Source organism: Chenopodium quinoa, unplaced genomic scaffold, assembly GCF_001683475.1.
Source record: "Chenopodium quinoa cultivar QQ74 unplaced genomic scaffold, ASM168347v1, whole genome shotgun sequence".
Lineage (NCBI taxonomy): Eukaryota > Viridiplantae > Streptophyta > Magnoliopsida > Caryophyllales > Amaranthaceae > Chenopodium > Chenopodium quinoa.
This window is the reverse complement of record NW_018745410.1, coordinates 2,081,480-2,153,568: the sequence shown is the minus strand read 5'-3', so window position 1 is coordinate 2,153,568 and position 72,089 is coordinate 2,081,480. Positions and strand designations below refer to the sequence as shown.

Genomic DNA, 72,089 nt, shown 5'->3' with positions numbered 1-72,089 from the left:
AAGCCAATTAGCAAACATGGCCAATAAAAACTAAACTAATCAAAGTAATAAAGCAAGACATGATCAAAAGAATAAAATAAACAACTAAGATTAAGAGAAGAGAAATCGTTACCAAAATAAATCTGGAATTAAGAATCAAGTTAAGAACAAAGTTTATGAGAGAGAAAACTAATCTAAAAGCTAAGTAGAGAGAGAAAATCTAGAAAAAATAATTAAGAGAGAGTAAAGAAGAGTAAAAGAAGGTAATTAAAATTTCGTACAAAAAATCGTACTTAAACCTCCCTAAAACAAATCCTAAAACAAAATTAGTCAGATCCTTAGAAAAACACACGCCCGATCGGGCGAAGGGCCGCCCTATCGGGCCCGCCTTTTTCACTATGCCCTTGCTGGTGTGCTGCGCCCGATCGAGCCTATGCTCTCCCGATCGGGCGCGGCTTCTTCCTTGATGCTTCTTTGCGCGCGCCCGCCCGATCGGGCGTATGCTTGCCCGATCGGGCCCGGCTTCTTCTTTGAGGCTTGGATTTCGATTGGGCTCGATTCCTCGGCCCAATCTGGATTTCCTCATCGGGTCTTGATTACTTGATCCAATTGCCCTGGTATCACATACCGAGCTCTTAATCACTGGTTCGATGGCTCTAACCGGCCCTGGGCTATAAAATTTGGTCGTGCTTCTCCAATTCTTGTAATTGCTCCATAATATCTCGGGAAAATGCTCCAAAAGTGCAAATCCCTGCAAAAGTCAACCAAATCTACGAAAACACTAGAAAACACCAATTAGTAATAAAAGTGGCTCTAAAGAGCCAAAAACACTACTAATTATGACCATAGGACGGGGGTAAAATACTATATAAAATAGGCACATCATAAACCGTTCATGGATCATAAAAGGCAACCATGAATAAGGGACAACGATAGGCAACAACGATTGACCCGTGAAGGTTCCACCCCATTCATATTCCATGAGATTACTAACTCCATATGGTTCGAAACCACGAAAGGAGGATCGGGGATGATGGTACAAAGTCAGTCATGGAGTCACATTCGCCCTTATTGGCCTCTAATTTATTCTTATAGTGAAAATTGATTCCTGCGATCTCAAAGACATGCAAAACAAAATATCTAATTCGCTCCAAACTATTATTATGCTAAATTGGTTTAATATTAATGCAACACATAATTCTAAAATATTAGTGATCACTTTAATTAATAACAAGATTAAAAAAGAACCTAAATCGGTTGTCCAAATTATCTTATTAGGCGCGATATTCAATTACATATTCCCTTTAAACATGCAATATGGTGATCAATAAATATAATAAAATTAACATTAGTATTGGAAGCAATTTAACACAACGAGCATGTATGTTATCAAGTTCTGATCTTAATTCTATTATATTTATTGATCGCCATATTGCATGTTAAAGGGAATATGTAATTGAAAATCACGCCTAATAAGATGATTTGGACGACCGATTTAGGATCCTTTTTAATCTTGTTATTAATTAAAGTGATCACTAATATTTTAGAATTAGGTGTTGCATTATTATTAAACCAATTTAGCATAATAATAGTTTGGAGAGAATTAGTTATGTTTTGCATGCCTTTGAGATCGCAGGAATCACTTTTCACTATAAGAATCGAGTAGAGGCCAATACGGGCGAATGTGACTCCATGACTCACTTCGTACTATCATCCCCAATCCTCCTTTCGTGATTTCGAACCATATAGAGTTAGTAATCTCATGGATTATCAATGGGGTGTAACCTTCACGGGTCAATCGTTGTTGCCTATCATTGTCCCTTATTCGTGGTTGCCTTTTATGATCTGTGAACGGTTTACAAGTTCCTTAAAAACTTGTTGGCGGCTCCCTACTTTCCTTGTCCCTAATCGTATATGTCAATTCCCACTTCCTATGAGTGCCAACCATATTCACCACATGCTTTAACGTAGGCGCACTTCTAACGACGCCTACAACTAGTATAAACCAAGAATTTCTCCTTTCACTCACCTAAACAAAATAAAATATACAAAAAAAAGGTTAGGAGTTTGGTAATGCTCGACGGTGATGGCAAGCAATGAAGCAAGTTGATATGGTCACTGTATAAGCCACAACCGATGAAATTAAACTAGGAAACAATGGTAATTTCACAGGCGGAGGAGTTTATACCCTCGACCCTGACTTTGGTATCTAATAAGTTTTACCTACTATTGGAATTGAACCAATGACTCCCGCCTGTAGGTGTCTTTCGAAGTGCGCCTACATTAAAGCATGTTGTGAATATGCTTGGCACTCATAGGAAGAGGGAATTGACATTACGATTAGGGAAAACGATTAGGGACAAAGTAAAGTAGGGAGCCGCTAACAAGTTTTTAAGGAACTTGTAAACCGTTCACGGATCATAAAAGGCAACCACGAATAAGGGACAACGAAGGCAACAACGATTGACCCGTGAAGGTTACACCCCATTCATAATCCATGAGATTACTAACTCCATATGGTTCGGAACCACGAAAGGAGGATCAGGGATGATGGTATGAAGTGAGTCATGGAGTCACATTCGCCCGTATCGGCCTCTACTCGATTCTTATAGTGAAAAGTGATTCCTACGATCTCAAAGGCATACAAACAAAGATTCAATTTGCTCCAAACTATTATTATGCTAAATTGGTTGAATATTAATGCAACATATAATTCTAAAATATTGTGATCACTTGATTTAATAACAAGATTAAAAAGGAACCTAAACCGGTCGTCCAAATTATCTTATTAGGCGTGATTTTCAATTACATATTCCCTTTGAACATGCAATATGGTGATCATAATAACGATAATAGAATTAACATTAATATTGGAAGCAATTTAACAATAAATTGTTAGTCAAATCAAATAATAAAATAACCTAATCATGATGCTGACAATATTAAAATAAAATAAGTAATTAAATTAATTAATTACTCACATTCCGCGCGTTCCTTTAAATTGCTATAGCATGAATAAACTGTTATTAACTTCAATAAAAATATAAAGCAAATGAAAATTAAATCAAATTAAATAAAAGTAGAGTTAATTTGGTCCAAACCCTCAGTTATGTGTACCTTTCACGCCTTGGTTTAAGGACGGAACCTCGGGTTAAGTATGGACTCCTTGGAGTGCTTAAGCGAAGTATTTTGGAAGAATAGGGAGGCTAGTGTTTAGGCTAAAGAGGGAGAAGAGAATGATTTGATGATCAAGCTTGTTGATGATTGGAAAATGGGTGATATGAACTCTATTTATAGAGAAAAAAAGAAGGGTCGAAGAATTAAGATAAGATCCGAATTAAATCGCAATAAAACTCGATAGACTACAATTTTTACGGTTTTTTGTTTTTATCATATCTTTTGATCCAGAAATAGGAATAAGAAGAATAAGATATCGTTAGAAATCTCTTGAAGTCTACTTTCTAACCCAAATAGAATCAGATTAAAATATTTTATAGAATAAAAGATATGGCCGAAATAGTGAGACGGTGTCAGTTTTGGATAGAGTTTGTTATTTTATTCATATCTTTTCCGTTATAGCTCGGAATTGATATTATAATATATCATTGGAAAGATAATTTCAAGGTCTATCCAACCATATAAAATTTGGATAAAATATATGAGACACAAAAATAATATTTGTCTATCTTTGAACATCTTTCAATTCGAATAGAAATAGGATTTTCAAAAAGAAAAAGTTTTATTCAATTTCAAACTCTTTAATCTTATCTTTTCAAAAAGGATAATTAAGATCTTTTAGAAACTTATAGAATCTTCTAATTAATCCTAATTAATTTAGGAATTGGATTAAATTATTTGGACCCTCCACATGATCATTGGGTCGTAGGTAAGGTGGGCTTAGGTTCGGTTTGGGCTTAGTTTAATATTTTGTCCATAACTTATTCGTTACAACTCAGATTTGGGCTTATAATATATCGTTGGAAAGATCTTTTAAAGCCCTATCCAACTATTTAATCATTGGACCCAGATTATGGACCAAAATAAACTGAATTAAATATTTTTATAAAAAGGACACGAAATGAATGATTTTAAAGGACACGAAATGAATTATTTTGGGTATAAAGGCACGAAAAGAGGAAAATAAGTTATAGTTTTGGGAAATAGGATAGAAGTTGGGTTGTTTTATGAAATGGAAATATGGATTTAAGCACTCCAAGATTAAATATTCAACCCGACTAATAATGGCGGTGAAAGGTTGTTCATCATTGGGTTTGGTTTTGGGGAGACATTTTTAGGCGTCTACACCGCCGTATGAAAGCAATACTCTAACCGCTGAGTTAAGTAGGCCTTCTATCATTACAAAGAGGACTAAATATAACCATTTCATAGATTGATTATAAACCGAATACTGCTTATAAGCAATAGAAATTAAACAGATCAAAGAGCTATGATGGTATATCGGAGAATATTTCTCTTGACAAGAAATTATCTACATACTAAAATATGGAGCATAAACACAGGGCTATAGCTCAGCTAGGTAGAGCACCTCGTTTACATGCGTGCCAATGCTTCTTAGGGAAGTCCATCATGCAATCAAAAGAATGAATCTTTTTGAAAAATCAATGTCTTACTCTAGGCTTTGAGGAAACAAAACAAGAGAACAATAGCCTGACAATGAATTCTAGTTCGGTCCAATTCAAGTGTCTATTTAGTTACCAAATAGAACCCATTATTGATTTGACATATTGAAAGGTGAATACCCAACCAATAGTACAAGTCATAAGCAAGTCTCTTAGAATCAGGTGAGAACCATTTAAATCATGATTTAAATGGTTCTCACAAACATAAAAAATGCCTGATTTGAATTCCAATTTTGTCTTGCTTCGTCTTATGTAATCAGGTCAAGGGAAGACCCAAAAAAATAAGCTTATATATAAAAGGGAAATTCTCAATGGTAGCCCTCTATTTTTGCTTTTTCTCAATGGTAGACAATTTTTTTTTTTCGATTCTCTTTGGTAGCCCTAAACTTTCATATTTTTACAACCATAACCTTAATGATGATTTTCCATTAAATTTCTATTAAATCTAACTACTGTCTACAGATTCCAATAATTATAAAAAACCACAAAAAAAAATACAAAAACATACAAAAATCAGAAAATACCCCCACAAATACCTCCATCATCCTTATTTCTCCTTTGCCCTCAACCTCCAAACTTCATAGATTTAGATCTCCACCTTCATCACCATTGTTTGATAAATGTGTAAATGTCCATCAACTAACCTCCAAACTCTCAATTGTTTAATTCTCTGAAGTTTGAAGTGCTCTTCATTTCTCCATACTCCCCTTTTTATTTTCAATCAAATTCTAGGGTTCTTCATTTTCGCGGGAATATTTTTCGTGGATGGTGTTTTCGTGCATATGGGTGGTGATTTAAGGTTTTCACGGGTTGGGGTGGGTGGGGTTTTCGCAAGGGTATTTCATTTTGAAGGGGTTTTGGTAGGTGTAGGTGGTAATTTTGTTAGTTGCAGGTTTCTTGGGTGGCGTTTTTTATGGGTGGCGATTCCATGGGGGTGTTTTCATGGGTGGGTTGGATGGCTGATTTTGTGGTGGGTTTTGGGGTTTTTGGTGGCCAATTTCATAGGTATGTGGGGGGTTGTTGCGGTTAAGTGGAGGGGGATGGAGAGGGGGTGGTTGTTGCGGTGGGAGAGGGGACGGAGATGTAGTGGTTGTTGGAGTGGAAGTTGTTGCAGGTGGAGGGTTTTAGGGTTGGAGGTGGATGCCATGGAAGATGAGTGAAGGGAAGGAGAGAGAAGATGGTTGACAAAATTTATAGTTAACGAATATTTAACGGTTTAGACTTAATAAGGTTACGATTGCAACTTTTTAAAAGTTGAAGGCTACCATTAAGAATGCCAAAAAAAAAAAAAACAAAAGCCTACCATTGAGAATAAGCAAAAGTAAGGGGCTACCATTGAGAATTTTCCTATATAAGACATCTTTAACATGACACCACGGTGAGAAGAGGAGAGAGGACATAGAAATATTTTAGTAGGGAAGCACGCACAGTCGCACATATGCTTTGATATGAACAAACATAAAATTGGTGACTTCGTGTTTACTAGACAAGTAAAACCGTGAGGGTTGAGGTCTAGTTTTGTGTAAGTCATTTCAATCTCTCGTGTTCTTTGAATTTTTTAAATTGTTTTCTTAATCCATGATTGCTGAAAACTTAATTAAGCCCTACTAATACGAGTTGACCATTCTAAATGCTATTAAAATAAAATAAATCAAACCCGATTAAGGATTTGTTTAGTTCAACTTATTTTACTTATTTTAGAAAAAAATAAGTTCAAATCAGATCATTGTTTTATGTACAGTTTTTTTATCGCTAGTTATCTTTAAGTTCGTAATGAAAAAAATTATGAAAATTATATATTAATAAAATACACATTATTACGAATCTAACAAGATTCCACGTGATACATTTTTTCTTTACATATCTATATTATAATTGTAGAGACACTTAACGAGAGCCCTACAAATCCCCAATTCTCAACTGTCATGTATTTTTTTTTTACAGGAAAAAATAACTACCAATCCCTCTACTTTATTTATTTATTTTTTATCATTAAAAAAAAAATCAAAAACTACCCATTCACTATTTATTATTTTTTTTTATGGGCTACTACTAACATTTCATTTTCTGTGTGTGTGTGTTTTTTTTTTGGTACATAGTATAACATATAAAAAAAAATGTATTCTAAATCCCTAACCCTACAATTATAGTACTCTAAATCCCCAACCCTTTAATTATATGTATTTTTTTAGGGACTACCCTCCAAACATTTTTCATTTCTTTAATCATCAAAAACAAAAAACATATACAACACGTTTTTGTGCAACTGGCCTCAGTGAATAACTACTTGCAACAGAACAAAGTATATAACTCCTAGAGCAAGACACTAACCCATATGACACTAACTGTGTAACACGAGTAACCCCTATAATATTGAACGGGTAACCTCTATAACTTTGAAAAAGTAAACCACATAATAGTATTGTGTGGCCACCGACATAAAAGAGTAAACCCTGTTTTTTTAGCTTCTAAGCTATGCTTAGAATATCATATTTCAGAATAGCACATCAGGTGTCAGCACATTATTAATACGATTATTATTAATACTCAGTACAACAGAGCTAATTAGGGTTCAACAGAACCGACCAGTCCAAAACCGACCATTACTGCTCAAGTCTAAATTATAACGTCAAAATCAACTTTCCACATTTTAAATATTATTTTTTTTCTTATATATCTCGTGCATTTTTCACGGGTATACTCTAGCTATCATATACTTAAGGTTAAAATTTGGTCAAATCAGATTATCAGATTAGATAAGATCAGACCAAATCAAATCAGATAGATGTAAATCAGACTACACTAAATCATATTAAATCAAATACGTTCAGATAAATAAAAATAAATATGAACTAAACAAGCCGTTCGAACATAACAACTAAACACTGAATAGCGTAGAGGGGCGATCTCATTATAACCCTTACTCCGTACTCCGTGCCTTACACTCTCACTGATTAGGGGATTTTGCTCCCACCAATCGGAATGCGCCACGTGGGCCAATCAAGTCCTGCCAAGTGTACCCCAGTTGGAACTGTCAGGGTTTGCCACGTGGCACACGCCTATTTGTCCACCCTGGACCTATTATGTCATGACACGTGGCATCCTCCATGCCTAATGGAGAAACCGGCCACCTAGGCCCAACTTCCAAGGGAAGCCCAATCAGCCCTAGGTTAACCTAAACCTAGGATTGGCACGTTTTCCAAGGTTATAAATACCTCCCTTAATCCTCATTAAGGGGGATTACGCACACTTAACACTCTCACCTAGAGAGACCCAATCACTTTTATTTCCGCATTAATTACTCCTTAATCAAGTACTAACTTGACCGTCGGAGGCGGATCTCCAATCATCCGGAGCATCCGTTTGTTTTGCAGGTACATGCGTCCGGTTCCAGTCTCGGAATTGTAACTCTCCCGCAGGACATCAGAAAACCCCGAAACATTTTGGCGCCGTCTGTGGGGAGAGTACTTCTGAGATGGCATCCACTTCTGTACCGACTCCTGAAGAGAGGCGTCCCCTAGACGACCCTCAAGTTCAGTCGGACCATGATACTGAGAATGAATTTGAAGTTGAAGCTCACACAGCTTCAGACGGGACCCTAAGGGCCCGACGCACCCGTCATACCGAAAGGAGGGAACGGGAACATCTTCAAACTGGACTCAGTGATCCAGCCGGCGCACCGCCTGTTCAGCAGTAGCCGGCTGATGGGTCTGCTCCCATTACAAGAAACGAACTCATGACCTTCATGAGGGGCTTCAAGGGAGAGATTCAAGAGTTGCTCAACAAGAAGCCTGCTCTGGCCAAGGAGCAGTCGGCTAAGAAACCTTCCACTTCAGGGAAGAGGAAGCCAGTTCAAGGGCGAGAGGCGACCCCTCATCCTAACTCTAGGAAGTGGGAACCGCCTGCCCTTGATTTCACAAAGTACCGCTTTCCTACTCCAGGAAAGAGGAAACTTGTTTGTCATATTCAGGCGGACGGGTCGAAGAAAACATACACATATGCTCGGTTATTGCTAGAACAGAAGAAGAACGACCGATTGTCAGAGTCGGCCTCTACTTCAGACTTCCAAGACAGTCTACTCAATACCTCGATGAAGTATACTCAGTCGTATCATGAGAGTTAGTCAGGCGGCACCTCCCGTCAGTCCGGCTTTCATAGTGACCAGGCGGTACCAAACTTACCATTTGTACCGCAACAACAATATTTTTTGCAGCCACCTCTGTTTGGTGGGCATGCAGCAAAGAATGTCCAACCTATGGACTGGCAGCTATGGTTGCTTAGACTTGGGGAACAGCCGTCGGCCTTCTCCAAGGAAATTGCTGAAGCCGCTCAGCCGGCCAAAGTGAAAAATGTATTAGTAGGCGCCTATGACGGCACTACTAACCCAGAAGACCATTTGATGGCATTCACCAACCTGATGTACCTTCAAGGGTTGGATGATCCCACTTGGTGCAAGTGTTTCCCAGCGACTCTCAAAGGAATCGCACAACAATGGTTCGGCAACCTGCCGACTGGTTGTGTGAATAACTTCAGGACGCTTGCTTACTTATTCACCTCCAACTTTGCCATGAACATACCTGCGAAGAAGACGACCCTTGATTTAGGAACGATTCAGCACGGCGAGAAAGAGGGGCTTCGTTCTTACATCAGGCGGTTTAACCTGATGAGAATACAGATTCAAGGGTTACCGGATGAGGTAGCCTATACTGACTTTTTCAGAGGCCTCAAAGACGGATCGACATTCAAATTTGATTTGGTCCGAAAGAGGGTGGCGACTCTTCAAGAGGCCTTGATTGAAGCGGAAGCCTATATACAGGCGACTGATCTTTGTAGTACAAAACAGTTGGACGGGAAAAGGTTCGACAAAAAAGAAGGACGACAGAACAGTTGTCGAACAAAGATGAGAAGAAAAGAAAAGAGGTCTGGGCGGCTGATTCCTCTAAACAGCCGGCCCAGAAGAAGAAAAAAGAATTCAAACCATACTCCCCAAAGTATGCGTTTAACAAGGATAGCCAAGCTATCCTAAAGGAAATCAAGGGACGGATCTCAATTGAGAAGCCGGTCCCCATGAAGGGTTCTGCAAGCAACCGAAACCAAGAAAAATTATGTGATTATCATGAAGATGTTGGTCATCACACCAACGAATGCATCAGTCTCATGCGGTATCTGGACCGCCTGGCTGAGCAAGGCGATCTTGACTCTTATGTCAAGAAATCTACTGGGAACACCTTCTCGAAAAAGCAGTGGCCAAAAAGAGTCAACAGGCCGACAGCTCTGATACAGATGATGCAGTCGTCTACACCATTGCAGCCGGCTTCGCAGGAGACGGTCCCACTATTAGGGGCAACAAAGACAATATCAGGCGGCTAGATGTAAATTCCGTTCACCAAGAACGGCCCCCCAAATATTCATTTCCTGAGATTGTCATCACTGAAGAAGATCTAGGAGGGGTAAGGGGCCGCATGACGACCCTATCGTTATTGAATGTAAAGTGGCCAACCAGAGAGTTGGCCGAATCCTTATAGATACTGGAAGCTCCTCAGATTTTATCAGTAGCAAATGTCTGTCAAAACTAAAATATCAGACTGATTGCATACATCCGGCATCCCACCCTTTAGTAGGGTTTGAAGGAGGAGTCGTCCACCCAGTGGGACGAGTGGATTTACCCATCCGCCTGGGTGAAAAAGGGGAAGGACGACACATGGTAGTCCGGTTCCTGGTAGTAGAAGAACTCTCGGCCTACAACATGATTCTGGGACGACCAACCCTGAATAATTCCAAGGCTGTTATAATCCCATCTCTTATGTTGCTCAAGTTTGAGAGGGATAATGGAACAGTCAGGTCCCTAAGGGGAGATCAGAGGATGGCCCGAGAGTGCTATCTCTCGGATATCAAGCCCACTGTTATGGCCGCCGGGTCAAGTGGTGGAAAAACAGACCTTGACAATGTCAAGGAGAGTGCGCCTGTTCAAGAAGCAGGCGGCAAGAAGAGAAAGGCAGCCCAGACGGGGGCCGCAAGAAAAGACAGAAAATAGCAATCATTGGCAGAGGAGCGGTCGGATGAATTCCGCCCTCAGCCGACTGGTGAGCATACGGACTTGATCTTAGACGACTCACGTCCTGAGCGAACAGTAAAAGTTGGGACGGCTGCTCTGAGAGTCCTGGGTGACGATTTTCAAAAACTATTGAAAGAATACAAGGACATCTTTGCATTCAAAGTCCACGAAATGCCAGGCATTAGTCCTGACCTGGCGGTACATAAACTGGCTGTGGATCCGAAAAAGAAGCCGGTAAGGCAGAAGAAACGGAACCATGGCGAAGAAAGAAGTCAGGCGGCAGCCGCCGAAGTTAAAAAACTACTTGATGCAGGGTTCATTCGGCAATGTTACTTCCCAGACTGGGTTGCAAATGTGGTGCTTGTTAAAAAGCCGAATGGCACCTGGCGAATGTGTGTAGACTACACAAACTTAAACAAGGCATGCCCCAAAGACAGTTACCCTCTGCCTAAAATTGATAACCTGGTCGACTCAACAGCCGGCCATGCTTTGATGAGCTTTATGGACGTCTACTCTGGTTTCCATTAAATTCCTTTATGGAAGAAAGATCAGGAGAAGACGACCTTCGTCACTGATCAAGGGTTATATTGTTACACGGTCATGCCGTTCGGTCTTAAGAATGCCCCGACCACCTTCCAGCGAATGATAAACACTGTGTTCTTTGATCAGATTAGGAGAAACGTCGAGGCATACATTGATGATATGATTGTCAAGTCTAAGCTTCAGATAGATCATCTGTCGGACCTCCGAGAAACTTTCGCCACACTCAGGCGGCACCATGTCATGCTCAATCCCAAGAAATGTGTATTTGGAGTTGAGTCTGGGAAATTTCTCAAATTCCTTATCAATCAGAGAGGAATAGAGGCGAACCCTGAGAAGGTGCAGGCGGTCATCGACATGCAGTCGCCTCGTACCGTCCGAGAGGTTCAGAAGTTAACAGGTTGTCTGGCGGCCTTGGGAAGATTTCTAAGCCGATCAGGCGACAAATGCTTATACTTCTTCCAAGCCATTAAGAAGAAGGCAAGGTTTGAATGGGGGCTGGATGCTGAGGCGGCCTTCCAGAAATTGAAAGTTCACTTGCATTCCTTACCGAGGCTGGTCAGCCCTTTGCCCAAAGAAGTACTCTACATGTACCTAGCCGTCTCTGATCATGCGTTAAGCGCTGTTCTTCTTACTGAAAGAGACGGTTGTCAGCTACCGGTCTACTTTGTCAGTCATGTACTAAAAAATGCCGAGTTGAGGTATCCCTTAGTGGAGAAATTTGGTCTTGCACTCTTCATGGCTGTTAAAAAATTGAAGCCCTACTTTTTGGCACATGCAGTCGTTGTGTATATAGATCAACCTATCAAGCGGCCACTGACCACCATGGAGTCGTCGGGCCGAATGATCAAATGGGCCATAGAAATACAGAGCCTCGAAGTTACTTTCGAGCCTAGAAAACCAGTGAAGGGGCAAGCCTTTGCTGACTTTATTGTTGAGATGACTCGTCCCCCTGATTCTCGAGATCCAGACCAAGTCTGGAAGGTATATGTGGACTGAAGCTCTACTTCAAATGGTTGTGGAGCAGGCGTCATATGTCAGTCGCCAGAGGGTGACAGGTACGAGTATGCTCTACGCTTCAGTTTTCAGGCCTCAAACAATGAGGCAGAATATGAAGCTTTACTAGCCGGAATCCGCATGTGCAAGGCGGCAGGGGCACGAAAGATAGACGCCTGTTCCGATTCACAATTGATAGTGAGTCAGTATAATGGCGAATACGAAGCAACCCATCCGGCCATGATCAAGTATTTACAGGCAGTACGACAGGCAGTCGGATCCCTTGAAGATTTTCATCTGACTCAAGTGCCGAGATCAGAAAACAACCAGGCAAATGCACTTTCAAAATTAGCATCATCCGCCTCTTGTGATACTCCTCGAACTGTTTTTTGGGAAGTAATGGAGAAGAGAAGCATCGAGGAAGACCCTATTGGAATCCTAGACAGAAGCTCAACCTGGATGGATCCAATCAGGGCATATCTGACATACGGTACCCTGCCGGATGATCATCATCAGGCGGCAGCGCTGAAAAAACGGGCAGCCAGTTTTGAAATGATAAAGGGAGAACTTCACAAAATAGGGTACCTTCAACCCTACTTAAAGTGTGTTACTCCAGAAAAGGGACGAGAGATACTAGGCGATCTTCACTCTGGTTACTGCGCTTCCCATATAGGCGGTAGGTCGCTTGCTCAATGAATAAGGCGGCAGGGCTACTTTTGGCCTACTTTAGAAGCAGATGCAATGGAGATGGTGAAAAAATGTGACAAGTGCCAAAGGTTTGGCAAACTAATTCACCGTCCGGCTACTGACCTCACTACCATTCATAGCCCACTACCGTTTGCTAAGTGGGGCATGGATATTCTGGGTCCCTATACGCCTGCTACAGGCGGAAGGAGGTACATACTTGTTGCAGTCGACTACTTCACTAAATGGGTGGAGGCGGAGGCTGTAAAGGGAATCAAGACGAAGGATGTAATTTCATTCATCTGGAAAAATGTCATCACTCGGTTCGGGGTTCCCATGTCTATGGTTTTTGATAATGGTCCCCAATTTGAGACGCCTGTTCTCAAAAGCTGGTTGGGTGACCAAGGAATTGCACACCACTTTGCATCAGTCGGCCGTCCACAAGCAAATGGCCAGGTAGAAGCCTTTAATAAAATCATCTCAGACGGTCTCAAGAAAAAGATTGAACGAGAAGGCGGCCTATGGGCGGATGAATTACCACATGTTCTCTGGGCCATTAGGACGACTGAAAAAGGGGCGACTGGAGAAACTCCATTCCTCCTAACTTATGGTGCGGAAGCTGTTCTTCCAATAGAACACTATGAGCCGACTCTTCGAGTAATGCTATATGACGAAGAGGCAAACTGGGAAGCCATGCGCCTGGCATTAGACTCACTCCCAGAAAGGAGGGGCAATGCTGTCTTGCGCCATGAAATTTACCGCCTCAGAATGACTAGATCATACAACAAAAAAGTACACAGGCGTCCACTCAAAGTGGGGGACTTTGTACTTAGAAAAATGGAAGAAGTTGGTAGGGCTAATGAGTCTGGCAAATTAACTCCCATTTGGGAAGGACCCTACCGAGTCTATGAAGAGGTCAGGGACGGTACCTACCGTCTGGAAACACCAGACGGCCAACCGTTGCCTCGAACCTGGAATGTAGATAATCTTAAGAAATATTTCTTTTGAATAATGTAAATAGTCGAGGGCTACTTAATAAAAGTTTGATGTTTCATTCAATTTTGTACTAAGAGGGGCATGCCTACTGACAAACAGTCGGCTACTCTCCATGTTTAATTTTCATTCTTACCTAAGAGGGGCATGCCTACTGACAAACAGACGGCTACTCTCCATGTTTATTTTTCATTCTTACTTAAGAGGGGCACGCCGTTTGTTTCATACGACCGGCTACTCTCCCATAACACAGTTCACCAAGAACTATCAAAGGCTCATAGCTAAAATGATCAGACCAGGCGCCAAGCCAACTGATCCAAATATAAGTTCAATTCGACCTGTCCCAACATTATAGCAGGCGTCCGACGGCATCCATCCGGATGAAATTCGTCGCAGAGAGCAGCTCCCTTTTGGGTGAAACATTGTTCTATAAAATCATTACACGGCACCTATACGACTGTCTAACCAAGACAACCACGTAGCCGTTTCCCGGACAAGGATACCTCTCACTTAACTGACTAATCAGGTCAAACAAGTGTTCGCAGTAACCATCCGTGTCAACCAACCGACTGAACTACTTGGGATAAGAACAGTCGGTCTCTTAAGAGTTAATAGCCAACAAACATTGGCGAATAAAGGGGAACAACCGGTACCCAATGCTTGATACCTCTACTACTCAGTCACTTGGCGACTAGGTAACAATTATATTTACTTGGTCACTCCTTAAAAATTTAGTATGAAGCTAAAAAGGTGCTCATACAGCGCCTGTTCACACTAGATTAAATGTGGCGGGGAACAGTCGGCCTGGACCGTCTAGAGTCTCTAGCTTAAAAAACAAAAAAACAAACAGGGCAGGTAGGAAACCACCTTCCTACTTGTTTGAAGGAGATCCAGTCTTTAAAGTGGCCGACTGATCGCTTAGCCTGGAAACAGACAACCAGTCGTCCAGGGGCATAGGTGGCGTGACTAACTACCTCGTACCTGTCCGCAACTATCGGCCATGCAAAACAGTCAGTATAGTATGCAATTGGATATCAAAGTTTCGATACTTAGCAAAATCGAAACAAATTTAAACGAAACATTTTTTGCATAAACATTCATACCCCCGGCCCCTTGGCCGGGTAAAAGATACAAAAGAAGCCGGTCATTAAGACCGGCAAAATATTCAAAACCCCGGCCCCCTGGCCGGGTAAACAGAAACAAACGGCACGCAGGCCGTGAAAAGAAGACATAAAGCTTAAGAAGGGGGCAGATCTTCAATAGTAGCAGCTGTCGCCTGGTCAACACTCTTTTTGCTGGATTCGGCTTCAGCTGCATCCTTCTTCGATGCATCTCCCCCAAGCGGCACAAGCGCCACTACCGGCTCCTCCTCCTCCAACGCTTCGTCCTCAGCAGCCGCCATGATCTCTTGATTATATCTATCAGAACACTGGCGGTACGTTTTTTCCCAGGAGTAAAAGTCGGCATTGGGGAAGAGGCGGCCCCAGGTCAGGCGCTGGATTTGAGCAGATTTTTCCATCATCTCTCGGACCAGCTCCTTCTTTTCTTGCTCGGCCTTTGCCGAGAGCTCCTCAGTAAGACTCTTCTCCTGGGTCACCAGGCGTTCCTTAACGTGCGCCAAGGATTTCTCCAAGGTGTCGTATGAGGACATTTTTTGGCGAAGAGGTCTCAGCTCGGCCTTGAGATTGTTGATGGTCGCCTCCAGCTCATTATTTTTCTTCTAGGCCGCCTCTAACTGAGCCCGGATAGCAGAAGTAGCCTGCGCCTGATAATAAAGAATATCAATTGTCAAAATCTCATTTTGGGCAATTTGAAACATTGCCTTATCACAGTCAGAGGCGGCCATAGCTTTTGCAGCCTTTACCTCTTTGTTCTTCCTCTCAAGCGGCTTGCGAAGGCCGTTCACTCGGAGCAGGGCCTAAGTAAAAGGGAACAGGCGTCAGTTTCCAAACAAAAAATAGGCGTCCTGGAATTTAAATAACCAAAAATATGCTAAGTATACCTCAGCAAGGACCCCTGCAATCCCGTCTAGGTCAAGGGTGCCGACACCCCTGACCGCCTCCCTTTCAGTTGGAGGAACGACTTTGATCATAGACTTGGCCACCTCGACCAAGTCCGGCTCCTGAGGGCCGACTGCATCAATCATAAACAAACGAGTTAGACCTAGTAAAGAAGGGAGCAAGTCTAAATTCACAAAGACAGCTTCATACTTCTAGGAATGGACGGCTGTTTCTCAGCCGCCGCATGTTTCCTGGCAGAACCAGGAGAGCTCGCAACAGTCGTCCTCCGGGTCTTGGAGTCCGGCTGTTGGGAAGAAGAGGCTCTTGGAGTGCCCGTCTAAAAAAAAACAAAAACAAAACAACACTCGGTCAGTATATGCATAAACCCAACTCCAAAAAGAGAGTGAAAGGTTCGAAGCTCACCAAGGGCGCCCCCTTGTTGGGGGAGTCGGTTGAGGACTGTTGCATGATGGAGGCCCGCAACATGGCCGCCGCAGTCTTGGAGGCGGTAATTTTTCTCATGGCGTCCGCTGCAAAAACAAATAGCAAAGTTAATAAAAATTCATAACAGTAACGCATGGAAAAACAGAGTATTCGACAGGTCGGCTACCTCTTGAACACCGACTGCTGAGGCCACAGGCGGCCAAAAAGTACTCGTCGTAGAGCCATTTGAAGCTCGGGACGCAGTGCAGGGGTACTTGCTCTCGTAGCCCTGAAGTAGAGTCGACCCTTGACTCTACTTTAAAGAGTCCTTTATCTAGGATCTCTTTCTTATCTTTGGGGGGAACAGGCAGCATGCTGCGGCCGCCTGCAAGAAGAGGCGGATTCCTGTTCCACCTGTTGAAGCGCTTGTTCAGCTCTGTGTCTGAACTCTCAATGATAAGGAAGGTGCTTCGCCAGTCCTTCCACTTGTTTGCTTTACCTCTTGTCATGAGGTAGCCTCTGTGGCTCGTCAATTGATACCAGCCGGTACCGCCTGCCTTAGGGGTCCGGCTGAGGTAGTTCATGTGGGCGAAAGCCTCGAAGTTTGGCTCCACCCCTTGCAGTTCGCACCCGGCCATATAGCCGAGTACGTTGACCCAGGAGTTAAGGGCTAACTGCCATAACCCCAACTCATACCCATCCAAGATCCGCTGAACAGCCGGATGTAGTGGGAAGCGCAGCCCAGCCTTGATGGCCGCCTCGTAGCAGCCAAAGCAGGCGCCATCATAACTAGTACCTGCCGGCCAGACGACTGTGTCTTCTGGATCCGGCACGAAAACTAAAAAGCCGGGGCCCATTGTGTGGTTCGCAATAAAGCTCCCCACTTTCTCTTGCATGGCCATGATCCGGCCCCGTGGGACAGTGCAGTAGTAGGGGGTATTTTGCTCTCGGTAAGAGGCGGATGGCTCCGCCCAATTGTCCCCCTTCTCAACTGCGTGAGAAAGCCTCGCCTCCTGTAGGCGACTGTTTTTCTCTTCTGTGTCCAGAGAAGAATGACCAGAAGAGCTAGACTCGGATTCGTCCTCTGACGAGTCCGAAGAGGACGACTCCTCCCCTCTCCCAGAGGGGCCCGCCTCCTCTCCTTCAAAAGGAGCAGGAGAGAATGTAGACTTGTCAACTGTAAAATTGGAAGGGGTCACTTTGACTCCTCCCTCAGAACTGTCGGCTTTCAAGCCGCTTTGGTTCACTTCCACATCTGGCGTCTGGTCAGATGTTTCACTAATCGGCACCGTGTGGGAGGAGCCGTCTGAGTTCGAAATCCTAGCAGTTCTTTTTGTTCTGGCCATCATGTTCTGCATAGACACAGAGACAGTCGGACTTTGTATAAAGGGAAAAGATGGGTCCGGAAAAGGGCAGGCGGCACTCCTAGTCCTAGATTCAGCCGTCCCCGGTGACCGGCTGATCACTAACCTAGGTCGTGTCGTGTGCTTCCGTGGTGCCATTTTAAAAAAGAATAAAATAAAGAGAAAATTAAGAGTAAGAGAACCGACGGTTACCTGAACGAGTGAAGTTGATGGAGTTCTGAAAATCCTGTGCAGTCGGCTTGTCAGAGCAGGCGGTAGGCAGAAAGGGTCCAAAATGTCAGAGCAAGTTCAGGGGTCCGAATGTTCTCTCTAAAAAGTTCTCAAATGTGAAAATGACTGAAGTCAACACCCCCTTATATAGGCGAAGTGAGAAGTCGAAGGGTCACTTCCAAAATTCAAAATTTGGGCGGGAGAATCTCTCGGCCTTTCGCCGGGTGACACCTGTAGTAGGCCGTCGCCTGTCACAGTGCGACACCTGTCACAGGTAACACGTGACCAGTCACGGGCCACCTGTGAGGGGCAAATGATTAGGGGATTTTGCTCCCACCAATCGGAATGCGCCACGTGGGCCAATCAGGTCCTGCCAAGTGTACCCCAGTTGGAACTGTCAGGGTTTGCCACGTGACACACGCCTATTTGTCCACCCTGGACCTATTATGTCATGACACGTGGCATCCTCCATGCCTAATGGAGAAACCGGCCACCTAGGCCCAACTTCCAAGGGAAGCCCAATCAGCCCTAGGTTAACCTAAACCTAGGATTGACACGTTTTCCAAGGTTATAAATACCTCCCTTAATCCTCATTAAGGGGGATTACGCACACTTAACACTCTCACCTAGAGAGACCCAATCACTTTTATTTCCGCATTAATTACTCCTTAATCAAGTACTAACTTGACCGTCGGAGGCAGATCTCCAATCATCCGGAGCATCCGTTTGTTTTGCAGGTACAGGCGTCCGTTTCCAGTCTCGGAATTGTAACTCTCCCGCAGGACATCAGAAAACCCCGAAACACTCACAGTTTTCGTTGAAGATACACAGTTTATTTCCCACGAACAAACCCAGTTGTTTGAGCTTTCCCGCTCCAACTTCATTCGAGCAGAACAACAACTGCTGCGAATCTGTGATGGCTAGACCAAAGAAGCAGAAAAAGGCAGAAGATCAACAACAACAAGAAGAAGCAAACCCAGAAACACAAGAACGATTGCGGCTCAAAAACCTTGCTTACTCTAACAACATTATCTCACATTCTCCTGCTAAACACTTTACACCTCTTAATCCCTCCAAAACTGTTATCAAACACCATGGTAAAGATATTCTCAAGAAATCTCAGAGGAAGAATCGTTATCTTTTCTCCTTTTCTGGGGTTTTAGCTCCGATTTCTGGTGGTAAAATTGGTGAGCTCACTGATTTGGGATCCAAAAATCCTGCCCTTTACCTTGATTTTCCTCAGGTATTTTTGTTCTTCAGTTAAATTGGTTTGTGGGTTTTGTTTTTTTTGTTCTTAATTTGGTGTTATATGGGTTAAATATGGGATTTTGTGGTCATTTGCTGATTGTTGGCAGTTCTTAATTTTGTGGGGTTTTTGTTTTTGATTTTTTTTCTTTGTTTAGTGATCAATTATGGAGTGAACTCAGTACACTGTGATTTTTTTTTCTTAAGTAGTTGGGTTTATTATTTTTTAAAATTTTTTTAAATTTTTATTCTGTACTGTTTATCGGAATTCTCACTTGCTGATTGTCAGCATTTCTTAAATAATGGGTTTTGAATTTGTTCTCTATTTGGTATTCTGTGTTAATTTGGGGGAATCCTTGTCATTCCCCTCATCTTTTGGAGAAAATTGCCTAATAGCAAGATGTTAAAATGCTAGTAGATTCTCATTTTTTGGGTCTGAAAATTTATGTTAAGCTGAAGTATTAATTATATCATTATTTTGGGGTGTGTGAAAGGAGCCACAAAAGGTATTAATGTGGATTGGATTTGATTTCGAGTCTGTGCAGAGTGGGTATTGCCCCAACTTTGTGAACTATATAAATTCAAATTACGTACATTTCTGTTAAACAAGCCTCTTATAAACTTTTATGGACAATAATCTGATCTGTTTGGTTTTGGAATGATGAAACAGGGGAGGATGAAGTTGTTTGGGACCATTGTGTATCCGAAGAATCGTTATTTAACTTTACAGTTTTCAAGAGGTGGCAAAAATGTCATGTGTGAAGATTGGTTTGACACCATGGTGAGGCTTTATTTATTTTTTTTCCCCCTCTTGATGCCTTTTTATGATAGATTGGAGCCATTAAGCTTATGCTCCTGCTTCCTCAAATAAAAGTTTGCCTCTGCTTAAGATTTTATGTCGGTGAGTATAGGAATTAGATACTGGGTAGATACTGGGGCCTGGTTGGTTATAGCCTTATAGGTAAATATAAGGTTAAGATACTGAACTCGGTTGATTTAAGGTTGGCTAATTGTCTATGGTCATTGATTTCCATAACTTTGTTATAGTATTTCTATTTTCTAGTCTCCATATAGTTGGGATTTGTTTCTCAAATTACAGATAATGAAAAAACTTATCAAAAAATCTTATGGAATTAAGACTTTACTCATGTGATTCTAGAAGAATTGGAATAACACTTGAAGAATTTCCATTACATATGTGTGTAATTCATTTATATAATCTTATGGACTCTGCTAGCTTATCAAACCTGATGGGGTCTCAAGGGGAAAGGCTTTAAAGCTTACTTCTAAATTTATGCCATCATAAGTAATTTGTAATGAGCCGACTTGGGGAAGGGCATTACAGGCATTTTAGTCTTGTTAGTATTGGTAGTAGTCATCAAATAGGAGATGCCACCTATGCACATTGAGACAAAAGCACAGTCCAGAATCATCCTAGGATTGGGAATGTAAAAGTAAAAAAGGAAGAGAGCTATTGAGAAAAGTGGCAGATTTTTGGAGTGAATCCTTTGGAGTTGTGAGCTTGTGACCTCAAGTCACTATTTTGAGCGTGGTGACCTAAAGTCACTAATAGAAAGTTATAGCCTCAAGCTATCTTTCGTAAACTTTCAGCCATTATCAATCAACTGTTATGCTTTCTTCTATTAATTTGTCTTGATAGCATATTAGACAAATACATATTTGTGACATGAGCATCTCTCTTTACATGAATTTTCTGGAGTTTGTGATACATAAAAAATGGTTCCATCACAACAGATGGTTTAGGGTGTGGGGGGCATTGAGTATGACTAGCAGAATCACGTGATGTGAAGACTGATTTTGACATTGCTTTTGAATGACTTTAAGTCTTTAACTACTATACCAGCTTCAACTATTACACATTGGGGCATGACTCTTAATTTTTAATATGCAGATAGTATTTTCTGATGCATGCTGGGTTGGTAAGAAAGAAGAAAATCCAGATGAGGCCAGATTGGATTTTCCAAAAGAGCTATATGAGGTTTTTTTTATCTTCATTATTCATATTCAAAATATGTATGTTATTATGTGGTAATTTTAGGCATTACTATAGGGTCATCTCCTTTTGGTTTTAGGGATCGCATCCTGAGGTTGATTTTAAAGGCGGTGCTGGTGCAACTGCTACAAGAAGAAAAGATTTTAAGAAAGTAGTTCCCATGTCTGCTGAAGAAGAACCACTATCTGCGTCACCAGTTGATGAGCTGGAAGCTGAATCACCTGAGAGGCATCAAAATCTGATTGATCTAGAAAATAGCACGCCAGTCCGGCAATCAGGAAGGACTGCTGGCAGGAAATTCAAGTATGTGTGATCTTTTCTGTTAAATTTAATAACTTACTAAATTATATACGAAATATTTCTGAAGAAAATTAATAATGATCAATCTTGCCTAGGAGCAGTAAAACAAGATTAAACCCAACATTGGTCCCATGCAGTTGTACTATGTGTTTTGATTTCCATTTGACATACTAGATGAGTTTTAATTCAAGCTGTCCCTGTATGATGTGATTATGCCTGTTCATTTCACCTGTCTAGCTGTATTTTACTGCATTGAGCACTGACGTGGCTTTCTCTATGGGGATTAATCTGAGCTTATTCTCTGTTCTTCAAAAGAAATTTTTGTTATGTAGAAGTTTTCTCCACATGTGTTAATGGTTGTGGTACCTTTTTTGACCATCAATATAAGGGAGTAAAGCAGGAAAGCAGCATGCAACGTAGTATTTTAGATATAAATGTCCATTTGGTGTTTTATGATTGGAGTAATGGCCTGACGCCATCTGCTTATTGATTATTTAGGGTTGAGATTATTGTTGTCATGCTTCTTGCTTCTGTCTTCTTCTTTTGGATCTTAATTAATATTCATTTTACTAGATTATGTTTTTCTGCTACTGCATTCAGCAAAATGAAATGGGTGGAATTTCTTTCGGGAATTGTTGTATTGTCTGTCATGTTTCTTTGCTTTGCTAATCAAGAAAACACAAGTCTAGAAACAAGTATGGATTGAAATAAGGATGCTTCTTTCAATGTGTAAATATACCAAAAGAGATATACGAAGTACGGAGTAATAAATATTGAAGTGATGAGAAATTAGGTGAGGGTAACTTCAATTGATATTGAGACTTAAGTGTGTGAAGTTTAGATAAAACACACAGATGCTCCGTAAGAAGTCCCTCATAATGGGGCTATGAAAGCAGGTGACGTTATCTTTCAAAAGTTGGAACAAAGTTGTAGGGCAAGTAATGGCTTAAGATTTAGTGTAGCTGACCAAAAGTAGCAATTGCTCTTACACTTTAGGGTTATTGTTAGGTAGGTGAGGGAGTGTTTCATCTGTACTCTTCGTTGTGTTTGTCTCTGTCTCATTATCTGAGTGTCCTGCAGCTTGCAGGCTTTTGCTTACAGCCACTCGGTTTTTAATTTTTTTCATTTCTCCTCTTGTTACATACGTAGAAATTTAATTTGTTTTCCATTTTGTTTGCTTTGGCTGTACATGCTAGAGCTGATTGAAATAAGCCTGTTATTCTAATACTTCCTCCGTTTTTTTATTAGATGCATCACTTTCTAAAAATAGAAATTTCAATTTAGATGCATCACTCTCCCTTTTTGGTAATAAATTCTATCTATATCTCTCCTATCACATGGGTCCTCTTTATTTTTTCTCTCTATATCTACTCCGAAATTTGCCTAGGAGGTGATGCAACTAAAATAAACGGAGGAAGTAGTTGCTGCTGTTATCCTGGCTGGTGTTAGTGTCCATATCCTCAGCTTAGTTTTCAGTGTCATGATAATCATCATCATTATTTTTTGTTTCCTTGCTATGACTTCATCACTTATTCTCCTTTCTTTTTAAAAAGATTGCGTCTTTCAGAAAAAGTCTCCTTTGTAGTCTTTGAATATCAGAGCTCCATGGGTCAATAATATTTTGACTATTGTGTTTGGATTAGCATCAAAGTTGAGGCTGATGTTGCTGTCTTCCTTCTTTTGTCCAGTTTTGCTGAAGTATCTTCAGGAGATGATTCTGCTGAGAGTGTCAGTGATATGTCTGAAGAAGTAAATGAGGACACTGCGAATATCCTTCTTGCTCTCTATCTTTCAATTTATATTAGGAAATTTATTGTGCTGGTTGTCTTTACCTTTGAAATGTTGCATAACCATGCCCCACTCAACCTGATAATTTTAAAAAAAACATATATCATTGATAATACTTGTTTATTTAACTCGTGAGCTTGAAGGTCATGTGCTTCTTTTTTGTAATCCTTTGCTAGCGCGTACCCCTTATTATGTTCTTAATGCTTCCTCAGATGCAGGAGCACTTTAATGTACATGTGAGTTGTGTGTTACATAAGTGAGTATTTATTTTCAGATTTGGGGATATTTTGTGCTTTGTCCTTGTAGGTGATTTCTTTTGCATGCATTAATACTGGTTGTTTTGATTTTTAATACTCTCACTTTTAAGAATTTATGTGAAATACTTATCTGGTACTAATAGTTGCAATTGGTGCTGAATTAATTTTGTGTTTCAGATTTTCTTTTTTTTTTCTTGCAATACCAAAATGGCAAAATTTGTCTACCTTAATGTTTTAAGCACAGAATTTAAAGTCATACTTGGATGATCAGGATCCTGGTATTCCAGAGAGGTCAGTAGCGAAAAACAACTCTGAAGACACAGCACAACCACCATTGTCTTCCTTGTTAAATTCTGGAACTAATGTACCATCTCGTACTTCACTAGTTCAAGCCACTATATCAACTTTATTCAAGAAAGTTGAAGCAAAGGCAAGCATAAAGCATAATCTTTGTACATTCAGCTCATATTTCTCTTTGTATGGCATATGTCTCTATATATACTGCAATAATATCTTATTTGAAGTATCATTTTCAGAATACATCTGGAAGTTTAGAAAAGATAGCTTCCTGTAAAGGTTTTCACTTTTCCTTTTCCATATAAATTCTTATTGTAGTTGTCAATGACTATATATATGCTCAGATATGTGAAATTGTTGATTTATCTCAGTTTCTAGTGAGAAGATGCAGCGTAGTAGCTCAAAATCAAAAGGCAAAAAGGTGAAGGTGAGTTGACCAACAATAATAAAGTTAAACTTCATTATTTACACCATCTTTGATGGGAAGATGCAAATTGTTGTACAGGTTGCAGAGCAGAAGAAAGTAAAAAACGTCACTCAAGACAACAAATCCGGTATGTACTGATTGTGTAGCAATACATGTCATATTAGCTGCTTCGATGGATTGTTTAGACTTGGCCTTTTTTCTTGGCTTGTAACATTTGTTTTCTGTGAAAGTAATATTATTTTTCACAAATATATGTGCATATAAACTGTAAAAATGAATTAATCATTAGAACAGCTTGTATTTGTGTAAAAAATTGAGTGAGGTTTTTTTTTTTTTTTTTTTTTTTTTTTTTTTTTTTTTTTTTTTTTTTTTTGCATCCCAAAATTCCTTAATAGGTTTTTCGTGCTAAGTTGAAGGATATGCTAATTTCACGTTGTTTTCCTATCTGAAACAAGGAAAATGAATTTGAGAGAGCTTATAGTAAAATCCTTGATGAATCTGTAAAAAGCAAAAATTGGACTTTCTTTTTCCATTTTGATAAATATAGTTTTCAAGATGAGAAACAGAGGCATTTCTTGTTTTATGCTTTTTAATTTTTTTTTTTTACTGTATAGTAAATTAGTAATAAATTGTTTGGTAAATAAGGTTTATATGTTGTAAGTGAACACATTTTTAGCCTTTTGCTTTTGCTCTATTGTTTTTCAATAAAATAAATTATCACTGTTCATATACTGCAGGGCCCAAAAATGATAGAAGAAAACGAAAATCTGCTTTACCTGAGGTATTCAATTCAAACACTCATGTATTTATCATATTATCATTCCCACAAAGTTTAATATAGCACGCTGTATTTTGTGACCATTCACTGTGAAACATGTGGTATTGATGGTTTTTTTGTAGTTAAAAACTAATGGTGATATGATGTGGGAAATGACTAATTGACTTGTTCTTATTACCGCCTCTTCCAATCCTTAAATGCCCCAACTCACCCGGAAATTATGTCTAGAAAAGTTCAAGCCTTTCAGCTCTATTAACCTTATTACTTTTCAAATTAGTTCAGAAAAAAAAAAAGTTCAAATTAGCTCAGGAAAAATAAGTCCGAATTAGGCTTTATCGTTTATTTGTTCTATCGCTAATTTCGTGATTAAAAACTTATGTGTTTAGAAAATACGTATTAATACAAATCTAATTAAACCCCATTTGGTATTTTTTTTTTTTCCCTTGAACATATAAGATCAAAACTTTATCAAATAGGCACTTAGTTAAGAGTATATAAGCAATAATAATGTGAACTAAACATAGCCTTAAACCTCTCTTCCTTTTGCCAGTTATGAACAAACTTACGAGTTCAATTTAAGACAATATGCTATGTTGCATGATGTTGGGGATGAGACTTTGCGTAAGATATTGTGTTGATATATGAGACAAAATAATGTGTAGAGAGTAAGTGGAATTTTGGAGACAAACTTTGGATTTAAGAGACTTTAAGCTCTAGTAACTCCCTCCGTTTCTTAATATTTGTCCTTTTTGAAATCTTTGGAGATTCCAATGCAAAGGGAATCTAATATTTTAACAATAGATGTATATTTCAAAACATAGTTATGTGTGATCTTGTTAAATTCTTCTCATATTTCTCAAGCTATATATTATAAAAAAATATAAAAATTATAAATATATATATTTTTTTACATTTTTTTTCAATATGTAGTATGAGATATACTAATTACAATATTGCTTTGGAGACCGTGCAGACTGCAAATAGGACAATCAAAAAAGAATGGAGGGAATAATAGGATGGAATAATTGAAGTGTTACTTTAACGGACTTAGAGATAGGGAGGTAGGGGCAATCACGTTGCTCCAAGGTTTTGAATTTCTTTGCTATCAAGGATCTGTTATCCATAAGGATGGGAAATTAGACGAAGATATTGCCATACAAAGTTGGTTTGGTTGAAGTGAAAGAGTGCTATGAACTTTTTATTTGATCTCGGCATGCCTCATAGATTCAAGGGAAAATTCTACTACATGATAGTTTGGCATGCACTAACTTATGGACATAGTTTGGCATGCACTAACTTATGGACACCACGCGATTGTGAAACTTCGTCACATTATTCAGATGAATGTGGCAGAGATGTGTATGCTACATTGGATGTGTGGCCATATTAGAAAGGTTAGGCTAATGAAAGAGATAATTATAAAAAAACGTAGGGTTACACTTATTGAGATTAAGACGAGGGCGAATTGCCTTAGGTGGTTTTGCTATGTACAATAAAATATCTAGCGAGGTTAGTTGAATACTTGTTAAAACTTGGAGAAGGATTGAGAGTGATAGAAGCCTATTGAGGATTGAGAAGAAGTTATGGCATGGCAGTGGAGGGGAGGAAGCCTATCCAGGATAAAGTGGAGAGGGAAAATTTATGACAATGGCATGGCATGGCTTCATATGTATTTATAATTATAAGTTTTTGAATAACTTTTGTGTAATTTTTTTTGTTTTTGTTACTCATTGTACTTCGCAAATTACCTCCCATAAGCATATTTCATTTACTCTTTTCTTAAGGTTTTCTGAAACCTTTTTCATTTGTTTTCCCTCACATCACCTAATAGGCTCTATTTGGTTCAACTTATTTTGTCTAAAGTTATACTTCCTCCATTTTTTAATAGTTGCAACACACACTTTTTCACGGTATTTAAGAAAAGTGGGGTTCACATGATTTAATACACTTTAGATTGGGGTGAGAGGTTATTAAGAGTATATTTTAGTGGGCCATGTGCTTTAAATAAGGGAAATATTACAACTTTTACCCCAAATAACTTTTTAGTTATAGTGTGTTGCAACTATTGTGACATTTCCATTTTAGGAAAGTGTTGCAAGTATTAAAAAACGGAGGAAGTATTATCATAAATGATTTTGTCTAAACTTAGCTTATTTGAAACCTGCCTGAAATAAGAAAATTTCAAGAAAATATAAGGTGAAACAAACAAACCTCCATTATTTTCTTGCTTCCTGTGTTTTCCACTTTCACTTTCTCATTTTTCTTTGAGTTGTTTCTTTGACTCATTTTTTTTACTTTATTTATCGCATTTTTTGTGGATGGATCCTTGTGACGATTTATGTTAGTTGACCTTAAAATCATTTTTGAGACTAAGGTTTTATTGTTGTTGTTGGTAGTTTAGCATCTTTCGTTGACACATACGATGATGTGAAACTGAAGTTGTTGCTACCTTTAATATTCTTTAATTTTTTTTTTTTTTTTTTTTTTAACAATTGCAGGTTGAAGATGAAGATGAAGATGATATTGAGGAATCTTCAAGTGCCTCAGAGGTCACATCCTACTTTTTTTCTCAATTTCTTTCGACTTTATATTACTAGTGTCATTGACTCATTGTGTGCAGAGAAAAGACAGTAACAAATGTTGGGGGGTTCAAGTTCAACCCATCCTTGTTGATTTTTAGTTTTTGATTATAAAATTTATTTGCAAGAACATTTTCTGTTTAAGTTTATTATGGACCACATCACTTGAGTAAAATTAATATGGTCAGAATAGTTGGCCTATTAAGGTTTTTATACATTTGGATAGCTAGGTTAAGGGGATGGGAAGGGAAAGACGAGGAAAGGGGAGGGGGAAGGTGGAGCTCCATTTTCCCTCCAAATCACTCCAATTATCAAGGGATGAACTGAGTTTGATCACCCAGTAAAATCAATGTAACAGCAAGAATTTCTGATTTAACTTAGCAAATTAATAAAGATGAAAGCTTAAGATTTATTGATAATGGTGAAAGGGTTACAAGGATAGGTTAATAGCTTAAGGCTATCAATCTTCAAAAGTGAGTTTAGCTCACAACTCTCCAAAAGGCCATGACTCTCTCTAGGCTTCCCTAACAAATTTCTGCCTACCCATTTCTTTCCCTTCTCTCCCTATCTATGCTAAGGACTATTAACCCTATTATAGAGGGAAGTTGGATCCCTCCCCTATCCTCTTAACCAAACAAGGGGACTTGTTTCCTTCCCTTTATCACCATTTCTTTTTATCCAAACAATAGGTTAATGTTGCAAGGAACTAGCTAAAGGAAGGATGAGGTGTTTTTTTTCTTCCCCGGAAGTGTTTGGGAGTGGTGGGAGGGGGGGGGGGGGGGAGGTGATGAGGTTGCTTTTCGTTTTGTACAGGTGGTGGCAGCTGGGTTATGTGTCAAGGCAGGTTATTATTGTCTGGATCAGCTCTTATTGTGGTGTTTCTGGTTGTGTCAGGCCTCAGGCTCACTAACAGCACTACATATGCGATGCTTTCTTTCCAAAGGGAAAAAAAAACGTTTATAATGCTTTCATGACCTGCTTAGTATTACTGATGATAGCTGCTAATTTATTAATATTTTTTTTATTTTTTAATTTTTTTTTGCTTTTTCTCCAGGAAATTGATGAAAGTGATGACAATTGGGAAGCTTGATATATTGTGGCTCATTATCTGTGATAAAAGGGTTGGGAGCTTTGTATGCAGGGGCTATCGCTCTTGCTGGATGTCAGTCCATGGTGTTTCATGGTAGCTGTTGTCTGTCAAACTTGGACATGGGGTGTTCATATATCTGCATCCATTGCTCATTAGATTGTAAAATTGATGACTTCTTGACGGGCAGGGCATACAATTCAGCAACTCCACACCATGAAATCAGAGTGAAGTGGCTACTCATCCCATAGAAAATACTGATTTGTTTTAAAGTAGAATTTCCAGGACTTTTTTATTAGAGCACAAGTTTACAACACTTACTTTTATAGAGGAAATGGTTTTCCAATATTGTGAGTTTACATTTGGGGAACTGGAGAGGCTGCACTTAAGAGTGATCTACCCTCTTCAATAAATAATTTGTGGGCAACTCTTGGAATCATGATCATCGATTGCTTGTTTAGTCGCTTTGGCAACTCTTGAAATCATGATCATCACTTGCTACCACAACGCCATGATCCTCACCTCTTTCGCTATTTTTCCATTTGCGTTGCAGTTTACATTTGTAGATCTGTAAAAGTAGAAGAGAAAATTGAGTGTGAAAATAACTATCCCATTCCTCTAGTATTGTTTGTAATAAGTCAAGCTTGTTTATAGCTCAGCTAGCAATTAAAAGAGAGGAAGGAAAGATAATGGGAATATTAGGTAATGTCACAAACAATCCGGTTTACAGTAATATTGAATGACGGGCTGAGACTTCTCTTTCCTTCCTCTTTCAAGATCCATGGCAGCTAACAGAGACGAGATTGACCATCTTCCTCCATTTTAACATTAATCCAACTCTTCAAGCTTCTTTTGCTCCAATTTGGGCAATTTCAATGCTAAATAAGGTGACAAAGAAATTTTCATAATTCTGCTCACTTTCTCTTCTCCTTCCTTGACTTTACAAATATGCATTAATTTTATATAACTCAAAATTAATTTAATCTTTTTTCCCTTTCATTTATATCAATTGTGAGAAAAGATACTATAATAATTATGTTTTTTTCTTCACTTGGTTGAATTGGGGATGGAGAATTCCGAAGTTCACCAAATCAATGACATCTTTTGAACTGTTTTACTTGTAACAAATTAACAGTGATCTGACTAATGACAAGTGGTAAACAAAATAAAAGAAAAGCAATATTATATCCAACAAATAAAGTAAAATGAGCTTAAAGGAAATTGACTTTCCACACAAACAATGGAAAATTAAACCAGTTTTGAATTTTCCCCCAGAAAATGGTTTTCTAACATGTTCATGGAAATCCATTTTCCAATCTCCGTTGTATTTTGTCAAAAACAAACAGCTTCAGTGAAAAACTAGATAGAAAGGATGAAAGAGTTATGTCTTCGTCGTGTGCAATTACTAGATATATAAATGGATCAAATTATGGAGATAATTAAGTTCGTACATTTGGGTCGTCGTTTTGCCATAGCTAGAGGTACTAACAATCTTTGGACTAGTAAAATAGCCCAAAGCCCAATTGGACGGATCCTATAAGGTCACACAAAGGTACAATTTTTACACTAGTTCCCTGTGTAGCTTCCACTACCTGCACCCCCCTCCCCACGACGTCGTTTTGCTGTGTTTCGTCATTTTGATGATTCCTTTTTTTTTTCTTTCCCTTTTAATTTCTGCCATTCTGGCTAGTTTTTTAATTTTCTTTTTTTTTATTTCTTTTCTTTTTACTCAAGCTATATATATATATATATATATATATATATATATATATATATATATATATATATATATATATATATATATCATTTTAAACATTTATTTTCTCTCTCTTCAATTGATTTTGTTCTTATTTTTTCTCTCTCTTCAATTTTATTTCATCTAATTTCTGCGTTTTTTCGTGATGGATGATTCTTCTACTGTTGATTTTGACGAGATTGTGAAGCTGTTCTTCCATCTGGTGTTCCATTGGTTGATTCATTTGTTCATCAATGTGAGCAATTATGATCCTAATTTTTTTTTTTTTGTGTTTATGTTATGCTCTGTTTTATTACTTTATTTTTTTATAATTTCTGGATTTGTTTGTATATTGATGCTCTTTTATTCTGTAATTGATGAATGTTTCCTGTAATTTTGATTTTGTAATAGATTTTGATTTTGTAATTGATTTTGATATCGTAATTTATAATTTCTGCATGTTCATTGTGATTTTGATTATTCATCAACGAATTCTGATTTGTTTGTATTTTGATGTTCAGTATTTCGCTAATAATTTTGATTTGTTTATCGATTTGATTTTTTGCATGTTAAGAATCGGAGTACATTTTAGTACATTTTGTTTTGCTAGATCTTAATTTAAATTGTTTTTATGTTGTAATGTGTTTTAATTTGTTTTGTTTAATTTGTTAAACATTTTAAAGTTTTTTTTATCAAATGAATTATTCTAAATAATCATTTTTATATTATCATTTGTTTTATTGTTTGTTACTGAGTTACTGATATATTTTCATATTGTTCATTTTAAATTGATAAATGATCATTTGTGTACATGATCATTTTTAATTATATTAGATTTTAAATTTATTTATAGTTGATTATTTGTTGTTTTGTTATTGTACATTTTATGCTTTGATGTTGATCATAATTTTATTTCACATATTTATGTAGTGGGAAAAAAGGATGGTATTGTATATCAAGAGGCAGAGAAGTCTGAATTATTGTATAAAGAATTTAAATCTGAAGACGAAGCTTATGAAATGTATAATGAGTACGCTCTTAGGAAGGGTTTTGGAGTTCGAGTTGGGAAGTGTAAGTGGAGAAGAGATGGCTCATTATTGAAGAAACGGTTTCTTTGTGCTAATGAGGGTTATAAGGATGATAAGTGTAGGAATCGTAGGGCTTATGAGAAGCTTGATTGTCGAACTGGTTGTAATGCCTTTATACAGTTTTTTGTTGATCATGATGGTGTTTGGACATGTTCAAGACATGAAATGGTTCATAATCATGATATGATTCCTGTTGAAAAGAGGTATTTAATAAGGTCTCAAAGGAGTGTTAATGATGAACAACTTCGATCTATTTCTACATTGAAAATGAGTGGAGTAAAAGTTGCTGATTCTTTGAGGGCTTTAAAAAAGGAGGTTGGTGGGTCTCCTAACCTTACTTTTACGGCTTCGGATGTGTATAATGCATTATCATGTGATAAAGCTGCCAAACTTGATGGATGTGATAGCAATCAGTTGATTAAGTATTTTGCAAAGAGACATGTAGATGAGGCAGATTTTTATTATGATTTTGAGCAAGATGATAGTGGTGCCTTGGTTAGTTTTTTTTTTTTTGCACGATGGAAGAATGCTCAGAGATTATCATTACTTTGGAGATTTATTGGTCTTTGATACAACATATAAAACTAATAAATATGGAATGATTTGTGCTCCTTTTGTTGGGATGAACCATCATGGTAAAAATGTGATGTTTGGTATGGGTTTTATTCTTAATGAGCGCACTGATTCTTTTGATTGGTTATTTGATACATTTCTTTATTCAATGGGAAAGAAAAGTCCCATTACTATTATGACTGATCAAGCACAAGCCATTGCTGCAGGTATAAGAAACATATTCCCTTCAACTGTCCATCATCGATTATGTGTATGGCATCTTGAGCAAAATTCAAAGAAGCATATTGTAGCATTGAGAGCTTTGGATGGTTTTACAGATTTGTTCAGCTATTTATTGAAATATTGTGAAACCCCTGCTGAGTTTGAGTATTTCTGGAAAAGGTAATATTTTTATATTTTACTCTTTATGTCTATTTGATAATTCTTAAAATATGATCATTTTATTATTCATATATGTACATTACTTGTTTTAATTTGATCATTTGTCATTCTATTATTATATGGAATCTGTACATCTTTATGGTTATTTAAATTTTGTGTTTAAATATGAACATTTATATTTATATAAATGTTCATGCAATTACTTTCTTTATGTTCTTTATTGAAATGATAAATGTTCATTTCTGCTTCACATAATGTTGGTGAAATATAATTGTGCAAATGATGATTGGTTGTGTGATTTGTACAAAATAAAGGAGATGCGGTGTCCAGCTTATTCTAAGAAGTTTTGGTTTGGTGGTATTCTATCTTCTCAACGTAGTGAAACTACTAATAAGTCAGTTTCTCATAGACTTAATAAGACACAAGGTCTATGTGACTTTTACCATGTTTTTCTAGATGTTGTTTCTGAGTGAAGAAGCAAAGAAGGTGGTATAGATTACAATAATTTGAGGGGAAATAGACATTTAGCTTTTGCTAACAGTGGGATCTTAGTTCATGCAAGAACTATATATACTATTCAGGCTTATGTGCTTTTTGAAGAGCAGTTCATCAAAGGTACTGCATATGATCATCGGGATTCTGGTTTGCATTTTCCTGAATATTCGTATCATCTTTGGCATCCTGGGAAGGACATTGTCAAACATGAAGTTGTTTTTAATAAAGAAACACATGCAATCTTTTGCACTTGCATGTTCTTTAGTGAAATTGGTTTGCTTTGCTCTCTTTCTCTACGAGTATATCATTTGCATTGTGTTCGTAAAATTCCACGAGAGTACATAATGAAACGCTGGACAAAGGTTGCTATGTGTAGTCATGGTATTGAAGAACTAACTTTGAGAACTAATGTTGTGGCTACAAGTGTGTGGAGGTCACAAACACTAAGGAAATTTGTGAAGTTGGTAACAAGTTGTCAAAATTCATTGAATGCAAGGGCAGAGGTTGATTGTTATTTTAACCTTTTAAAGGAAAAGGTTGAGAGTGTTTCTGGTGCTATAGATTTTAGTGAGCCTACCGAAGGTATTGAAATTGTTGATCATGAAGTCAAGAATCCACCAAAATCAAGGCCTGCTGGTGAGAGAAATTTTAGGCCAAAGAGTGCCTTAGAGAAAGCATGCAACAAAACAAAGGGTAATTGGAGGAAGAGAAAGGCTATTTATACTCCTTATATACGAGCTAAAGGTCAATATGTTGTTCAGGTATTTATGATCATTTATGTTATCATATATGTTCATTTAATTCATTACATACAACATTATCTTTAGGAATGAACATTTATATAACTATATTTGATTATATATTTCAAACATAATTTTGTTTTTTTTTTTGCTAGGAATTTGATGAGAATGGATTTGCAATTAGTTATGCCAATTCTGTAAATGATCCTACTGACTTAATTGTTCTTGAAAACCCCTTACATCAGGTTTATTTATTTATTTTCTTTATTTTATGAATATTATTATAATTATTTTATAAAAAATAATTTAAAATAATAAATTATAGGTTGTAGATATTCCTTCTAGCTCAAAGGATTCTGATCAAAGTGTTCTAAATGAGGTTGATGAGGTATTTACAAAATTTTTAATAGATGCATTTTGTACTTTCCATTTTATATGTAGATTTTTAACATTTTCAAATTTTTTTTTAAAGGCTACTGGCGAAAGCTCTCTTTAATCCAATATATCTGTTGATCTAGATATTTCTGCTATTGCTAAGGTAATATCATCTTATTTGTTCATTTTGTTTTTAGAAATTGAACATTTAATTGTCTCATAATGTTTAATTTTCTTGTGTAGGAAAAGGATTCACATATATCTACAAATGTTCAAAAAAGGGTTCATTTTGGTTCTGTGAATGATAATGCTGCTAGTAGAGCTCCAAGAGTTCCAATATGTTCTTCTATTCTTCCTTCTATGCAAAAGAATGTTCAAGCCAATGCTAGTGGATATACATCTACAAATGTTTCGAAAAGGGTGCGTGTTGATTCTTTGAATGATCATTACGCTGTTAGGGCTCCAACAGTTCCAAAACATTCTACTGTTCTTCCTTCTACTCAAAAGAATGTTCAAGCTGGTGCTACTTCTTCAAGGGCTAATAATGAGAGTGCTTCTAATGTTACAAGAAATAATGATGTTGGTTCTGGACAGTTTTCTACCAAGTATGATAGATTTTTAGCTTTTTTTTATACTAATGTAGCTAAGAGATTAGCTAATAGTGGTAAATAAGAGAGCTCATCAGTATTTCATACTTGTTTTAAGAATTATATTGTCAGATTATATATCTTTTTTACACCATTATTGATATTAGAATGTGTTTCTACCAAATATTATCAATAGTCCCATTTTTTTATATATATATTTTGAAAATATGTTCTTTTTATTATTTATATATGTACATTATGTGTTCATATTTGATCATTTATCATAGTATTATATATGATTTTATCAACACATGCAACTTTTTATGATATATGATCATTTTGTATTTGTACATTTAATGGTCATATAAATGATCATATTTTAATATGAACATTTATGCTTAAATAAATGAACATTTTATATGTAATTTTTTTATACATGAAATTGATTAAATAGAAATATCCAAATACAAACTTTTTAAAATAATAATGCTGATATGTAAATGAAATTGTCTAAATATGAAATATTGTTTATACATGAAATTGTCTTTACATGAAATATGACTATATTACTACTATTTTTCCAACTTTGTTGCTTTTCTTCTGTTAATCCTAGACTCAGTGTTTTCTTCAAAAAGCATCAGTTCAACTGTGTATTACATCCTCAGTTTCCTTATTTGGTTTAGCTGCGAATAAGAATGAATTATAAGTTAAGAACAATTATATGTTATATAAATGAACATTACATGTTATATAATTGAACATTTGATATACTTACGTTGTTTGCTTTCAAATCACAAATCCATTCTTCATTAGGATCAGTAGTGAAAGTTTCCATATGCTTCATGATGTAGACTCCACAGTTTGTGTAGTTGGCATTGCTACGCCATTTCATTTTTTCCAATACAATTTGATAATCTTCAATGAAACTTGCATCCTCATAACCAATGTGTTTCATGTATGCAACCAATCCTTTTAGCTGTTTTGAACATTTATCAATCAATAAGTGAATATTTATTGATCAGAAAATGAACATTTAAATTACATATAATAAAAATTAGTCATTTATCAAAATGATTGAATAATATTTTAACTTACAATCATTTTTTGTTGGTCAAGATACTTTTGAGGTACTGATACATGTTGTGGTAGCTTTCTATTGTCGATGATATGGATGGTATCCTTCATATGATTGATGCACAACACGAAAAAATGATTGGCAGTTGCTACAGGAAAAAATATCTGAACAAATAATATATTGTTATTGAACATTTAATTTATTAGAATTGAACATGTTATAATATATGTATTGATGTTACCTATTTGTATCCAACAATGCTTTTGATTTTGTACATCTTCAATTCATTGTTTATTCTTTCTATGAATTCCTTACATGTTTTTTCCATTGTTAACCCCTCTCTGCAGACATTATTTGTGCACATAATTTGCTACATTTTTAAACATGTAAACATTAATTAACAAAACCTTTGTTGAGTAATAAATATCTAAAATAATTGAAATAAACTTACATGTGGCATTGTTGAGAAATATATCTTGTTTTTTGTGTTCTTATGATTTAGAATTGTTGCCCATGAATCTATGACACAATTCATAACTTGTACATCATCTCCAAGTGTTTTCATTTCTGCTCTATTTATGTTATTTAATCCATCATGATATAAAAGTGCACTGCAAATGAACATTAAGCAATGTGTAAATGAGTAATTTCTCAAAAACTTATAAAAGTTTATGTATTATGAATAAGTTACCTTTCATCTTCTCCACTATAAGCAAAGTCACATACAAGTTGATTCATTTTTTGCTCATCTTTAAAAAGATCTTTGTATTTGACCATATATGGAGATTAGCTAAATGCAAGAGGAAAAGTTTGGGATTGACGCTGTGGCCTCTTTGATGAACTGAACATATTATGAACCAAATATTATCATATATGTATGTACAAATGAACATTTAAAATAATTAGAAAATTAAGTATTGTAATTTATACCTTTCATCTATCTTCTTTTCTGGTTGTGTTTCATTTGACTTCTCAATGACTTTTTTTATATTTTCTTCCCTGAACAAAAAGTAATTTATATATGAACATATTGGTTCCCACAAATGTTAATTTATTTGTTGAGCAAGATATGTAATATCTTTACCTTTTGCCAGTCTCTGAGGAAGATGAATCTTTCTTCTTTTTCTTCATTTCAAGCAGGGCTCCTAATCCAATCTCATGTATCTCTAATTTATGTTCTGCACTCATTTGCTTTATCCATTGCATCAACTTCACATGGCCCCCTCTTGTTGATGCTTTCTATTCTTGAAACTATTCTTCATCAATTTCTTCAACTTCATCTGCCTCAATTATTTCAGTTTTTGCGTTCCTTTTTTCTTATCTTCACCTTCTGACTTATACACAACCAACTCTTGCACCTTCTTCTCAGCCTTTGGCTTCACCACGTTCTCCTCCTTCTTTGCTTTTTTCTTCTTTGGCTTAATTTCAACCTCCTCCTCCTCATCCTCCAATTCATCATCTTCCTCACTAACAGGTTCTTTTTCAGCTTTATAGACAGATTCTTCACTGTCATCACCACTGTCAAAAGGATCTTGAGATGGTTCATCAGATGGCACTTCTTGAATTTTTTTTCTTTTTCCAACATTTTTCTTGGCAGCTGAAAATTGACATGAATATAAAAGTCATCATATATGATTATCCATGTATTTAAATGAAATTTAATCAAATGACAAAATGAACAATATAGTTTTTATATATGATCATTCTATACATTGAAATTGAACTTTTATCACAAATCATTGTATACCTGCTTTTCTTTTGCCAGCAACCTTAAAAGTTTTTTGCAATTGTCCTGCAGGTCTCTTTTTTCCACCTATATAATTTTAAAGTTTTATATATTACATACAAATATTAAATTAATTAAAACATAACAAACTTTTAATCAATTGAACATATACCCTTTTTTCCTTGTTGTTCCACAACTTTCTCAGCAGGAGCACCAGCCATTTTTCTAATAGGTGCTTGAACATATTCAGCAGGGGCACCTGCCATTTGTTTTATTGGAGTAGGTGTTGTAGATTTCCTTGGAGAAATTCTTCTTTCCACACCTTTTTTTTGTGGATACTTCAGCAGGATCAGCAGTTGCCTCCTTTTGGCCTTCATTAGCAGATTCATCTAACAAAACATCTATTGTGTTTTTAAACTTTTTGTTAGTAAAGATAAATATTTTCTATTTAACATTAAATACAAAAGTATTATGTTTACCTTGGCTTCTTGTAACTCTTGTACTTGGCACTATAGGGGTTTTATTTTTGTTTTTTCTTGCTATTGTTTTTTCTTGCTGATAAATTGTAAATGATCATTTATGGAAAAGAATGTAAAATGTTTATTATTTACAATATAATTGAACATTTTACCTTTAGTTTCTTTCTGGGTTGCCTTTGGCATATCTTCCTTTTTCCCTGCTATACATATTTTATCATTGAAATAAATTAACTTTCTTGAACATTATATATTATGCAGATCCAAAATGAACTTTATATGTAATAAATATGTACATTTTAAAATTTTACCTTTCAGATCTGTTGTCTTTTGAGAAACATCTTTCACAGATTTCTCTATAGGGATTTTCTCATTTTCTGGCCCTTTATTCCCTTCTCCTAGTATAAAATTATATTAGGGAAATTTGAAATTTATGCAGATTAAAAATGAACATTAAATATAATGCAGATTAAAAATGAACATTTTATCTAATAAATATGTACATTTTACATTTTTTACCTTTTTGCATATCTGACTTTTGAAAAACATTTTCCACAATATTCTTTTCAGTGTTTTTGTCTACTTCTTGCCTCTTTTCCTCTTGTGCTTCTAAGAGAATTATTTCAGTCAAAATTGAAATTGATTAATCTTGTTGAACATTACAATAATTTATCATATATATCAAAAATGAACATTTTATGAAATAAATATGTACATTTTAACTTTTTACCTTTCAGCTCTTTCTTTTCAGGGCTTTTTTCTTTTTCAGGAATATTCTTCTTTACAGAATCTTTTTTCTTCTGTTTTTCTTTACCTGCAAAATGAATATGATTATTATAACTGATATATATAAACATTAAACAAAATGTTCAATATATGTGAACATTTACCTTTGTTAAATTTCTTGTACAACTCTTCCCTTCTTTTGAGATTTTTCATGATTCTCAATGTTGATTCATCGTACTTCCTGTAATTGTGAGATAGTGTTATGAAATTTTTTTATATAACATTATTTATTTTATTTTATTTAGTTATTCAAATTTGAACATACTTTGGGTTTTCTTCTATGTCTATATGTACTTGTTGCATCTTCTCCTTTAAAGTTGTTATTTTTGGCTTCTTTTGATCATCATTTTTGGTTTTTCTGATAATTTATTAAAAACATACATGAATATATAATTTTGACTAATTAATTATAAAATGAACATTTAGTCTATAAAAAAATGAACATAAAGTCTATATAAAATGAACATTTAATATTTCTTACTTTGGCCCAGTAGTTATCTTTTCTGTATTGCTTTTCCCCTCTGATTCAACTCCTTTTACCTTGCTGAAATCAATATTAGGTAATACTTATAATAAAAAAGCACATAAATGGTACACAAAATGGACATTTATCTATGATAAAATGAACATTTTTTATTAATACCTTTGATCAACATTATCTTTGTCCTTTTCAGATGGAATTGTATCCTGTTTTTGCTCCACATTTTTTTCACTGAATATTGAATATATTTATTAATTCTAATTTGTTAAAAAAAAATGAACAAGTATCATATGTAAAATGAATATTTTTTAATACAAAAGTTAGCATTAGCACACCATTGATCCCTACTCTCTTGTGCAGATTGATTTCCAATCTCATTTTGAGTAGCAGAGACATTCTCAGTTTGTTCACTAAAAAAATTAGGATTATTTTATATAATATGACATTGAAGTATAAATAATTTATATTATGAAGTAGAGCACTAGTTATTTTGGTATAAAGTTTTTATACCTCATTTGTTGATTTGTCTCTGGTGGTCTTGATTTTGACATAATAAATTTCACTCGAACCTTTTTTTGCACTAAAATTTTAAGAATTACCTAATAAGTTTGATATATATACACAATGTAGAATTATTGCATATAAAAACAACTATTTAATACATATAAACTTACTTGTTTAGAGTGTATCTTTGATAACTACTACCAAATTCATTTTGTTCAATAACTTTCTTTAGAGTTAATGGTTCAGATTTTCCATCTTTTAATTGAAGCAAGTGTATCTCTCTAAACGGTACATCACTACAATATAAATTAATTACATCGTATTAGTTTGAAGGCATACAACTGAAATGATTATTATCATATTTCTATATGTGCATGGAGTTTCAATTAAATGTGCATTTAAGCCCCAATGAATATTCAAAGAACAAATATAAATCAAACTATATCTATAAATGAACATTATGAGTATCAAATATGATCATATATGATTATATGATTATATAACTAAGATCGTGATAACATTATAAATAATCAAATCCAAATAACATATTAAACAATTATAAAACCATATGATCAGATACAAATAGTATATTCAAAATGAACATAATATATTATGTAAATGATTATATACCTTGGTATTGGAGACATTTTTAGATCTGTACCACTTGACTTTTCAATTTCTTTTAAAAGTTCAGGATCTACAATTGGACTTTTTTCGCGCTTTTTTTTCAATTTATCTAGAGGTATTTCATCATCATCTCTGTTTTTTAATTAATTGTTAAAATCGCACTATCATTGCAAGGAATTTAACAAAAATTATTATTCACACATAAAATCGCAAGAAATTGAACTAAATTAGGGTTCATACATTTCTTCAGTATTTTTCTCCGAATTACTCCGTTCTGAAGTGTTCTTCTGTAAAATGTTCTTCTCTGAAATGTTCTTCTGCAAACTAACACTACAATCCCAATAAATTGAACATAAATTAGGTTTCATACTTAAATCGCACTATAATCGCAAGAAAATGAACAAAATTAACTATATTACTTACTCTTGTTCCGATTTTGCAGTTTCAACTTCAATGTTCTTCTGTGAAGTCTCCTTTTGCGAAAAGTGATTCTTGCGATCTCAAAGGCATGCAAACAAAATATTCAATTTGCTCCAACCTATTATTAAGCTAAATTGGTTGAATATTAATGCAACACATTATTCTAAAATATTTGTGATCACTTGAATTAAATAACAAGATTAAAAAGGATTCTAAGCCGGTTGTCCAAATTATCTTATTAGGCGTGATTTTCAATTACATATTCCCTTTAAACATGCAATATGGTGATCAATAAATATAATAAAATAAACATTAACATTGGAAGAAATTTAACCATAATAGAGTTAGTCAAATCAAATATAAAATAACCTAATCATGATATTAGCAATATAAAATAAAATAACAGTAATTAATTTAATTTATTACTTACATTCAGCATGTTCCTTTAAATTGCTACATCATGAATAAACTATTAGTAACTTCAATAAAAAAATATAAAGTAAATGAAAATTAAATTAAATAAAAAGTAGAGTTGATTTGGTCCAAACCCTCAGTTATTTGTACCTTTCACGCCTTGGTTTAAGGACGAAACCTCGGGTTAAGTATAGACTCCTTGGAGTGCTTAGGGGAATTGTTTTGGAAGAATAAGGAGGCTAGAAATTAGGTTAAAGAGGGAGAAGATAATGATTTTTGGTGTAAGGTGAGAGAGAATGATTATTGGTGCCCCGAACTGCAGAAAGGGGGGGGGGGTCCTATTTATAGGGAAAATGAGCAGAGGGAACACGCGGAACCCTAAAAAATAATACCGTGTCACGGCAAAGAGCACCGTGACACGGTGACAAGCACCGTCAGACGGGGGAAGATCCCATGACACGGGGAAAAACTGACGCGGGAAATAATTAGGTTACGGGAAGTGAAAACGCGTTTAGGGATTACGCGGAGAAAACACGGAGCAATCCCGTGGCACGGGATGTGCACCATGACACGGGAAGAAATGTCGTGACACGACATTGTCCACCATGGCACAGTGCAGTATGCCGTGTCACGGTGTAAAAAGTACGCGGAAATTACACGGAATATCCCCGTGTCACGGAATGGGCACCGTGACACGGGAAATTGCACCATGACACGGTGCAAAATCCCGTGACACAGGAGAAAATTGTGCAGAATTAAAAAAATGGGCACCGTGTCAGGGAATAAGCCCCGTGACACGTCAGCTTTTGCCGCGTCGCGGCATTTTTGCTGCTGCGCGGTAATTTTAGTTTTTTACCCGTTTTTAAAATAATCATAACTTTTGATCCGTAACTCGGAATAAGGAATATAATATATCATTGGAAATATTATCAAGTATAATTTTCAACCCGATTGAAATCAAGTCAAAATGATATTTAGATTTTAATATATGGCCGTTTTAGTGGAAGGGTGTCGGTTTTAGGCCGAGTTTAGTGTTTTGCTCATATCTTTTTCGTTATAGCTCGGAATTGAGCTTATGATATATGGTTGGAAAGCTTATTTAAAGGCCTATCCAACAAAATAATAATTGGATCAAAATTGTATATCCATAAAATCAGTTTCTCTCAGTTTTGCGATGTGGACACGAAAAGTGGAAAATAGGTTATGGTTTAGGGAAATGAGCTAGAAATTGGATTGGTTCATGAAATATATTGGATATAACATGGATTTAAGCACTCCAAATATTAAATACTCAACTCGACCAATAATGGCGGTGAAAGGTGTTCAATAACGAGTTTAGTTTTGGGGAGACATTTTTAGGTGTCTACACACCCTAACCCTATTTTTCGAATTTTTCAAAATTTATAGCCCTAAAATATGATTTTTGTGCTTGATTTTGATTTAATTCGATTTATTTTATGATTCATAATTTTAATCGGATTGATTTATGCATAAAAGTGTTTCATGTATGATGATCAATTTAATTTTAAAAGTTAGAATTAAATTGGGATTAATTTTATGAAGAACCCTAATTTTAAGATTGAATGATGATTTAATTTTAAATTTTTGGATTGATTTAATTTAATTTTAATAAATGTTATTTTAATTAAATTAAGAACACAAAAAAAAATCTTATTTTGGTCGGCAACCGCGACTGGGTGGCGCAGCCACGGCGGCTGCCGACCAGGTGGTGGTCCAAGAGGGAGGGAAGGGGAAGGCGGAGGTCGGGGTGGCTGTGGGCAGCAGCGTGCAAGTGTTGCACGGCTGCTGCCACGGCTGCCAGAGCAGATGCCTGCTGCTGCCTTGCGACAGTGGCTGCTGTTATGGCAGCCAGCCACCGTGGCTAGCTTCGGCTAGCCAACCACGATGGCCGGTGGTGGTGGCTTGCGGTATTTCAAAAAAAAATTAAATTATCTTATTTTAAAATTATTTCAAGATAATTGTGAATTATTTTTGGATAAAATTAGTTTTATTTTGGATAAGTTAAAATATTTTGAAAATATGATCTTTTATTTTAATAGATAAAATTGGTTTTATTTGGATAAAATCTTTTATTTTAGGATAAAATCAAATATTCAAAAGTTGTTATATTTGATATTATCCATATTTAAAGTTGTTAAATTGATAATTATCCTAATTAAAGTGGTTAATTTTGGATAAGATTGACTAGGATATTCTGAGCATATTCCGAAAGGATAATAATTGATTTAAATAATGTGATTATCCCATAATTAGATTAGGATATAATTGATTTTAAAGTTATTTGATTGGCGAGTAATTAGGATAGAATCTCCTAAATTTGTTAGGATAATCATGAAGGATTAAATATGATTTATCTTTCTAGATTAAAATATGATTTGATTCTATCTCATGACTAAATTAAATATATGATATTTATAAACGGTCATGAATAATATATGATATTATCTAATTATGATTAAAATACAAGATATTTTAGGAAATGCGTTGACTTTATTATGAACATTCGATGTTGTAGTTTAGACAAGCATGTTGAGTGATTTATTATATGGCACTTTTATAATATATGATATTATGTTGCTATATATAGACTAGTATGGCCCATAGATTCTTAAATACGATCTGCGCATCGTGAAGTATTTTTGTAATCTAAATACGGTCTGCGTACCGTTAAGTATTTTTGTAACTTTTATTTAAAGTAAATAGAATAGTTATTTGAATAGTGTTAGTCCAAAGAAGCCCATGAAGTGAAGGCCCAAAGGAGCAAGGTGGATGGAGATCCATGACGATTCAAGTGAGAGCTTTTTCATTTCTAGTTTTCTTAGGATTAAGGGGCCATACTATGTCATGATATATTGCATTAGTAGATTATGCATGTTAGATTTTAATTATGTTGATTGATGATGCGCTAGAGTTCACTAAATAATCACAACATAATAAATCTAGGTCCCAGTAATATTGAGATTGTTTTTCCAATTAAAAACCCGATGAAACCTTTGATATTTATGATGGGTCATGCCAAAGCTGGGTGTCATATTATATCTTAGGGGAGTGGGGGTAAAACAAATTTTACACTTTTAATTGGTTATGCTCAACAAGGTTACCTAAAGAGTTTAGAACCTTGAAGCAAAGGGAAATAATTAAACATGTGATGATTAATTATTCAACCAAGAGTTACAAGAGTTGTAATTAGTAAAGAGTTTACTCACCTTGAAAATATAATGGTTGATGGTATGGCCAAAGTCCGGTCAATTATTGCACAAATAAAGGATCTTGGAATCACTTAAATTCAATTGGAATCAATTAATTATTGAATAAAGTGTTTTAAAGTTACTAAATGAATGCGTTTATGGTACTTTAATTTTAAATTAAACATAATTATTAAACTTTGCCTTATTTTGACATAGATGGGTAGCCGTAATCACAATGACAACAACGTTTACAACCTTCGACCATTCCTTGAGAAGGATAGGTTGACAGGGGATAACTTTTCCACTTGGGAAAGAACGCTAAGACTTGTTCTGAAATCTGAGGGTAAAGAGGATATCATTGACACCCCATTGCCAGGACCTCTGCCAGAAAATCCAACTGCTGCAGAGATCAAGAAGCACAAGGAAGCTCATGGCAGGGCTATACCTATCACTTGCTTAATGATTGCTACCATGGAGCCTAGTCTTCAAAAGCATTTTGAGGACCAGGATGCCTATTCAATCATGCAAGAACTCAAAGTTTTGTTTAAGAAACAATCTAGAGTTGAAAGGTATGAGCTCCATCGTGAGATTCTGGATTGTAGGATGGAGAAGGGAGCCACAGTTCATGATCATGTTTTCAAAATGATCGGCCTAATTCAAAGTATGGAGAAACTGGGGCACCCATATAGTGATGATTTGGCAACAGACATCATTCTCTATTCACTACCAGAAAGTTTCAACCAGTTTATCATGAATTTTAACATGACTGCCACTGCAAAGACTATGAATCAATTGCATGCAATGCTGGTTAGTGCTGAGAAACAATTCCCTAAGGAACCTAAGAAGGAAGTTCTTATGATTCAAAAGGGAAAGGGGTTCAAGAAGAAGGGGCAAAAGGCTAGTGCTAAGAGCAAGGACAAGCAAGTTGCCAAGGCTCCTAAAAAGCCTAAGACGACTCCAAAGCCCAAGGCTGCAAGTGAAAGTGAATGCTTTTACTACAAGAAGAAGGGGCATTGGAAGCGAAATTGCCAGAAATACCATGACTTCCTCAAGAAGAATGGATCATCAACCTCAGGTATAATGTTATAAACATTTTAACTTTCACTTAGGTATGAGATACCAAGTTGTAGTGCTTAACATAGTGACGTTGCGCAGGAACTGCAAACAAGTGAAGCTAGCATGGAAATGGAGCTTGAAGGTGCACTAGAAGCATTTGAGTGGCCAGAGATAGCTTCATAGTTTTAAATTTTTGATTATTTTATCATGATTTTAGAACAATTTCCAGTTTTGATGAGACAATATTTCGGTTTTCTTGTTTTAAATACTGAATTTGGTTTACTTGGCTTGGACAAGTGTTGATCCATGACCAAGGTAATAAATTGTTTTCATTTTGTTAGACATGAGTTAATTTTGTTTTATGACATTGATATAAGTAGATCACAAAATAATTTAGATGATTTAAAGTACACTTACTTATAACAAAGTAAGGTTGGGTCACATAAACCATTTGCACATCCAAAGTTTTGGATGGACTCTCATTCTTATATGATTATGAATCACTTGAGAATTAGAAATCATGCTTGATAAGTTAAGATGACCAAGATGCCTTTTAGTAGAAAGGGTAAAAGAAGCTAAAATGACCTTTTGGAACTCATACATATGATGTATGTGAACCAATAAGTTCAAAATTAGCAATGAGATTTAACTATTTCATTGCTTTTACTAACGATTTAAGTAAATATGTCGATAATTACTTAATGAAGTAAAGCTTGGAATAATTGAAAAGTTCAAAATTCCAAAAATGAAATGTAAAATCAGTTTGAGATAAACAATTTAACACCACAATATGATTGTTGTGATAAATATTTAACTCAAAAAGAAATGATCATCTAAAGGGAATTGTTGAATTAATTCACAATCCAGAAACATTACAATTGAAGTGTATGTTTATAAAGAAGGAATCAAACTTTGCTTGTCATTGTTCGATCCAAGATTTAATGATTTACAAATATCACTTTGAGGATATACATTACAACAACAATTGCAAATATACTAAATAGGAAACTTAACCAAAGTAGAAGAAAAGATGTCATAAGAGTTATGATTTGGAAATGTTCCAAAAGTTATCTTTTCTAAACAGGATTAAGGGTTATGAAATCAATGTAAAATGTTTACTAAGATGACATAATGCGCCCTAAATCAGAAAAGTAGTTCTTCATGGGTTTTCTCATGGAAACTAAGAGGTATTATTCCTACAATCGCGTAGAAACAAAGTGTTTGTTACTCGCGATAGTGTCTTTATAGAAAGAATGTCTTCCTACAAAGCCAAGTGGGAGTCAAGTTATATCTCGATAAGATTCGAGACGAGCAACAAATGGATGTGGATAACACTGCATCAGAGACGAAGGCATATGAAATCAGTTAATTTGATAAAACATGTGTCGAAGCAAGCTAATTCAACTAGCGAGGCTTCTATCGTCCCACTAGAATGAAAGACTTCAAAGGGTTGAAGAGAATAATTCTATTGTCGCTCATACCTATCGTAGGTTACTTGGGATAAAAAACAAACAGTTTGTTGAAATTATGAGAAAAAGTGGATTCTAAAATTTTCCTATTGGAATGGTTAGAATCCATGGCCTACAAGCAAGATTTGGATAAGTGCCAACTCAGTAAATGGATTAAAGCCATGAAATCCAGTATGGACTCCATGTTTGTAAAGATGTGTTAGTCCATAATAGTCTTACAAATAGGGTCAAACCTATTAGTTGGGTAAGCCTATTCGGATTATTCTAGTTATGGATATCAAAATCACCTACATGAAATGTTCTTGATGGTGAACATGTATATGATACAACCTAAGAGTTTGAAATCCAGAAATTCCTAGAAAGTTTTGCATACTTCAGAAATTCATTTATGGATTGAAGTAAGCATCAGGGAGTTGGAACATTCGTTTTGATTAGGCAATCAAACAGTTTGATTTCCTTAGTAGAACGAAAAGGAACCTTGTAGAGACAAGAAGTTTAGTGGGAGTAATTGGTCTTCTTAGTCTAGTATGTAGTTGACATACAGTTCATATGAAATGATATATCAATGCTTGAATAAGTCAAGCAGTGGTTAGAAAGATTGTTTCAATATGATAGACTTAGGAGATGTTGAGTACATATTGGTAATTAAGATCCATGAAGTGAATCTTGAAGAATGATTGGAATGAATCGAGAGACTTATGTTGATAAGGATTTTGACAAGTTCATGAAACAAGACTCTAAGATAGGATATCTTCCCATGTTTCATGGTAATACACTCAGTAAGACTCAGTGCCTTCAAAAGCTAATAGAGTTGAGTTGTATGGATAATGTACCTTATGCTTCTGCAAAAGGATTCATTATATGTGCCATAAAATGTACAAAGCAAAATGTTGCATATGACTTGTGCATGTGTAGCAGGTTTCAAGCAAATTCAGAATAAGCATACGGAGAATTACCAAGAACAGATCCTTGAGTACTTAAGAAGCACTAAAAGGAATTCTTCTAGCTATTGTGTTAAATGGTAATTTAAGCAAGTTGTCAAAAGGTTACACGAATGCAAGTTTTCCAAACAGGCAAGATGATTCTAGATGGTGATCTAAATGCATATTTGTGTCTGGATGGAAAAGGACAGTGAGCTTGAAGAGTTTAAAGCAGAGCACTGTTGCATACTCAATGTCAGAATATGTGTATTAAACTATAGTCAGATAGTTACAGAGAAAGTTTGGATTAAAATGTCATGTGACTAACAGGTCACCTTTGCCCAAAAACAAAGGAGCCAGAGTCACATCACAAATCCAAACAAAAGGATATGAGATATCACCTCAATTATAAGATCATTGACCAGCGGAAGGTCATATTCTGCAAAGTTTTATTATGAGTGAGAAATCACTAAACCCCTTCCATGGACTAAGGTATGAGAGTCATATTAAAGTCTTAGGATTGAAGCAAGTTATGTAATTTAAGTTGTATATGTTTTGAGAAAACATATTACATGAGAAATGCATCAATTTGCAGAATTATGTTTAAAATAGAAATTATTATTTCTCTTATTTAATTATGATTTTGGAAATTAAATAAAATGTCCAAAATAATTATGAATTGATGGGCTCATCAGGTTGATGACCTGGTGAATTGAAACCCCACAGGTGAACAAAATTCATATATTATTTAAAGTTCCTAGTTCGAGATCATTAAAGTGGACATAAATGATTTCAATAAATGAACTAGCATGTAAGATTGATTGGATAGCGCAGTTTCATGGGCTATAGGGGCATAGTGATGCTCGGTCAATCACTTGGATATGCATGAATGATGCATGATCGAACTATTGACCTACTTTGAAGTTCAAGTATAGAGCTTCCGTATATATTAGTGGATTCCTTTGACATGAGTGGAACATTGATTTCATTCAATGGATGTTGTGATTGTGGTACACTCAAACGTCTAGCCGTAACTGGAGATTATAAAGGGTGTTTCCCGGTTATTTCAGAAGTTGAGTGGGAGTCATGTTACCACAAGATCGGATAGAGTCTACCTATTAAATTAGGAAATGTTTCATGGCCGCTTGAAGAGGGAGAATTCAGAAAATACGTGGCCGCGTTCAAATGCATTACACAGTAATCATTTGGTTTTGTAATTCTAACTCATATTTCAAGAAACGATTTGTAGATTAATATGATCTCGACATGTGATGCAATCATATTATCAAATCGACACATATATTGACTTAAGGAATTTGAATATTGCACCCTTGTCTCAGACAAGTGGGAGATTGAAGGAGTTATGTCTTCGTCGTGTGCAATTACTAGATATATAAATGGATCAAATTATGGAGATAATTAAGTTCGTACATTTGGGTCGTCGTTTTGCCATAGCTAGAGGTACTAATGATCTTTCCAATTGGACGGATCCTATAAGGTCACACAAAGGGGCTAGATCGAGCATTAGAGGACGAGACCCATCACGGGCCTCAACACTCTAGGTGGCCGGCCATGTAGTGGATTAGAAGGAGTTTTGGGCTTCGTGTCCTAGTCTAATTATAATGAGATTATAAATAGACTAGGTGCCTAGGTTTGCAGTATGGAAGGAATTAACTGATCAGTGTGATCAAACCCTAATTAGCAAACACGAAACCCAACCCCTCTCAAAGTCCTCTCTCTCTCACGGCTCTCTCCTCCTCCTAGGCGCCGGTGGTGTGTCGCGGTGGTGGTGGTTCGTGCGGTGGTCGGTTGTCCGTAAAGGTGGTGATCGCGGTTCTCCTCAAGAGCAACGCTTGGGGCTCTATTCTCTCCCTGATTTGCCTGTCGAATAGCTTCGTGGAATTCACGCGTCAAAGGTATGATTATGTGTCTTGTGTGTTATGCATGTGATCTTGGGATTGGTACTTGTTTGAATATGATTCATATTATTTCCGCTGCGTAGTACCTATAAACTCCTACAAAGGATTTACAGAAAATTAAGGATATCAAGAGGAGAGAAAACAGGGAAGAGTGATGACTCAAAGGTGGTAAAATTTCCTACAATTTCTTGTCAATTTCTTGACAGCATGGTGTTCAGCACTGCTGAGCAGTGGCGCTGGTAGAGGGTAGTTTTGATGAATGTCGGATTGGTGGGAAGTCTCATGGATTGAGATAGCAATGGTAACTCAGAATCAGAGAAGACAGATGCTGTGTCAATGGGTATGGCTGCTTGGAGTCGGAGTTAAGAAATGAGATTCCGGTAACTTAATGGTGGAATTAATTGAATAACTTAGTTGCAGTGTGGTAGTATAATTTGTAGATGAATGACTTTATGGAAATAAAAGTATTTTACTATTTGTTACCACAATTAAAAACATCGCCGCTATTTCTTAACTTTCAAACAAGGAAAGTGTTACATCTTAAAAATATGAAGTATATACTGTGTCATGCAAAAAATACAGCACTAGACATGTAAAATCCCACGAAGATTAAAACTAAACAATTGATTAAACTACAGCACTGAGACCTCCAGACGCAAATTTTTCATCAACTCCCAAGTGCTCAGCGAACCTTCATCTTCATTTAGTAACCATAATAATCAATTTCCCATAATAAAAGAAAACACACTAATGATGAGCTAATAATGTCACAAACTTTTCATAAATAATTTGTAGATATCCATACAATATAGTTTTTCCTATTTTCTGGGGGACCTAGGAAGAAGGGATGCTATATATTGAGGTTGAATGCCCAAATTCTTTCAGCTGAATTTGCTGCTTTTCTTTGTTGCCTCGTTTGGAGAAGATCATTCATTACGAAAAAGAAGAGGTGATTCAATGGATGTAGGTACAGAGTAGATCAGTGCCTAGCCGAAACAGTATTTAGGCAGTTGCACCAGTCAGTTCTTTGGCAGGAGTTGCAGGAACAATCTTTTGGGGCTGCATTAAGAATAGTTAACAATTCAGATGCTGACAAGGCCAGAAGCAAAATGTCAAATTAAAGAAAATTTTACAAATGGAAAGCAATGAAGATATTGACGAGCAAAGTTGGCTAGCAAACTACTGAAAGTCAATCCTGTGGACGATTAGCAACCTCAATTTCAGTCAGATTTACCACGAGCAAAATCTCATCAAGTATAAAAAAAATGTCAGGCTCAAGCAGGGTGCTAATCAAACATTTGACAGGCTAGGTGTTTATGCAAAAAACTCAACTGAAAAGAAGCATCTTTTCCTATTGCCATTGACTTCTTATTCAGTGATCAAGAGAAAGATTTCTATAAAATCAATTAATAATACAGAATTATCATATGCACACAGTATCAACAGACTGCATGTCGGCTTTTGGCCACTTGATTGGTTGTACCCGCATAGAATGGTCCATGGCTAGGCCATGATGCCTTCAGTAATCCTGCAAGGCAACAGACTAGAAGACACATGTATTGTGCCCAACTTCCCATTGCATGTTGCACAAATTGGCCATTGTTCATGTTCTTACACCCTACATGAACTATAATGTGAAGCAAAATACCCATGTACCATATAGATGACTTTGACCTCGAACAGTTCTCTTTGAAGAGTGACTAACCTGGACAACTGGAAATTTAATCCATCGAAGGAATTTCGATTTTCATTAAAATTCCCACTCACAGACTGATGCTTTAGATTAGAATTTTATGGTGCTACTCACTTACTCAGAGATTAAACAATATACCTAATACATGTATTTTTACGTCAAAGATACCTTCATCATACAGACATTAATTTTATGAATATGAAACAATTATGTGGTATGCCTCATTGAATAGAGTAGGCCCACATCTAGAGAAAACTAAATTATAGTCCCTTAGATATAGCTTTCATTTGCCAATTTTAGACCGTTATCCTTAAGATTTCATCCGAAGTCCCAGCAATATCACTCTTACTCTTTTACTTAGAGCCATTCTTACTGTCCCCTCCCCTCCCCCCCTCTGGCCCCAACCCTTTCTCCGTGTCCCACCCTCCCTATCAAAACAAAATTTCACAAATATTTTACAAAATCATCTGTTATATTTATATCTAATCAGGCAAGTGTGAGGCTGATGTTCGAAGTTCTTACTTTCACTCAATAGAGCTCTTGGCTTTTGTGACCAATATCACTAATAATGGATTAGCATAACTAATTAGCCCTTAAAGGTCAAAAGGGAAACACATGATAAAACATTGAAAACAATTAATGGGGTTTATTCAAAAGTCTTACCTCCGCCAATTCCTGTTCATGCTTGGGAATGAAAGCAGTATCTACTTTTCCATTTTTAAAATCCTGTAAATAAGGAAAGACACAAGAATCAGATAAGAAGGGATTTGTAAGATGAATTCACTTCAATATGAAGAAAAAATGACAATGCTAAAAATGATAGCATAATTTGTAAGATAAATATTCACCTCGATATCAAGAATTAGTTTATGGTATTCAATAGTTGTGGGGACCCCTGCATGTAGAATATCAGTTGGTTATTGATGAAAGGATGAGACCACAAGTCTTATATAAGAAAAGGCTTGCCAGAACATATGTCAGTAAGTATAATTTCTTCAACCAAGCCAATTATGTTTAAAAACCACAAAGATGTACTGAATTTTATCATATCTTCAACAGAGTTACTTCACATACCTGTAATGATAGTATCATCGAGAGCCCTCTTCATACGTGCAATTGCTTTCTCTCGAGTTGGGGCCCAGACGATCAGCTACAAAAAAAAAAAAAATAAAAAAAAAAATAAATGCTATGTTAATAAATACAAATTACACTAATCTGAAGATATCAAGCACATTGTGACATAAAACTATCAAAGGTAGAATTGTAAGAAACATGGGATTATTGGAATACATGAAAAGTGGAAAGAATAAAAAAAAAAAAAAAAAAAAACAAGAGTCTAGTTATATACTTAGTTTTAGGATACAAACTAATCCCTTTGTCCCTCAAAGATATTCTCACTTCTCTTGGGCACATAGATATGGGAGAGATTAGGTGGTGGGAAAGTAAAATGATAATAAATAAAGGATTTTATTTTGTTCAGGTCAGAGAATAGGTGGCCCTTTGTTGACTAAAGGTGAATAAACAAATCGAAAAGAAGGTAACAAAACATTATTTCATTTGGTGGACCTAATCCGGAAACTCAAACAGCAATATCATAGGGAATAAATAATATGGAAAAATGGGAGTTTCATTGGAGATAGAGGGAGTAAGTACAAAGGATTTATGAGATTTTTAACATCAATGGAGAGAAAAAAAGATTGGTAAAAAGCAAAGGTGTTTGTAAGCATTCAAAGATTATATTTTTTTTTCTTTTTATTGCACCATTTAAAGTTTCACGCTTGCCAATGCAAAACTTTGTTCATTAATATCTTTAATTTGCTTTTTGAAAAATACAAAAATTTGATATTAAGCTTGAATCGAGACATATCTAATAAGATCTCACATGACTAAATATTTTCTTACGTATTAAACACAAAGATAATCACATAGGGGTGTATCATGTATGCATAGTGAAAAAGTACAAATGGTGCGATTAATAGAAAGAACAGAGAAAGTATAATAGAAAGAACCATACACTTCGGATAACATGTTTGGTGAAAAGAATAGAGGAGAAGAGCAGAAAATAATTTATTTTCCTATTTGTATAACTTAAAATTTGGGAAAAGAAACTAAAAAGACCATTAAGATGGAATGATCTCTTGCACAAAACTTAAGAAACTCTAAGTCTGCATTAAAAATTGAGAACTGAAATATGTAACATAATAAATTTGATTAATAAATTTAAACCTGGAAAGGGAGAGAGAATCTTTGATGTCACACAGAGAAAATTTGAACTAGTAGACATACCTTGCCAAGTAGAGAGTCATAACTAGGTGGAACAACATAACCAGGATAAACATGGCTATCCATCCTCACAAATGGTCCTCCAGCAGGCAAGTAACTGGTAATTTTTCCTGAAATAAGAATGGTGTAGCTTGTTAAACAGGATAAAAGAGATGTAACCGTCTTAGTATGGAGCTGACACCAATTTGGCCATAATGTTTTATCTCTTTGTTCATGACAGTTCATTGAAAATGACAGTCTCTTAGTCTATGCCCACTGTGGTGCTGACAGAAAATATCAAGTTTAAATGCTTGTCGATAACCATACCTTCCCAACCAACTTCGACTTGCAGGAGAGATATAGTTACAGAAAGAGGAGGAAGGGGGTCTTGTGGCTGAAATATTAGATCATTACAGATTCTGGACATGCTAGTATTTATATCATTATATGTATAACTTTAATGGGGATATAGAACGGATCCAAGTATGATTCTAGGCAATGCAACAAAAAAAAACCATACCAGGTCCAGGCCGGAATCCTTTGAATGCATCTTCTGCATTGATTCGGCATTCAATTGAATGTCCACTTAGCACTATATCTTCCTGTAAATTGACAAGTAATAATTAATCAAGCACCATAATAGCCATGCAGAGATATTCTTACAGTTACAGAAATATAATGATGTATACCTGTTTGTAGCGGAGTTTCTCTCCCATAGCCACTCGAATTTGTTCTTCAATCAAGTCAACTGATGATATCATTTCTGTCACTGGATGCTCAACCTACATACAAGAATGATAAAAATCAAGTAATACACCAAAGCTATCAAATTATGATATTATATACTGTATTATTTCATAACTTCTGTTTACCTGGATTCGGGTGTTCATTTCCATGAAGTAGAAAGAACCTCTTTCGTCCAAAAGGAATTCCACTGTTCCTACACCAATGTAACCTATAGATGCTGCTGCAGCAACAGCAGCATCACCCATGGCTTTCCTTAACTCTGGAGTCAATGCAGGAGAAGGTGCTTCTTCAAGTAGCTTCTGGTTCCTCCTCTGGATAGAAAGACAGCCAAATAAACATTAGCACACTAGTAGGGTGGAAACATAGATCAGATGAGAGAGAGAGAGAGAGAGAGAGAGAGAGAGAGAGAGAGAGAGAGAGAAGAGGCCAGTACATAAAGATCGGAGGATTTCAGTCAAACTCAATTTATTCTCATTAAAAAAATACAACGCAAGTGATAGAATTATAGAATACATAAGATTTAGGTACTACTACCTCCATTCAGGGATGGATCTTAATTATGGCAGGCAGGGGCCCGCCCCCCCCTAAGTTTTTCCGAGTTGTTTATAAGTAATATGATGTTTAATAAATACATTTAAAAAGTTGTGGCATAATGGTTAAGCATTATTAAGCAAAAGCTTGGAGGATCAAACCTTGGACCCCCTAACATTTTGGCCCAAAATCCGCCGTCCATTCCTAAAAGTTCTTTATGGTTACTATTTGCAAACAGATTTGGCAATTGGAGAGTAATTATTGATGTGGTGAGTGGGTGTAACAAAATGGAGGATAAAGAGTGTAAACAGGTGGGTGGGTGTAACAGGGTAAAGTAGTAAAAGGAATCTGTCAAAAAAGTACGTAGTACAAAGCAAAAGTGTAAAGGATTTTCAAGAACAGACTAAATCAGAAAGCGTAAAGAACTTTTAGTGGTAGAATTAATAAGCTATGAATTAGCTTACTCAAATAGTACGAAGTAAAAACCTCCTAATTCATAATACAACTAAAATTAGGAGAGTAATAAAATCAATATTAGTGCTACTCTTGCTGTGCCTATTATCACAACACAAGGAAGCACATGATGAGGAAAAAAACCCCTTGGCCCACAATCCATGACAAGAAGGTAGGAATTTCTGACTTCTATGGCAAGGCATAGATCTTGTAAATTCTCACATTGAAATCAACACACTCATTTAAACACTTCATGAATTTACTCTACTGCTTCTCATTTTCTCTGTTATGCATTCAGAATTGTAAGCACTTTTATATAAGTATCTATCCAATTGCTTAAAACTTGTTGAGAGGCAAATTGATAAAATGGATCCAGGCAATCGCTTAGTCAAGGTTATGTGATAATAAATACTTTTGGAACAAGTTCATCACTCTACCATAATCAACATCCTCTTCTTTGTAAGTTTACATTCCTTGACCACAATTCCATATTCACTTATTATTGGTCTTTGTCCCTTGCTTGTATCTGTGTGCCCACTCAGACAAGACAAAAATACCGACACACCCTTGCTGTCCCGACATGGAACTGGGTATGGCATGCAACCAGGACACACGATGTTGTCATCAGGTACAAAGACAAGGTTGCCGAGGAGAAATATTGGAGGAAAGATGATATCGCCAGTGAATTGCTGCCGATGTAGAGCGGAAAAGCAAGCTATTTGTTACTGTAGTTGCAGCCCCACCCCCCCCCCCCCCCCCCCTCAAAAAAAAAAAAAAAGAAAAGAAAAAACCTACACTTGTGAAGGTCTGGACTAGTTTGAAGGAACGTCAAGGTGAAAGTAGGTGATCAGGATGATATATAGATACCTATAAGTGGTCAACAGCTGAATATTTGTAAAAATTTAAATTTTTAATGGGTGAAATTGCAGTTAAGATGTGAGTGATATCTGTACTTTAAGTCATCTGAATAATTAATACTCTCTCCGTCCCCAAAAGTTAGACCCTTATGGCCAAAAATTAGTCCCAATATGATCATCCCATTTGCATTACCCTCCAATTTGCAACAAAATTTGTACAAAATTAGCTTCCCCATGTAAAATATTGTTTTTCCATGTACTTTTATTACTTTCTCTCTCTACTTTTTTGCATAACCCATGTAAACTTACCTTTCCAATGCACTTTTACTAATTTCACTTTCTTAATACCCGTGAAAATTGCTCATAAGGGTCGATCTTTTAGGGACGGAGGGAATACATACTTATATAAACAAATCTTGCATTAACTAAGAAGTTGGAAGGGCTTTTCGTTTGGGACTAATTATAAACTTATAATTTACCTAAATAGTTATTAACTAATAATTTATCCAAATAGTTATTAACTAATAATTTATCCAAATAGTTACTTCCTCTGTTTTTTTTTTACTTGACCTGTTTCTTTTATCACGCTTGCCAATGCAAAACTTTGACGATCAATAACTTTAATTCTTCATAAGTAAAAATTATAAAAGTTATATATTATGATAGTACTTATTGAGACGAATTCAGAAAGATCTCATATGAATATATTTATCCTTACATATCATTCACAAAAGACGGTCAAAGGAGAGGTGGTGAATAGTGTAAAAGTCAAAGCGGGTCAAGTAAAAAAGAACGGAGGAAGTATTAACTAATAATTTATCCAAATAGTTATTTACTAATAATCTATCTAAATAGTTATTAACTAATAATTTATTAAAAAATTTAAAGTTGTATCCCTGTATACGTGTACAAAGTAAAGACGACGACCCTGTGTCCAAAATTCTTACCTGACACTCAAAATTGTCCATACCTGTATTGAATACTTAATCCCGTGTCCAAACAATGTATCTTTTTATAGAATTAGGCCATAATGGGTTTTGATCGAAAGCTCTTGTTGCCTTATTCAACCATTTGCGTTCTGAATCTAAACTAAACACCATTGACAAAACAGAAGATAAGGTTCCAATAAAGAGTTGTAGAAATATAGGAGCCAAGGGGAAGATAAGATGCCAACAAGGAGCTATAGAGCTAGAGGAGTCAAGAGGGAAAATAAGGTGGAAGAAGAAGAAATGAGGTCCATGTAGTATAAGATGAGAGGAGGAGGTTTTGTCAATCGTCATGGGATAGAGCAATAAAATTAGGTCAATAGGGATTGTAAAATGAGAGAGGCAGAGGGAGGCGACTAAAATCACTTAAATTATCTCACATAACTTGATACAAAATTACAAACCTTGTTTCCCATTTATTAAGGGATAACTAAGCTGGAGGTTGCAATATCCGTTCACAAAATCAACACATTTACCTCTATACCATGAGTTACATTTCCACTTTCTTTGAGGGGGAACAAAAAAAAAAGTATAATGGAAGAGTGATCATGCTTAAGATGATATGTCTTCACTTGAAATGGTGAAATGACGCAATGCTCCACCAACGTAGTACATGCATAATGAAAAGTTCCTACTTTTAAGGGCTAATGCAATATGAGCCCACACATAAGACATAACCTAAAAATCCCAAAGACAACTTCATATTCTGTGCACAAGAGAGCATTTATATTATGATTTGCTCCCAAATGCATCTATTGAGAATTTAATAAATCACTTAGTTATTCGTTGACATTTTAATCAAACATACTTTCACTTTTCTTCGTTGCTTTTATACAGCACAACTGAATCAGAAACTTCCGGACTAGCACCACAAAATATTTTTCTTCTCTATTTTGCAGCAGAGTGTTAAAGCCCCATGTATTAGATTTAAGAAAACCTGGCGAATGAGTTAGTTTCACCACAAATAACTAAGTTTGAATTCATTTTATTCAACCCATCCCAAAGATATGGTAGGAAAAATCCAGATTAAAAAAAATAGCTTCCGTTGCATGCAGGAAGGAAGCAATTAAAATCAAAGATATGACAGCACAAAAAGAGCCTGCATGGAAAGAAGTAAAAATGAAGCCTGCATCCCAAAGATATAACAGCGCAAAAGCAATTAAGTTTGAATTCATTTTATTCAACCCATCCCAAAGATATGACAGCACAAAAGGAGCCTGCATGGAAAGAAGTAAAAAAATTGACTCGGTTGAATGCAGGAAGGAAGCAATTAAAATCAAAGGACATACCTGAATACTGCAATCACGCTCTCCAAAGTGAATAACATTTCCATATTTATCTGCAAGAACCTATTAAGGATAGCAATATAAATTAGCATGAGTAAGTGAAATGCAACGTAATTGCCTTATTGGCAACTCATATTCAATAAAACTCATAAACTAAACCACCTATCCAAAAAGATGCATCCTCATTTGACTCCTATTGAAAGCATTAAACTCGACCTATTAAGAATTTTCCACAACATTTTATTTATTTTGGTAAAATAAGTATACAGAGCTGGAACCTGTTACCAGGAGCAGATGTTAAAGACTTTATTATTTGATAAGAATTGGAAGACTAACAAACACAAATTCGATCAATAGAATTTTTTTACATGTATTCCTTGAAATGGAAAATTAACTTAGATCCTCCCATTTAAATTTATTATTCTAAAAGGAGAGAAAGACAAGTGTCCAAACAAAAGAACCGGGAATTTACTTTTCTCTGAATTTTTTTAGCCCATCAAGAATACAGCACTTTGTGTCAATATTACTCTTTTCTTTAGTTAGTATAGTATCAATTTATATTATCAATTATGAAATATTTAATATATTTGAAGCCATCCAATGAGCAGAAAAAAAAATAAAAAATAAAATAAAAAACATTAACTTCAGGTTAACTAAGCTTCTAGCCTGAGCCATAAATTAAAATGAGTGTATCTTCTCAAGGCTCACTAACCCTACCCAAAACCCCTTAACAAGAAAATAGACAAGATTTTATGTGTTCTAGGTCCTAAAGCAAAACATCAATAGATTCCGGCACTCATATGTGCTACATCCAGTGGCAACAATTTTCTAACAATACCCCAATTTTATAGAGCAAATGTTATAGTTGTAACAGCAGCCTATAAACCAACCAAAATCATAGTTATTTTGTTGAATACCTGAAATTCTATATGCCTTGGATTTTTTACATACTTCTCCAAATATACTCCATCATTTCCAAAAGCAGCTGCAGCCTCACTCTTAGCTTGCTGGTATGAATACCGTCAAAAGTTAAAGAAAGAAACAACAATACCAATTTTTTCTGGACAGTCGTATACAAATATCAAGGTGCAAGCAGCAGCTGAAATTCTCGCTTGGGCTACTTGTATCAGGCACCCATAGAGTAAATAAAACTCTCAAGCATGAAATAAAACCCTTTTGTTGTTACAACTTTTGAAAAACAGTGTTGGCGGATGAAAAATGTAAAAATATTTTGTAAAAAAAGCAATTTATTATCACCTGCAGCAACTTCACAAATTCATCTGGCTCCTTAGCAAGACGCATCCCACGGCCTCCACCTCCTGCAGTTGCCTTCCAACAAAAAATACTAAGATTATCAGGGCTTTATTAAGATCTTTTGGCATTATATGATGGCCAACAAATAATATGCAGTGATATTACCAAATAACTGTGCACACACTTCATTAATAAAGCCAAACTACATGCACAGGTACAAAATACAGCATATTTATTAAACACAAATCACAGATTATTTGGTAAAACTTCAGCAAATACAGTTACTACACAGATGTATCTGTTGCAACGAGGATACAATATCAACATGACTATAAGATCTAAAAGCTTTAGTGGGCAATACTTTAACACACCTACAAGATATCTGGGCTTTTGATGGAGAATATTTTAGATCATCCAATTTCAAAACTTAACAAAAGTGAAAGAAATCGAAATTCTCTAGCATCATATCATTCATATGGAAAAAAAAAAACTAGATGTAGAAGACTAAAAAACAAATCCCATTCAAGATGAATATCTGAACATTTGAAGATAAAGATAACCTATTTTTATGTTCATATCTGATACCTGAACAATAATGAACCAGCATAATAAAAAAGCAAAAACTTTAATCATAGAATCACTCATATTAAAATGAAGTGAAGTGTGGTTTAGAGAAAAGCATTTTGTGCTTTAAGAAAATCACACAAGTACTCTCATCTCAATTTGACAACATCATATCCAATGCCACGTAGGAGGCTAGAAGAAGCAATTTAGTTTAACTCTTTTGATATCAATTTTTTTGACCCTGGTGATGCCCCGGATCAAAGTATTATAAAATTGTTAGTTTGATCAAAATTAAATTTAGAAGGTTAATGTTCAACAAATTTATAAGTGAATAAAAATACAATATGAGTAGTTAATTTAAGCTTAATGAGTTCTAGTTAGTATTCATTTTACTTTATATAATAAAATAATAACTTATGTAAATATTATTGTACTTTGTACAATTGCTTGACTAACATTGAATCTTGATAATTAGCACCCAAGGAATCAATATGCAATTACTTATGAGTTACATTCTATGAGAAAATTAAATACAATTGAAGATCACACATATGAAGAGTTTTAGGATGATGAATAATGATACATAATGTGACACATAGCGCTCATACGGCGCCAAATCACACAAAAGGATGATGGCACGTGGTGGTAGCACGTTGTCCCTTCGAAATTTTATAATATCATAGATTATAGATAATTCCCACAAAATAAGACCAATAATAAGAATAATAAGCATTTAGCTAATTAGCAGAATATATGGTGAAGTTTATACACTATAATAGCATAACCTTCAGAGCTGTATATGAAAATTTTACATCTAATTAGCTATATATTGAGCTACTCAATGGAATCCAAGACTAAAATATACTCCACAGCTAATTCATACATATTATTACACAATCATTAAAACCAAAATGCTTGTAAAAGAAGTGTAAAACCAATATAGCTTAGGCTAAAGTTTATTTGCATGGCTAAATCGTATATGTATAAAACATGAATACAACAAAATTCACCTTACATGTCAACTCCAAATATAATTGTAGACAAATAAGAAATCAAGATACTCACCCAAAAAACTTGTTCCAAGAGGCCAAGGTCAGTGAATCGTTTCCAACAATTATAATTTAGGTTTTATTATTTATAGGGATGAATATGTTGACTAATTACTCATTAGTTACTCACTCATTCATTGTTCAGTTGTAGAATTCGAATTGATTGACAATTGATCATAACTGCTCCAATTCAAGCAATTCAATAATGATACAATTGTTCAACTCTTAACTAAGACCATTACAAATAATGTCAGTTACAAACTTTGAATTGGGAGAAAAAACCTTTTTTTTACTAATAATGAAATACCATTACTATGTAATCGCGTATGTGGCAAGTTTATAAGTTGAAGAAAAATGGTTTGGCAAAACGAAACAAAAAAAGTGACACATGGCAAAATTGCACTCTTGCCTTGGAGTTTTAATAATAGTATAGATGTCATTATAAAACAACCACCACCACCACCACAACAACAACACAACAAAAAAACAAAAAAAAAAAAAAAAAAAAAAAAAAAAAAAAAAAAAAAAAAAAAAACAAAACAAAAAACCTTATTCTTGGAGAAAAGGATGGAAGATACAGATGCATGCTCTAGTGTAGGGTTCAATATAAAGTTGATATGTTAACATATTACCAGAAATGCAAAGTAGTACCTTAATCATAACAGGGAAACCAATTTCATGAGCAAGTTTTATCGCTTCATCTGTGCTCTGCATATTATTACAAAAGACATAGCTACATGTTAGAAAAGCCTAGTCTGCAAGAAAAGATGAACTAGTGCTAGAACTTAAAGTAGTTTTAATCAATTGTACAGTGAAACGAAATGGCAATCAACTTACCTGTAACAATCCATCACTTCCAGGAACAGTTGGAACACCAGCCTTCTTCATGGTTTCTCTAGCAGTCGACTTGTCACCCATGACACGGATGCTATCTGGCTGGATATTTGCAATAATATTAGAGTGTAAACTAGTTAATACTTTTTATCTTCTTGAAGTAGAAGATGGTAGTTACTAGATTTACATAGATAAAAATTATACAATCATCACCAAAAGACATGTAAGGATTAAGGAAAAGTTAAATGAGACACATCATTCCCCTGTATATAAGAGATACAAAACTTAATTCTTAACTTCAGGCTCTTCCTTTAATATATTGTCCAAAAAGAGAATGTCGCTTTGTGTCAAACTAAAATTATCTCCATTCCACTCCAAACTACTAGTATCTAACCTTCCACGAAAAGGATATGAATTGATAGGACACATATGACATCTGAAGTACACTGGCGAACCTAAGTTGGAGCAAGACCTCAGAAAAAACAAAAAAAAACTGCAAAATGTTTACAAAAAAGCTATAGCAATGATTATGTATTTATATTTTTCCTTGTTTACATACTCAGTACAATGTGTGTTGCTGTCGTGGTGAGTTCATTGTGGTTAAAATTGTTTTATGCGACAGATTAGGGGTTCGAGACCTGCAGGCTACATCATTTGAATCCACCATGTAGAAATAGCTTTCTAATTTACAGTACTCTCTCCATTCATAGTAATGCTTCCCATTTTTATGCATATCTTGTTTTTCAAAGCTCATTTTTTATCATTAAATTATTTAGCTTTATAGGTAACAATATTTATGAAAATTTAAATTGAAATGTACATAAAAAAATACCGCATGTGATAATATTTTTCTTATATTCAACGCTTCATGCCGTATAAAACCTCAACCGTGATAGATAATACTAATACATACTTTGTATAATTCATGGAACATTTAAGGAAGTACTTTTTAATTTGATAACAATATATTACGGACAAATTAAAAAGCACTAATATTAGCAATGTGGGGTTTTGTTTTAGGTCTTTTAACAAGTCAAAGTGGTACATGTATAGTAAAAAGGACAAAATTGTGCATGCACTTACAAAATTAGGGACGGGGCATAAGTCAAGACAACACATTGTATAAAAGTTAACCCTAAGTTCTAGCTATTTACGGTTTGTTAATTTAATGCGTAGTGCTAACCCTAGTTAGAAATCCTAGAGCCGCCAGCCCGCCACTGCTAAAGTATTGTATAGGCCAAAATAACATAAAAGCCCATAATATAGCCTATAGAGCTTAAACCCTTAAATTCACACCTTTTTAATAGCTTGTTGCTCGTTGTGCATAATCTGAGCGATGTAGGGGGTCAACTGTATTCGGTCAAATCTATTGTTTATTTTTAAAGCATATAGTTGAATTCTTAAGTATCAATTATACTGGAGTGTTTCTAAATCAGTTTATGTAAATGTCAACATAAATGTTTTCATCAGATTAAGAAGCTTGTGAATTCAAAACGAGAGAGTGAAAAATGGGAAGATAATATACTCCAGGAAACTTGAAATCCCATGCAGGAAAAAAAAATAAAAATAAATGATTTTGGTATCTAACACATTTTAAAGTATTTTCAGGGGAAAATAAAGGGATTTTAAATTATACAGGTTCCTGGAAGAGCAACTTACTTTCTACAGCTAACCTTAAACAAGTCCTTAGACCAAGGGTTTGGGTTGTAATAATATTTGAAAGGTTGAACCTCTTTACTATTGCAAAATAGTAAGAAGACTTCATGAATTAGTATATTTATGGAAGATTTGCAAACGAAATAAAAGAACAAAAAGTTTAGATATATTATAGATGATCTTCCAGAATAAGTGTTTCCTGCAATGAAATATTACAACAAGCTTCCAGGTGCCAACGAAAGTAATTACTATTTCCTCAAGTAACTTATACAGCAAGTCCCTCAAAACTTTATGATCATTACTCATAACTGACTTAGATTTTGGCTGGTGTGATATGTACAAAGAAGTAGAGATATAATATAAAAAGGAGTGAAGCCACATGGGGGCTGGTAGAGGCCCGACCTCCGCGACCTAACTCCACATCTCAATCAGTTTCTTAGTTAGTCCTTATACAAAAGAGTTTAAAAGAATTTAATACAAAAATCTGCCTTATTGTATTAATCATTCAGTTTTGCCTAGAAAAAGAATAGACATACGACTTTACTGCAAGTGGCAACACTTGGAACCAAATCTTATTACAACCAATACTTTATATATACCCATAAAGTTATATTTCATCTTAGTCATCTACAAAAATGTATAAAAGATTCAAACTCATTTCAACTCTTTATTTTCTTTTCCTCATTTTCTTATCCATTAATCAAATAATAATTTTATTAAATTTACATATAATAGGAAAAGTTTTAAAAATTAAACAAAAAAGTAGAATGTTAATATATGATAAATTGGTACAAAATCTCTTAAAAGTTAAATAATTGCAAGTAAATTCTCAATATTTGCAAAATAATATTGTCTTATATAATACTTGCTCTTTAAATTAGCAATACTTCTACATTTTAATGTTGGCTTTTTAATCTTAAAAATTCACATTCATCTTAATTTGTAAATTATTTATTATTACAATAACTGTCATAATATATGATTGAATCTAATGGAATCAAGATAAGAAAAAAAAAATCTTAGTAATAGAAATTTTATAAAACAAACATAATTATCTTAAAAAGAATGGAAAAATAATGTATTAGTATAAAATTTTAAAAAAATTACGAGTAAATACACAAAGTATATAGAAAAACTAAAGGGGACAAATGCACACATAATCAAGAATGATTAAAAGTATTGTGGTGAAATTATTAAATAAACAATTAAGTCATTTTTACATATTTCTTACAATTAGAACATTACAGAATTTGAATAACTTAAAATTATTAAAATTAAGATTAGTAATCTAACGCTACTACTTTTGTAATCAACTTTCTCTTAATTAATGCAAAATATATATCAATCTTTCTTTTTTTTTTCTTTTTAATTGAGGTTTGCTTATTGAGTGATTGAATGCGAGCAACAAGTCTATAACAATATAACAAAATGTCAAAAATCTAGAGAACTAATTGAGACTATGAGCTTCATATATCCTAATATGTCTTTATTTGATCATTGGAAATACAACATAAATTATGTTTTCCTTCCATAATCTGATTTTTTTTCAATGGTAATCCAATACAACATAAATGATGACATGACACTTTTTTATTTGTATAGTGAGTGTAAAACAAAAACGAGCCAGAGAAGAGACAAGAAATATCTTCAACAGTATTCTTTATAATTTCTATTTGTTACAATTTTTTACACATACATGAGCACAGATAATGTGTAAATTTATACAATAATAAATTAACATCAAAACATAGTATGATTAGGACAACTTACATTTGGTCCAATAAAATTTATTCCATGCTCTCTACACATCTCAACAAAAACAGCGTTTTCCGCAAGAAATCCATACCCAGGATGCAACATACTGCATCCACGACTTACAGCAGCAGATAGAACATTGGGGATCACCAAATAACTGTAGGAAATGAATTAGTAGCAAAAATTACATGTGACAATTAAAACAGAAAAAGATATACCATCATCTCTTCTTCCTTCCCTCCATGACACTTTCTCTCTATCTATCTACCTATTTATTCATCTTTCAATCTTTCTTTATTTTTAAAGGGCGAAGGGATGTCAATAAGCTTCCTTTAAAGACTTTAACCAAATTTAATATGTCCAATGTATATTAACAATCATATAAAAAAGCTTACGAGTATATTTTAATGAGCTTTTAAAGGTGAGCAAACAAACTAATTGACAAGTGAATCCCTCATAAAAGGCTACAATTCACACAGAAGTTGATAAGCCATAAAGAAGTGTCATTCCTTTAGTACCACTCCAATATGTTTTATCCACAAAATCAACAAATAATCAAAGACACTATACAAAGAATATATTAGCACTCCTTTCTGCTTTATCCACAAATTTGGAACATTTTGTTATTTTACTAAGTGATTCAAATATTGCATGTGTTCCAAAAGTCCTAGACCATTAGTACCAACAAAAGGGATACAAGTTTCTGATGCAATAGAAAATGTTATTATTATAATACCATACAGATTATATATCATAAATATGTAGGAGAAAGATAGTCACATTGCACCTCCCTGCTACTTAAGAAACAACAATTAAGTTGAAAATATAGAGCAGAATCATATCTTATCATCAGTGACTTACGATTGATTACTTGGAGCTTCACCAATGCAAACAGATTCATCAGCGATTTTCACATGGAGTGCATCCTTGTCTATGGTTGAGTAGACTGCAACACATGGAATGCCCATTTCATGAGCAGTTCGGATCACACGGACTGCAATCTCACCTCTATTAGCTACCAAAATTTTTTCACTGCGACAAGTTGCAGCAAGAGCTCCACCACACTTTCTAGCTTTACGATTTATCTTAAGAACCTGAACTGACTGCCCAGGAAAATTAACCCGGCTCCCTATTGCCAAGTTAGATGGAGCACTGCTGAATCCTTTGGTCTGGTTCATCCATAAGCTCTACAATTTAAAAGACCATTTACCAAAAAAATTCATGAGCCATGAGCATACCATTGAATCACATCAAAACACTTGATCTAAAAAACAAACTCATGGTATTATTATATTTTCCAACTATATGACAAAAGACTTCAAAAATTAGACTACACATTATGACCAACACATGAGGAGGGTTTTGGTTGGTCAAACTGTACTAAGCCTTATCCCAAGCCCCTAACCAATCAATACTAATGCTAGTCTGGAGGCTGCTTCCAAAGTGATAAATATAATAGTTGTATACAGTAAACAAGCAACTATTAAATTCTAGATTCATTTATCAAATAAGTTACAATTAAAAACACATTTCTCCCATTTCACCCTCTCCTCACCAGTTGTACATGAATAGCCAAATATCATATATGTTAATTTGCACAATTGGAGCAATTATTTTGCTCATTGACAAAACTTGAGATTTTTTTTTTTTTTTTTTTTTGAAAGGAAAATTGAGATAATTGATTTTGCCCAATTCGCATAATTTTTGTAATTAGCATAAAATGAGCAAGTAATGGGTATTAAGAGCAAAATCAATTATCTCCTTCACTAGTAAAAATGAGCAAAAACCAATTTATTCCAATAAATGTGACACTAACTTCTTGTCTCATCGAATTCTAATCACTAACTAAAGTGCAACAATTCAGAGGCAGCCTTTTTTTATTCTACAGAACTCGAAAGCTCAAATTAAAGCTCTAATCAAAACTTCCATAATATCGCAGCCAAAATCAATCAGAAAAAATATTAAAAATTTGAGCTTACAGGTTTAGTAGTAGATGGCACAGTTACAGATTTGCAAACCAAAAATGCATCCATATTCACCGATCAAATACCTGAGATTAAGAAAAAAAATTAATAAAATACTTTACCAAAAATCAATTGAAATATGCAAATACAAATTCAAATAGAAAACAAACAATGTGGGGCAAAATTAATAAATCTAACCACAAGAGAATATGTCAATGAACGAAGAACAATGTGAGATCTCTTCAATGTGAAATTTGAGTTCGCAAATTGGATGCTAAAAGTTGTAGTAATCGAAGTAGTTGAAGTAGGAGTTGCAGATTCGAAGAGAGAGAGAAGAGGGAGGTGAAGTTGTTAAGAAGTAGGGAGAATAAAAGAGTGAGGACGATATAATCGATGTAAAAGGAGAATTGGAACTTGGAAGTGGACGCGCCAAAACTATTGGAATTGGAAAGCCCAGCCCACTCTTCTTTTGCTGTTTTAAGGTTTGGGCTGGGTAGAATGTACTTTCGGGAGAGCTGTGAGGGGTTATTACGGTGTGTTTGGAATTTAGACCTGGTAAATGGGTCGTTCGAATTGGGTACGGGTTGGGTTAAGTTCGAGTCAAGCTGTTTTGGGTCGGGTTAATTTTCAGATCCATGTATTGGGTCAAGTTTGAGTTGGGTCAAAATCAGGTCAAGACATTTCGATTCGATACTTTGAGTCAAGCTTTATTAGTAGATTTTTTTTACATGAAATAATTATTATTGCTTACAGAAAATAAAGTTGCCAGTGTTATTTTCTTAATCTTATGGACAAACTCCGTAGAATAGTTGTTAATTTTCAATCCTTTTACGAATTTTTTATAACTTATATGTTACACACTGTTACACATTATACTAAAATTTAAAAATAAAAAAATAATTAAAAAAAAAAAAACCAAGTCAGTTTGATTGCAATTATTTTCTATTTGAGTCTGCTCGGGTCAAGTATTTGGCTTTAATTGGATCTGGTCATTTTAGGTATAAGGTAATTTTAGATCGGGTAACTTTAGATTTCAGGTCTGTTTGGGTCAATTAATTTAAGTTAAATTCTATTTGGGTCACTTTAGGTATCGGGTCAGCTTTGGATTGGGTCACTTCAGGTCGAGTCCATTCCACTTCGGATCAAGTATGGGTCAAGTCAGGTTGATTTCAGGTTTCGGTCAATTTTGGGTCACTGTTTTGGGTCATTTGAGTTGGGTCGTCAGGTCTGTCTTAGGATTGTCAGGTCTAGTTTGGATTGAAGGAAATTGAGGGAAAGGAAGAAAGGGAAGGGAAATAGAGAAATGAAATATCTTTCATTTGGATAACAAATGAGGAATGAAGGGAATTTGAGGAGAGAGAAATGGAGGAATTAAATTGTAAAAAATTGATCTTTCAACAATGAAGAGATTTAGAAGGAAAACTCACCATTCTTCCCTCCCTTCCTTTTCCCTTCCTTCCTTTTCCCTTCCCTCATCTTCTTTTCTTTTCCCTCCCCTTCTTTTCCTTCCCCTTTCTTTATCCAAATACACTATTAGTAAATTTACTTCCTTAGTGTTACATTGAGGGTTGATTAAATGCTAAGATTAGACCTGACTCATCTCTATAATTTGCTTTCCATCCCTCAAATTACTGGGTCATGCAAATCACAATATTCTATCATTTATGGTGGCTCTACATGGTTGCAAAATTTTTGGGTCATGCAAATCACAATATTCTATCATTTATGGTGGCTCTACATGGTTGCTTATTCATATTCCAAGATATCATTATCAGAGCTCTAGAACTCTTAGAAACTATGATGAGTGAATATATGAGGAATATGTATTATTCCATGTAACACCTTGTAGGGAATATTTCAGGCATTACCCCAAACTTGAACCCCATTGTGATCATACACTTAAGCATGGTGGCGTCCAAAGGGAAGGAAGCTAGAGCAAAAGAGTCGCCAACAAGTTTTAGGAACTTGTAAATCGTTCACAGGGTGAAGGTTACACCCCTTAACGATCCACGAGATCGTTAACTCCAATAGGTCTGGAACCATGACTAGAAGTTCGATGATGAAGGTACAAATCCAACGTAAAAGAGATTGAACCTGCCCTAATAATATGCCTCTACTTTATTCTTTTCGTATTCATGTGCGCTTTCTGACTAACATGCAATCAATAGGTTTACCCTAAACTTGTTTAATCTATGTTGGTTGAATATTAATGCACAAACAAAACTATTATTAGTGACCACTTGAATTATAATCAAATTAACCCTAAACAAGATTATTAATTATCTTATAAAGCGTGATTACAAGTACCAATTCCCTTTAAACATGCATAAAATGCGTGATCAAGCAATAACAATAAATATCAAGCAACAATAATCATCATAACAATAAATGATTATCATCATAATAATTATTATAACAATTATAAAAATAATCATGACAATAATCATAATAATCATGTTAAAGCATAATAATAGCAAGATCCTAGGCATGATACCAACAAGATTAATAAAAAACCCTAGCATGTCAGTAAACATTAAAAATCAAAGCTTTAGCCCTAACATGATACTGACATGAATATTAGGAAAGACAATCAAAGGCATCATAGAAATCATAATTGACATTATATTCTTTACCCTAAACATGATACTAGGAACTTATTGTTGTCACCCTATACATCAATTAAGAAAAGCATCCTAACATGATACTAGGAATCAAAATAACAACCTAAACATGATTTCTATATCATAATATCAATTAAAACAATTAAAGTACTTACTTGGATGTCTCGTACCTCTTTCTAATAACAAAATACACACGTTAGTAACTTCAAGGAAAATAATAAAATCAAACAATTAAATCAAATAATTGAAATAGAGATTTGGGACCAAACCCTCATAAATCAAACCTTTCACGTCTAGGGCAAAGGCAACTTCGAACTATGCTAGGTGTATCTAGATCTTGTAAATGCGGAATTTTGTTTGAGAGAATACTAGTTTAGAAAAGAGAGAGAGAGTATATCAAGAAATTCTTGATGAGAGTTGGTTATTGAAAACGGAGGTTTAGGAGGCTATTAATGACGAAAATCAGCCGAATTATGATAAAAAAGAATCAGAGTTTCGAAAAGAATAAAACACGACGTTGTCGCCACATACACCCCTGTCGCCAGGCGACAACCTGTAGTGCGGTGCTGCAATCAGTTTTTCCACCCGTTTTCATATTTTGATAAAGTTTAAGCGTACGAAGGGTAAAATTGTAATTTCCTTAAAAACACTTCTTTTATTCCAAATAAAACTCTAAAAACTCAATTATCAATGCTTATCAAATTAGAATTCAAAAGAACCTTCTAGAAGATTATAGAAGATCATAATCAATCCTAATTACATTAGGAATGATAAATCATAATAGGCCCTCCCTTAGATCGTTGGGCCGCATATAAAAATCAAACCAGGCATAGTTTAGTAATTTGGCCACAACTTCCTCATTATTCATCGGAATTGGGCTTATAATATATCGTTGGAAAACTCTTTTCGAACCCAATCCAACTACACCATTATTGGACCCTTGCCATGGACCAAACTAAACTGGATTGGCTATCTTCATAAAATAGGTTTTCAAAAACAAAGAGAAAGAAAAGAATTAAAAAGTAACCGCATACAATGTTATTAGGATCGTGATTCTACTTTGGATCTGAAGATGGGGGTAGGATCGAGTCATAAAATCGGATTGTAGGATCGACCGATCATACACAAATTGCAAAAACTAAAAATTTTACTAAACTTTATCAATTATTTATTCATATTTAAACTGAATTAAGTATATAATAAAAATATATCAATTTTTTTAAAAAGTTATTTCCTTAAGTACATTACATGAAGATAGTGTATACATACGCAATCTAAATTTCTAATACTACTTGTTACTTTTATATTCTAATTCCAATAAAAAAAAAAGTTAACCTATGTAAAAAATCCAAAGAAATTAGCTTCCACTCACTAAATATTAACAGTTTTATGTAAATTTACATGCTTGCATTGAAATTAGATAATTAAATTCATTGTAACATAATCAGCTACATCGATCAAGTGAAATTCGAGTGAAATCATGCAGGGTTGAAACCACAATATCTACTAACCAAGAACAATAGTAGGCCCGCAAATTTAACTTATTTTAAACAAAAATAATTAAATAAATAAAAATTTAAGAGAAAAAACTAAAGAAAAATAAATAAATTGAAAAGAAACCAGTGGAGCAAGCCCATACTTAAGTCCACTATGATAAAAATGTTCCTTTTAAGCTTATTTTGTAGAATCGGTAGAATCGGCCTTAAGATCGTAGAATCGTTGTCGATCCTATACGATTCTACCAATCCTATGGTCGATCCTACCGCAGACCGATTCTATGGACGATCCAAATCGACTAGGTGTATTAGGATCATAGAATCGCATGATTCTACGATCCGGATCGCGATTTTGATAATAATGACCGC

At 35.3% G+C, this 72,089-nt stretch overlaps 3 protein-coding genes and 1 long non-coding RNA gene across 6 annotated transcripts; 2 read left to right on the top strand and 2 right to left on the bottom strand.

Annotated features, from left to right (window-relative positions):
- The first annotated feature begins 18,716 nt into the window (after nucleotides 1–18,716).
- LOC110713127 (DNA-binding protein RHL1-like) lies at nucleotides 18,717–29,122 on the top strand. Of its 3 annotated transcripts, none has more exons than XM_021891594.1 (12): nucleotides 18,717–19,127; nucleotides 19,800–19,910; nucleotides 21,042–21,128; nucleotides 21,223–21,446; nucleotides 23,132–23,211; nucleotides 23,731–23,918; nucleotides 24,025–24,064; nucleotides 24,157–24,206; nucleotides 24,291–24,339; nucleotides 24,950–24,993; nucleotides 27,489–27,539; nucleotides 28,624–29,122. In XM_021891594.1, the coding sequence occupies exons 1-12, from the start codon at nucleotides 18,801–18,803 to the stop codon at nucleotides 28,657–28,659; spliced, it is 1,287 nt and encodes a 428-aa protein (XP_021747286.1). In that variant the 5' UTR covers nucleotides 18,717–18,800; the 3' UTR covers nucleotides 28,660–29,122. The 3 variants fall into 3 exon arrangements, with proteins under 3 accessions (XP_021747286.1, XP_021747284.1, XP_021747285.1); XM_021891592.1 differs by having other exon boundaries at nucleotides 24,157–24,212; nucleotides 24,273–24,339; XM_021891593.1 differs by having other exon boundaries at nucleotides 18,718–19,127; nucleotides 24,157–24,212.
- Nucleotides 29,123–29,345: 223 nt separating this feature from the next.
- LOC110713191 (protein FAR1-RELATED SEQUENCE 5-like) lies at nucleotides 29,346–32,049 on the top strand. The gene is made up of 3 exons (XM_021891655.1): nucleotides 29,346–29,358; nucleotides 30,591–30,647; nucleotides 31,322–32,049. Exons 1-3 carry the CDS (start codon nucleotides 29,346–29,348, stop codon nucleotides 32,047–32,049), a joined length of 798 nt encoding a protein of 265 aa, XP_021747347.1.
- A 4,740-nt stretch (nucleotides 32,050–36,789) lies between these two features.
- LOC110713257 lies at nucleotides 36,790–37,640 on the bottom strand. The gene is made up of 3 exons (XR_002509845.1): nucleotides 37,604–37,640; nucleotides 37,453–37,518; nucleotides 36,790–37,302 (listed from the first exon to the last, which is right to left on the bottom strand). It is a non-coding gene; the product is annotated as an uncharacterized LOC110713257 (long non-coding RNA).
- A 12,560-nt stretch (nucleotides 37,641–50,200) lies between these two features.
- On the bottom strand, nucleotides 50,201–67,983 carry LOC110713256 (biotin carboxylase 2, chloroplastic-like). The gene is made up of 17 exons (XM_021891713.1): nucleotides 67,802–67,983; nucleotides 67,619–67,689; nucleotides 66,501–66,826; nucleotides 65,655–65,796; nucleotides 62,232–62,330; nucleotides 62,046–62,102; nucleotides 59,785–59,856; nucleotides 59,445–59,534; nucleotides 58,531–58,590; nucleotides 54,540–54,725; nucleotides 54,357–54,449; nucleotides 54,188–54,269; nucleotides 53,692–53,798; nucleotides 52,480–52,555; nucleotides 52,254–52,300; nucleotides 52,069–52,131; nucleotides 50,201–50,771 (listed from the first exon to the last, which is right to left on the bottom strand). The coding sequence occupies exons 2-17, from the start codon at nucleotides 67,670–67,672 to the stop codon at nucleotides 50,715–50,717; spliced, it is 1,611 nt and encodes a 536-aa protein (XP_021747405.1). The 5' UTR covers nucleotides 67,673–67,689; nucleotides 67,802–67,983; the 3' UTR covers nucleotides 50,201–50,714.
- Between the last annotated feature and the right edge of the window lie 4,106 nt (nucleotides 67,984–72,089).

Bases quoted from the DNA above. Each gene is read 5' to 3' on its own strand.
- LOC110713127 (XM_021891592.1), top strand. From the start codon at position 18,801: ATGGCTAGACCAAAGAAGCAGAAAAAGGCAGAAGATCAACAACAACAA. The intron at 23,919-24,024 runs GCAAGCATAAAG...TATCATTTTCAG, and splicing joins TCAAGAAAGTTGAAGCAAAG to AATACATCTGGAAGTTTAGA. The intron at 24,340-24,949 runs GTATGTACTGAT...CATATACTGCAG, and splicing joins CACTCAAGACAACAAATCCG to GGCCCAAAAATGATAGAAGA.
- LOC110713191 (XM_021891655.1), top strand. The intron at 30,648-31,321 runs GTGAGCAATTAT...ATATTTATGTAG, and splicing joins TGATTCATTTGTTCATCAAT to TGGGAAAAAAGGATGGTATT.
- LOC110713256 (XM_021891713.1), bottom strand. From the start codon at position 67,672: ATGGATGCATTTTTGGTTTGCAAATCTGTAACTGTGCCATCTACTACT. The intron at 54,270-54,356 runs GTATACATCATT...GTCAATTTACAG, and splicing joins AGAAACTCCGCTACAAACAG to GAAGATATAGTGCTAAGTGG. The intron at 50,772-52,068 runs GTAAGACTTTTG...TTCTTAATGCAG, and splicing joins ATGAACAGGAATTGGCGGAG to CCCCAAAAGATTGTTCCTGC.